The sequence below is a fragment of the Hyla sarda genome, chromosome 1 (assembly GCF_029499605.1).
Source record: "Hyla sarda isolate aHylSar1 chromosome 1, aHylSar1.hap1, whole genome shotgun sequence".
Lineage (NCBI taxonomy): Eukaryota > Metazoa > Chordata > Amphibia > Anura > Hylidae > Hyla > Hyla sarda.
This window is the reverse complement of record NC_079189.1, coordinates 616062416-616134504: the sequence shown is the minus strand read 5'-3', so window position 1 is coordinate 616134504 and position 72089 is coordinate 616062416. Positions and strand designations below refer to the sequence as shown.

The window sequence follows — 72089 nt, the reverse complement described above, 5'->3', positions numbered from 1 at the left end:
TACACACACGTGTGTGTATATTTTTTTTGGATAATTCTTTCATATATGCATAAACTACAATAAGATATCTAAAAAAAAAAAAAAAACTAAATGAAAAGAAAACCTACTGGTTCTTTTTGATCACGAAACTCTATGAGTGAAATTGGCTCAACAGTATCACTTGGGTCAGGATGGATGCCCTCTGTTGGTTGTGGGTCAGGATGGATGCTCTCTGTTGGTTGTGGGGACATATCAGATAGACCTGTATCTTCTTGCTCAATGTTTGAGTAATAATTATGCTCCTTGATGAATTCAGGAATTTCGATTTGCGACGCTGCCCGTAGGTTGAACGGCGTTGATCTTTTTTTAGAAAGTTTTGAAGTCATTGTGACCTCACTTCCTGTACTTTCAGTGGACGTTTCAGACGGCATCTCGAATGGTTCCAGGTTAGAAGAAACTTCTGATGGTTCTTGTTCCTCTGTGTCGCTGGTTAGTATTTCAATGGAGATTAGTTCACTAGACATATGGGGAAGAACTTCAGATGGTAAACATTCAGGTGCATTTGTCGGAATACCATCGAAAGAGGGGAGGCTGCTGCATAACCTTTTACGTTGTTTTCTTTGCGAAACCACCTTCGGACCCTTTGGGGGAAAGAACAAAAATGGCATGGTGTTGGTCGAAAAGTCCCTTTTTTGAGGAGCCAAGTTTTCCTTTCTTTGACTAGTTGATTGTGACGATGGAAAGATTTCTAAAGGAGGCCATGTTGGCGGTAGGATCACAGAATTTGGTGGGACAGATAGTACTACATCTGAGGAAGAGTTAGTGGAATGTTGTTCAGAAGTTGGAAGTACTGGTGATGTTACCGATACTACAGAGGAAATAGATGAACCCAGAGACAAAGCTGAAGTGGTTGATGTGTGTGATCCAGAAGAAGAACTGCTGAAGGTGACAATGGTTGTCGTTGGTGTACAGACCGGTGTTATATGTTGCGTAGTTGTCAACGTTGACGCTTTTTGTTGACGAAGGCCAGAGGTAGGTGGAAATACTGTTGGTATAGCATCCTTGCGTAGTCTTTTACGATCCTCTTCGTAGGTATAACAATGGTGCTCGAAATGTTTGGAACACATCCTGTAGGTGTCATTAACCTTCCCATCTAAAATCTTCTGGATCATTTTGTTCATATTCGCATCATACTGGCCGGTTTGTAGTAACCAAATTCTAATTCTTTCGGGCTCCCATGGGAAACTGTGGTGAGTAACTGTTGGATCTTTTTTCCTCCACGTACTCGTGCAACCTTTCACAATGCAGGAGGGCATGCTATAATTTGAATAAAAATTTATATGGTGAACCAAAAATAACATGTAAAGAAAAATACTAAAAACAAGTTATTTTTTAAATTTACTTTTCTATTTAAAATATTTCGAAATTTGGAATATCTGCATAACATATAGATTTTTTTTTAGATAGATAAAGATAGAGAGATGTACTTTACGAGTTTCTCAATAGATTGTATGTACTACATACTGGAATATGAATGATGCCTATAATATCTTTAGGACCCATACTTAATGTGAGGCTCAGAGAGGCCTATACTATATATCAGTTAGAGGGGATTATACTATATGAGAGACTCCAAAAGAGGACTATGCTATATGTCAAACTCAGAGAGAGGACTATTTTATATGTGAGACTACTAGAGAGGAATAGAGAAAATGTGTATCAGCTCACCCCTGATATACTACGAGTCCGTGCCCGGATGGGTGCAACCCAGCACCAGAAGACATAGAAGGAGGAAAGATCAGCGCGGACTTCGTGCAAATATGAACTTCTTTATTGAGGTGCCAACAAGTACAGGTAAAAGGGACGTGTTTCAGCCAGACAAACTAGCCTTACTCATACGTATGAGTAAGGCTAGTTTGTCTGGCTAAAACGCGTCACTTTTACCTGTACTTGTTGGCACTTCAATAAAGAAGTTCATATTTGCACGAAGTCCGCGCTGGATATCTTTCCTCCTACTACTAGAGAGGACTATACTATATGTCATACTCAAACTAAATGTGAGACTCCGGAAAAGGTGTATACTATATGTGAGACTCCAAGAGAGGACTATAGTATATGTGAGACTCCAAGAGAGGACTATAATATATGTGAGACTCCAAGAGAGGACTATAGTATATGTGAGACTCCAAGAGAGGACCATAGTATATGTGAGACTCCAAGAGAGGACCATAGTATATGTGAGACTCCAAGAGAGGACCATAGTATATGTGAGACTCCAAGAGAGGACCATAGTATATGTGAGACTCCAAGAGAGGACCATTCTGTATGCACGACTGTGAGAGGACTATACTATATGTCAGACTTAGAAAGAGGACTATAATATATGTGGGACTTCGAGAGGGGACTATACTATATGTTGCACTTCGAGAGAGGACTATATTATATGTCAGACTCAGAAAAAGGACTATAATATATGCAAGACTCCAAGAGGGGACTATATTATGTCGGACTCCGTGAGAGGAGTATACTATATGTCTGACTTCGAGAGGGGACTATTCTATATAGGCTATAATATATGCGAGACTCCGAGAGGTGACTATATTATGTCAGACTCCGTGAGAGGAGTATACTATATGTCTGACTCCGAGAGGGGACTATTCTATATAGGCTATAATATATGCGAGACTCCGAGAGGTGACTATATTATGTCGGGCTGCGAGAAATCACTATATTATATGTTTGGCTAAATTAGGCATATTAGCAGATGGGGGAGAGATATTCTCCCAAAAATGGTGTCTTCTGTGGCGCTCTCCTTCAGAAGGTCTGTGTCTGGATTTAGGCAATTAACCGACCAAAATGCGGACTTATAAAATTAAAATTATTTGTTGTAAGCATGCAGATAAAACGACACGTTTTGAGGGGCGGGATCCCCTCTTCGTCATGTTTTCTGATTGGAAGTTGGAGATCTCCAACTTCCAATCAGAAAACCTGACGAAGAGGGGGTCCTGCCCCTGAAACGCGTTGTTTTATCTGCATGCTTACAACAAATATTTTTTATTTTATAAGTCCTCATTTTGGTCAGTTAATTGCCTAAATCCAGACACAGACCTTCTGAAGGAGAGCGCCACAGAAGACACCATTTTTGGGAGAATCTCTCTCTCCATCTGCTACTATTCAAGACCGTCCTCTGCCGAGATGAGAACGGGACCGGTGCTGGCTGCACTCCTCCATTGCACCACGGATGCTAAATTAGGCATATACACTATCAGGATTTCTAACAGTACGAGGGATTTGGTATAATAATGTGCATAACTTTGTAAGAAATTATAACAGTAGAACATATTTTTTATAGCTTCAGTGGATGAAATTTAAAAAAAAGTTTAAGTTGTACTGACTCAAAACATTTAATCTATCCCCTTATAATAATGTAACATAAGCCATTATAAAAATAGTGCTGCAGTTGCCCATAGCAACCAAGTTTCTTTTATTTCTCAAAGGCTTTTTTCCATATTAATCTGTTAAAGGAAACCTGTCGGCTTTCTCCCCCCGCACTAATCAGTGGTACAGGCTGGTAGTGCGCGGGACGCTGATCAGTTTGATCCTTACCGTGCCCCGATCCACTTTGAAGCAGGAGCTGCGCTCACTTTATAGCAATGAGTGCCAGCGGTCCTGTCATTTACTCTTTAGATGCCATGATCAATGCATCTAAAAGTATCTGATCTTACTTCCCAGGTAGCTTAGTCGGCTTATCAGTCCCCTGCGACATGGTCCCGGGGGTCCATTAAGCTAAAATGGCAGAGGAAGGTCCCCTTACTTGCCTCTGATCACCAAATCACTAATGCAGCCTGGCGTAGCCGATCACACTGCACAATGATTAAGACAGAATTAAAGGGGTACTCCGCCACTCCAAAGGATAGGGGATAAGATGTCTGATCGTGGGGGTCCCGCCCCCCGTGATCTCCCTGCTGCACCCGGCGTTCATTTAGAGCATCGGGTGCAGGGTCAGAGGCTCATGATGTCACGCGCCACGCCCTGCTCGTGACATCACGGCCATGCCCCCTCAATGCAAGTCTATGGGAGGGGGTTTGATGGCACGCATGACCTTGACCTCACGAGCCTCGGCCCCACATCGCCAGTCATCCGGCATGAAGCAAAGTTCGCTCCGCGCACCAGATGTCTGGGGTGCCGCATGCTTATCCTTTGGATAGGGGATAAGATGTCTAGGGGCAGAGTGCCCCTTTAAACGTGCAACATATTCCCCCTCCCACCCTAAAAAGCTCATTTAAAAGCGACAAGCACATGGATCCCATAAAGGATAAGCAATTGTGTAATAGGAATATAAATTAATCAAAACCTTTTCAGAGCAAAAGTGGTGCAGTTGCCCATAGCAACCAGACTGCTTCGTTAATTTTTAAAAGCCATCTGGAAGATAAGAGAAGCAATCCTATTGGTTTCTATGGGCAACTGCACTACTTTTCCTCTGCACAGGTTTTAATAAATAATGGTCCCCCCCCCCCCCACAGCACAGTATCCTACAGAGCACAGGGTTTCTCACGATTATCATGTGGCTCACCTCAATCTGATCCAGAAATAGGCAACATTTAACTGGTGGATCACCACAGAAGGCGTAGGCATGGATGGGCTCAGCCAATGGCCAAATAAACTCCTTTTAGCTATTAGGATGATTGTATGAAGTAAGAGTGAAAGTGAAGCATCATTTGGGGCAATATGTAATAGTAGAAGAAGTCGATCAATAGGAAGATCAACATTCACCTTCCTAGCTAATAAGGTGAATAAATTAGTCCGAAATTGATGGTCAAGCGACCATGTGACCAGTTCATGCAAGATGTCCATTCTGCGTTCACCACAATCGGGAAGTTTTCAATAGGATCATGGTGCTCCAGTGTCTTCACCATAGTGAAGCCATAGACTGTGATGAATGATCTTAAATTGGGCCTCCCTCCAAAATTCGCTAATGACAGCCTTACGTACTTTAGCCTACCCCAATAGGTACCTTCAGGGACTCCTTCCCAAGCTTGCTCTCCCAGTGAACGAACAGGGAGGAAGCAACTAAATCTCTCCCCTTTCTCTTAAAATGCCTATAAGGGCAGAATAGGGAATGAAAAGGAGCCCCTGTAGACAGGAATTTTTTTTTTTTTTTACAAATTCCCCAGGATAGAGGATAAGTGTCTGATTGTCAGACAGACCCCCGCAATCTCCTGCCCTGTGCCACAGCTCTCCCCATGAGCAACTTCCACTCCATGCATGGATTACAGTCGACCACCGCATGGAGCTGTGGCCTACACGCCCCTCCATGCTGGACATACATCACTTGTGTATTTTCGTCTTTTCCATAGAGATACATGGAGAAGGCTTCGGGCCATCGTTCCGTGCGGTGGTCGACAGTAATCCGTGCACAGAATGGACAGCTGGGGTGCCGCACAGGAGATCACAGCGGGTCCCAGCGGTCAGACACATATTAACTTATATATCAGAGTTCCCCTTTAAGTCTGGGTATAAGAAAGGTCAATTATCTGACAATACGGTAGGAGGTGCCCTTCCCCGGCCCATAATTATCACAAACTTCCTGGAAGGTAAAAGAACAAGGTTCTGAATGGTGCAACAGATGTGTCAGCCCCTGTACCCCTACCTCCTTCCACATATTACACAACCTACTGTCACAGCCCGCTGGGAATTCAGGATGTGACCCCAAAGGCATAGGTTTACTGATTGAGAAGGGGAGACGCACAGCCGCTCAACAGTTTTTCCAAGCCAACACCGTGTCATGGATATGCAGGCTATTCTGGATATTTTGCGATATTTTCCCTATTTTGGACAGATAGGGACCATTCTGGCTTCCAATTCTCTGCTAGTATACGGTCACAACCTATAGGCCAATCAATACTATGCCGGTAAAGACAAGCTAAGCTGTAATGGCGAAGGTCAGGAAAACCCAGGCCTACATCGATTTCCAGAACAAAAAAAAAAACAAAAAAACGAAAAGACGTCGGTACCACAAGACTAACCCTAACTGCTATATTTGACAAACACAAATTCCCTTGAAAGAGTTGCAGGTCCCCCGATGGTGTTCAGCATAAAGAGGCAGCAACTCCGAATCAAAAGATGTAAAGATAGAAACAGCGGCAACTCACCGGTAAGATGCAAAAGGAAAGTCTTTAATTTAATACATACGAATACAGTGTCCAACGGTAGGGAAAAGACGCGGTGAACTTCTTACAGGAGACAAACAGGTGACGCCGTTTTGTACATCACATGTGCTTCTACAGACCTGTCCACTTCTTGCAACCCAGCACTGAAATACTCGCCCCCAGTGACATGAGCAGGACAGGTGAGTAACAAAGAATATAACAACACGAAAAAGATGATAACAGATTATAAAAAGATACTAAAATCAACTAGGTCATTCAATCTAGATGCTTCTTGAGTTCTAGTTTTCAATATAAGGTTGGGGGGGGGGGGCGAAAACCATGCGCTGGGGTAGGATTCCTGGCTAGAGGGGAGCTATAAAAGGCACTGTAGCTACAACAAAGAGATGCCTCCAAACCCCATACCCAATCTTTACCGATACCTCCCATAGCCAATCCTGAACGCTTTCTCTGTGTGGATCGACAATATGACCCGGGAGGCATGTACAGGAAGCCAAAGTTAAATATCATCGACCTGCAAGGGAGATACCAACCAGGGTAGCAAAGGGGCTAGTCTGTCAGCCATAATTTTGGATATTATCTTTAAATCAACATTTGTGAGAAAAATTGGTCTGTATCCATCAGGTGATAAGCCAGTAACGTCTTACAGAAGGGTGATAAAACAGCCAGAAACTACCATAAGGAAACTCACTTATAGAATTCAATAGGAGATTGTTCCAGTTCATGGGTCCGGTAACGAAGATCTAGGTCTCCACTGGTTGTTTGGGGGAAAGTGTCACGGATCTGGAAGTTTAGACGGATCTTCTCGGGGAGGGTCTCCATGATAGAAGCCGAAGCAGGAGACTATCTGGGAGAGCTTGTCGAGAAAAACGTAGGCGTTTATCCTGACTCGAAGAAGCATCATCAGGTTTACGACAGGTGGACATGTAACCCTCTGGGAAAAATATCCGGAGTGCTGCCAGGTAAAGCAGAGCGAAGCGGAGGCCTCATTTATGAAGGGCTGTGCATATGGGAGTAAACAGCTTGCGTCTCTTAGGCGAGTTCATCCTTTTTCCGCCTGAAGGCTCCCAATATGGGGACCTTGTCTGTGAAGTCAAGGTACTTTACGATGACTTGGTGAGGCTTGTGGGAAGCTAGACCCGGTGGAATTCCTCTCTCTGCTCCAGATCTCTCCACTTTTCAGGAGTGGGTAATGCCTAAGAGTTTGGGCAGCAAAACTTCACTGTACTTAAAGAGGTCTGCAGCTGGAACCGTCTCCGAGACACCAACCGCTCTCAGATTACTCTCTCTGAGTCAATACCTGTTCTCCAGGTCCTCAACTTTGTCCCATCAAGGGACAGGATGTGAGTGTGAGACGATTATCCTGCTTCTCCACCACACCAACTTCATCCTCTACCGCAGAGTCTCGTTGCGCAGTTGTCTGCTGGAGCTGGTGCAGGGTGGCTTGTATGGTAGAGATTAGAGTCTCTTGCACCATGTCTGGCAACCTTTGCTGCTAGCAGTGAGTAGTCCCCCTCCTGTCAAAATATGTTGCTCACCTCTATCAGCATACTCCTGGGTGCAGGGAGTAGGTGACTCTGCTCGGCTGGATGCCAGGGAAGACGCCATGCTGGATCTGCCACCTCGGCTCCTTGGAGTCCGGCCTTTGTCCTTTGAGTTTTTTGGCCCATTCATAGGAGATAATGCTTCATGTAATCTAGCCCTGCTACAAGGCCAGAGGGAGGCCCAGAGGAGAACTATTGCCGGTAAGTAGTGCCAAGAATTAGCTTGCGGGCAGAGAGCTGATGCACCACACGTCCATACAGCACGGTGCCGGAACCGGAAATTAAGGCGTTATGTTTTATTTCAATTTCGTCCGACAAAAATCTGCATTTTTACATTTATTTTGGTTTCGCAGTAGACTTTGTGGTATGAATGATGTCATTACAAAATACAATTGGTGGCGCACAAAACAAGCCTTTGTATGGGTCTGCAGGTGGAAAATGGAAGGTGTTATGGCTATTAGAAGGTGAGGAGGAAAAATCATAAGTGCAAAAATGAAAAACATCTGATGTCCACAGTATTCTCTGAGGAAAATGAAATGCCAGGTGAAATACAGCAAGATAAGGTAAACTCCCCAGTACAGGTCACCTGTCTAATCCAGGAAGAAGTACAGGTCACCTGTCTAACCCAGGAAGAAGTACAGGTCACCTGTCTAACCCAGGAAGAAGTACAGGTCACCTGTCTAACTCAGGAAGAAGTACAGGTCACCTGTCTAACCCAGGAAGAAGTACAGGTCACCTGTCTAACCCAGGAAGAAGTACAGGTCACCTGTCTAACCCAGGAAGAAGTCCAGTGCCACATACAAAAAAATTGAAATAGACAAATTGGATCGTTTTACTAATCGTCAGCCTCCTTGAGCCTGCTCCCCCCACTTTTTTACCCTCTCCCCTTTTACCTTGTGTCTCTTCCCCTCCCTCCGTTTTCTGGGTGTGTTGTTCTTGTTTTGCGTTTTCCTGTCGGTCTTGTTTTTTCTGTTGTTCCTTTTGATGTTTTGCGCTCATCTCTGGAACTTTCAATTATTTGTTGATTTCTTTCTACTCTGGTTTATCTGTCGTTATTTGTTCTCTCCTCGCTAGGAGTTGCGGAATCTAGATGTTATATGGTTGTTATGAGCGATTTCTGAGTTCTGCTCCATTGTAAGCCGGATTTGGTTACCGGTTGTATCCGATATGGTTCTACTTTACTGATGTTCCTTTTGTATTGTGATTTTTGTATTTAATTTTGAAAATATTTAACAAAAATTACAGTTGAAACAAAATAGACAAATCGCCAGGTCCAGATGGCATTCACCCTCGTGTTCTAAAGTAATTAAGTAATTTAACAGACAGACCCTATTTTTTAATATTCAGGGACTCTATAGTAACAGGGACTGTTCCCCAGGACTGGCGCATGGCAAATATGGTGCCAATATTTAAAAAGGGGTCAAAAGGTGACCCAGGGAATTATAGACCTGTTAGTTTAACCTCCGTTGTATGTAAATTGTTTGAGGGTTTTCTAAGAGATACTATTTTGGAGTATCTTGATAAAAATAAATCTATGACCCCATATCAGCATGGCTTAAAGAGGTACTCCACCCCTGGCATCTTATCCCCTATCCAAAGGGCTACTGGGGACCCCAGGGATCGCCGCTGCAGCCCCGCTCTATCATTACAGCACAGAGAGAGTTCGCTCTGTGCGTAATGACGGGCGATACAGGGGCCGGAGCAGCGTGACGTCATGACGACCGCCACGCCCCCTCCCATAGACTTGTATTGATGGGGGCGGGCTGTGATGTCATGAGGGGCGGAGCCGTGACGTAATGATGCTCCGGCCCCTGTATTGCCCGTCATTACGTGCAGAGTGATCTCGCTCTGCGCAGTAATGATAGTGGGGTGCTGCAGCAGCGATCCCCGGGGTCCCCAGCAGCGGGACCCCGGCGATCTGACATCTTATCCCCTATCCTTTGGATAGGGGATAAGATGTCTAGGAGCGGCGTACCCCTTTAAAAGATCACAAAAAATATTGGTGCATAAAATGAGAAGGATGGGGCTGGGGGAGAATGTGTGTCAGTGGGTAAGTAACTGTGATAGGAAACAGAGGGTGGTTATTAATGGTACTTATTCTGATTGGGTGACTGTTACTAGTGGGGACCACAGGGGTCAGTCTTGGGTCCTATTCTATTTAATATATTCATTAAAGCGCAACTGTCATGAGGATTGGGGCATATAACCTGTGTATGATGTGTAAAATATGTCTCCTGCCTTACGTTTATCCCTCTTATTACGGCTTTTATTAGCTCAAAAAACACTTTTATTTGCAGCCACTGACAGTCAGATAGACGTGGCCAGGGGTTCGCTATGCCTCACGGCCCCTACGTCTATCCAGGGCTGTGGAGTCGGACGAAATTTTAGGTACCTGGAGTCGGCAAACAATCCACCGACTCCGACTCCGACTAAATTTAGATTGGAATTTTTTAAATAAAGCAAGTTTAAATGCCCCAATTCACAAAAAGTTATAATTAATGACTTCTCTACTGTAAGAATAAAGACCAATGCATGCAGGGCCTCACGTAACCGCAAAACCAACTCGTTAAGTGACTGAAGAAGCTTTTCATGTGCGTCACTATATGGCCCAACGCACAATTAGGAGCGGCAATACTTATACTTTCCATAGTGTTGTGTTCTGCTGTTACAGGGAACCATGGGTAACCAAGGGGTTAAGAAAATATGTTTTTTGCAGGACTAGAGACACTTGTATAAGTGAAGGGAATGGAGGGTCAATAGTTCAAGACTGAAGCTGTAAACCATTGGAAAAACTTCTAATTAATGAAAAAAATTAATAAAACTTTGTTTTCATTGTGTTTCTCTTTAGCTTAAAGGGTTACTCCCTTATTGTTCCGAACGATGTGTGTGCGGGCTTCTGTGTTCAGGGCCGTCCCTCGCGCCCCCTTCCCATAGACTTTCATTGAGGGGGCGGGCGTGATGTCACGAGGGGGCGGCCCTGAACACGGAAGCCCGCACACACATCGTTCGGAACAATAACTTCCGGGCGCTGGAAAGCGGAGCTCCAATAGCAAGGTAACGGAGTACCCCTTTAAACTGTTCAATACAGTAGACTGTTGGCTTCCCAGCCAGTAGTCCTGCGGTAATGACAGGAATGTTACCTTTCTTTCCTTTAAGGAATCTATAAAATACAATCACATATTAATACAGAGGAGTCGAAAGTACAAAAAACTGCGGAGTCGGAACATTTATCTACTGACTCTACAGCCCTGCGCCTATCCCCTGTACACCAGCGCTGGGACCGCAGTGTGATTGACACACAGGCCCCAGCGCATGCGCCGGCCGACGTTTCTTTACAGAGCGCGAACTACTTCAACTGTCTGACGTTCTTCTCCCCCTACTTCTCCCTGTACGGGAGACGCGCTCGGCGCTTCCACATTCCCTAGAGGCAGAGAGCGCTCACTCTCTGCCTCCAGTAGTGCGCAGGCGCACGGAGGTGTCAGACCGAGCGCTCACTCTGTAATGATGGTCGGCGCTCACGCCCCCTCCCATATACTTGCATTGAGGGGGCGGGGCATGATGTCATGAATGGGCCGGGCTATGACATCACGAGCTCCTGGCGCCGGCTCCAGCGTTCAGAACAGTTTGTTCCAGATACTGAGCAGTGGAGTACCCCTTTAACCATTTCCGTTTCCTGTTCTCTAAATGAGACACGTATCTTTTTAGCATATTAGCCGTATTATAGGATGTTGGACATTATTACAAGATTTTATTCTCTCAATCCGCCGCACTCTATACAGCTTACCCACGACATCACCGCTTACCCACGACATCACCGCTTACCCACGACATCACCGCTTACCCACGACATCACCGCTTACCCACGACATCACCGCTTACCCACGACATCACCGCTTACCCACGACATCACCGCTTACCCACGACATCACCGCTTACCCACGACATCACCGCTTACCCACGACATCACCGCTTACCCACGACATCACCGCTTACCCACGACATCACCGCTTACCCACGACATCACCGCTTACCCACGACATCACCGCTTACCCACGACATCACCGCTTACCCACGACATCACCGCTTACCCACGACATCACCGCTTACCCACGACATCACCGCTTACCCACGACATCACCGCTTACCCACGACATCACCGCTTACCCACGACATCACCGATTATCCACGACATCACCGCTTACCCACGACATCACCGCTTACCCACGACATCACCGCTTACCCACGACATCACCGCTTACCCACGACATCACCGCTTACCCATGACATCACCGCTTACCCACGACATCACCGCTTATCCACGACATCACTGATTATCCACGACATCTCCTCAAAGTGCCGGACCGGTAATAGTCACCGCCCCCCAGAGTTATAAAAGAAATGTTTCTTTTCCTTTGTTTTATTAGCCTGTTGTACATTGAAAAAGGGTCCCCGACCCGAAACGCGTTTGTTTAAGGCTCCTTAATATAAAACTATATAGCTTTATTAACCAACACAGACTCCTTGATTCCTGAGTGGCTGATACCGATCTGAACCGTATTCTCCTGTCCTACGGATGTGAAACATTTCTTCTGAACACTGATCTGACCTGTAATAGACCCCGGGCCCCTTCTCTGACCTGTAATAGACCCCGGGCCCCTCCTCTGACCTGTAATAGACCCCGGGCCCCTCCTCTGACCTGTAATAGACCCCGGGCCCCTCCTCTGACCTGTAATAGACCCCGGGCCCCTCCTCTGACCTGTAATAGACCCAGGGCCCCTCCTCTGACCTGTAATAGACCCAGGGCCCCTCCTCTGATCTGACCTGTAATAGACCCCGGGCCCCTCCTCTGATCTGACCTGTAATAGACCCCCGGGCCCCTCCTCTGACCTGTAATAGACCCCCGGGCCCCTCCTCTGACCTGTAATAGACCCTGGGCCCCTCCTCTGACCTGTAATAGACCCCGGGCCCCTCCTCTGACCTGTAATAGACCCCGGGCCCCTCCTCTGATCTGACCTGTAATAGACCCTGGGCCCCTCCTCTGATCTGACCTGTAATAGACCCCGGGCCCCTGCTCTGACCTGTAATAGATCCCGGGCCCCTCCTCTGACCTGTAATAGACCCGGGCCCCTCCTCTGACCTGTAATAGACCCCGGGCCCCTCCTCTGACCTGTAATAGACCCCGGGCCCCTCCTCTGACCTGTAATAGACCCCGGGCCCCTCCTCTGACCTGTAATAGACCCCGGGCCCCTCCTCTGACCTGTAATAGACCCCGGGCCCCTCCTCTGACCTGTAATAGACCCCGGGCCCCTCCTCTGACCTGTAATAGACCCCGGGCCCCTCCTCTGACCTGTAATAGACCCCGGGCCCCTCCTCTGACCTGTAATAGACCCCGGGCCCCTCCTCTGACCTGTAATAGACCCCGGGCCCCTCCTCTGACCTGTAATAGACCCCGGGCCCCTCCTCTGACCTGTAATAGACCCCGGGCCCCTCCTCTGACCTGTAATAGACCCCGGGCCCCTCCTCTGACCTGTAATAGACCCCGGGCCCCTCCTCTGACCTGTAATAGACCCCGGGCCCCTCCTCTGACCTGTAATAGACCCCGGGTCCCTCCTCTGACCTGTAATAGACCCCGGGCCCCTCCTCTGACCTGTAATAGACCCCCGGGCCCCTCCTCTGACCTGTAATAGACCCCGGGCCCCTCCTCTGACCTGTAATAGACCCCGGGCCCCTCCTCTGACCTGTAATAGACCCCGGGCCCCTCCTCTGACCTGTAATAGACCCCGGGCCCCTCCTCTGATCTGACCTGTAATAGACCCTGGGCCCCTCCTCTGATCTGACCTGTAATAGACCCCGGGCCCCTCCTCTGACCTGTAATAGACCCCGGGCCCCTCCTCTGATCTGACCTGTAATAGACCCTGGGCCCCTCCTCTGATCTGACCTGTAATAGACCCCGGGCCCCTGCTCTGACCTGTAATAGACCCCGGGCCCCTGCTCTGACCTGTAATAGATCCCGGGCCCCTCCTCTGATATGACCTGTAATAGACCCCGTGCCCCTCCTCTGACCTGTAATAGACCCCGGGCCCCTCCTCTGACCTGTAATAGACCCCGGGCCCCTCCTCTGACCTGTAATAGACCCCGGGCCCCTCCTCTGACCTGTAATAGACCCCGGGCCCCTCCTCTGACCTGTAATAGACCCCGGGCCCCTCCTCTGACCTGTAATAGACCCCGGGCCCCTCCTCTGACCTGTAATAGACCCCGGGCCCCTCCTCTGACCTGTAATAGACCCCGGGCCCCTCCTCTGACCTGTAATAGACCCCGGGCCCCTCCTCTGACCTGTAATAGACCCCGGGCCCCTCCTCTGACCTGTAATAGACCCCGGGCCCCTCCTCTGACCTGTAATAGACCCAGGGCCCCTCCTCTGACCTGTAATAGACCCAGGGCCCCTCCTCTGACCTGTAATAGACCCCGGGCCCCTCCTCTGACCTGTAATAGACCCCGGGCCCCTCCTCTGATCTGACCTGTAATAGACCCCGGGCCCCTCCTCTGATCTGACCTGTAATAGACCCCCGGGCCCCTCCTCTGACCTGTAATAGACCCCCGGGCCCCTCCTCTGACCTGTAATAGACCCCGGGCCCCTCCTCTGACCTGTAATAGACCCCGGGCCCCTCCTCTGATCTGTAATAGACCCCGGGCCCCTCCTCTGACCAGTAATAGACCCCGGGCCCCTCCTCTGACCAGTAATAGACCCCGGGCCCCCCATCTGACCTGTAATAGACCCCGGGCCCCTCCTCTGACCTGTAATAGACCCCGGGCCCCTCCTCTGACCTGTAATAGACCCCGGGCCCCTCCTCTGACCTGTAATAGACCCCGGGCCCCTCCTCTGACCAGTAATAGACCCCGGGCCCCTCCTCTGACCTGTAATAGACCCCGGGCCCCTCCTCTGACCTGTAATAGACCCCGGGCCCCTCCTCTGACCTGTAATAGACCCCGGGCCCCTCCTCTGACCAGTAATAGACCCCGGGCCCCTCCTCTGATCAGTATTAGGGCTGGACACTCTGGGCAGGGTTGGTCTCCTAGGTAACTGCAGGGCCCGGCATGCACAGCGCCCCCTACTGTCAGGTGAGGAGAGGACCCCCGGCCGGACACCTTCTATTCTCCCACATGGAGCAGATCCCTACAATGCGCGGGAACCTCCACAGGGGACACGTGACTCCACCAGACTGAACATCACAGCAAATCCTCCATGTGACCTTACCTCACTGCTGGCTGATAACAGAGACAACAAGAGACGACAGCACCGACCACCCACCAGGACCCGCTCTGTATATGGGACCGGAAAACAGTGAAGGACCTATGACGTCACATGAGGGGGCGGGGCTGAGCAGTGGAGACGACAGTGGCGGATGAAGGACCTGTAGGGACGGTCATGTGACATAAGGGGGAAGAGCAGTGAAGAAGAGTGTTTGGTGAGGGACCTGAGGTCATGTGACATGAAGGGGCGGAGCTAAGCAGCAGACATGACAGTAGACCAGTAATAATGCTCATGTGACCTTAGGGGGCGGAGCTCAGCAGTGGAGAGGACATAGGTGGATGAAGGACCTGCGGTGATGGTCATGTGACATGAGGGGGCGGGGCTTTGTATGGAGATGAGGAGGTGGATTCTGGGTTTTCCCTTCTGTAAGTTGTCAGCAGCTGTGAGAGAGCTGGAGCCAGAGGGATGCTGGGAGTTGTAGTTCTCTCCTCTGATATCACATAATAACAGTCTGGACATGCTGGAAGTTGTAGTTCTCTCCTCTGATATCACATAATAACAGTCTGGACATGCTGGGAGTTGTAGTTCTCTCCTCTGATATCACATAATAACAGTCTGGACATGCTGGGAGTTGTAGTTCTCTCTGATATCACATAATAACAGTCTGGACATGCTGGGAGTTGTAGTTCTCTCCTCTGATATCACATAATAACAGTCTGGACATGCTGGGAGTTGTAGTTCTCTCCTCTGATATCACATAATAACAGTCTGGACATGCTGGGAGTTGTAGTTCTCTCCTCTGATATCACATAATAACAGTCTGGACATGCTGGGAGTTGTAGTTCTCTCCTCTGATATCACATAATAACAGCCTGGACATGCTGGGAGTTGTAGTTCTCTATTCTGATATCACATAACAGTCTGGACATGCTGGGAGTTGTAGTTCTCTCCTCTGATATCACATAATAACAGTCTGGACATGCTGGGAGTTGTAGTTCTCTGATATCACATAATAACAGTCTGGACATGCTGGGAGTTGTAGTTCTCTCCTCTGATATCACATAATAACAGTCTGGACATGCTGGGAGTTGTAGTTCTCTCCTCTGATATCACATAATAACAGTCTGGACATGCTGGGAGTTGTAGTTCTCTCCTCTGATATCACATAACAGTCTGGACATGCTGGGAGTTGTAGTCACTTCTACTCTTCTCATCATCTCCTGTACTGTGGGTTGTGGTCTCTCCAGTGATTCTCCCCCTTATTATTACAATTATGGATCGGTCTGATCTCCGCCCACAGTCACATGACCCCCTGAAGACGCCACAGCAGATTATTTTATAAAACCTTTTTTTTACTGTATTCCTCCTCCCACTAGGGGGCAGCCATTATATTACGTCTCTGTACATGGCATCTTTGGGCATCTTCATAAGACTTTTGTGGCCCCACCGATCCCTTACTGGACACCATCACGGTCTGACCACAGTGTGTAAGGGGTTAATCTGCCTGGATCGGAGGTTCCTCCAGCGTTGTCCAGCAATAGAAACATAGAGCTCATTTCTTTTGAAAAACAGCGCCACCCTTGTCCTCAGGTTGTGTGTGGTATTCCATTCACTTCAATGGGACTAATCTGCCATACCACACCTAACCTGAGGACAAGGGTGGCGCTGTTTTTTCTATATAAGCGCCGTCAAACAGATATGGGCGGTCACTAAAGGGTTAAGGGTGATTTTTTTTTTATTAGGAAACGCAAAAAAAATGTAATGGAACGTGGCGAGGGGATGGGACAGAACCAAAACAGGAGCAGCGGGGGACTGGGGCAAGATAAGTATGAGATGCGCTTAATGCGTTCTCTTCCGATTCTGTGTCATGTGACCAAGACACTCTCGTAATGTAAGTCTATGGCAATGTTTTCCAAAAAGTGTGTCTCCAGCTGTTGCAAAACGACAACTGCGAGGATGCCCGGATGCTGGGAGTTGTCGTTTTGCAACAGGTTGAGGGCTGCAGTTTGGAGACAACTGCAATAAGGGATGAGATTAGAGGGAAGCCTTGACTTACCTTTCAAGAAGAGTATGGATCCTCTGGAGGAGGCAGACAGGCCTTTGGCTGTCTGTGCATGCTGGGAGTTGTAGTTTTGCCATAGCTGAATTGAAGACACGTTAAAGAGGTGCTTCGCTGCCCCAGTGTTCGGAACATTTTGTTCCGAACACTTGGAGCGGGCGGCGGGGGTTGTGACATCACACTCAAGCCCCTCGTGATGTCATGCCACGCCCCCTCAATGCAAGTCTATGGGAGGGGGTATGACCACCATAGACTTGCGTTGAGGGGGCGTGGCGTATCTCCCGCATCCACCTTAACGAACGCTGGGTGCTGCACCAAGATTGTGGGGTTCCCAGCTGCGGGACCCTCGCGATCAGACATCTTATCCACTATCCTTTGGATAGAGGATAAGATGTCAAGGGGCGGAGTACCCCCTTTAACTAAAGGATGAGAAGGAAGCCTTGATTCACCTTTCAGGGACAGTGTGGATCCTCTGGAGGTGGTAGACAGGCATGTGGCTGTCTGTGCATACTGAGTTGTAGTTTTGAAATAGCTGAACGGCAACAATTTGAAGACAACTGCTCTAAAAGATGAGAAGGAAGCCTTGATTTACCTTTCAGGAACAGTGTGGATACTCTGGAGGTGGTAGACAGGCATGTGGCTGTCTGTGCATACTGAGTTGTAGTTTTGAAATAGCTGAACGGCAACAGTTTGAAGACAACTGCTCTAAAAGATGAGAAGGAAGCCTTGATTTACCTTTCAGGTACAGTGTGTAGGCTCTGGAGGCAGACAGGTCTTTGGCTGTCTGTGCATGCTGGGAGTTGTTTGGTGGCACTTTAAAGACAACTGCACTAAAAGATGAGAAGGAAGTCCTGATTTACCCTTTAGGGACAGTGTGGATGCTCTGGAGGAGGCAGACAAGCCTTTGGCTGTCTGTGCATGCTGGGAGTTGTATTTTTGCAAGAGACAGGTTCACTTTAACAAAGAGCAATCGTGTTAACCCATTTGATGGCAGACGGTTATGGGAAAAGAAGCTGGGCGTGGTTAAACGACGATAATAGGAAGAAAGATCCACGGAAGAACCTTTCCAGATTGTTCCGTCCTTCGCCCGGTTGTCGCTAATCGGGTTCGGCCGGTACAGTCCTTGACACCATCCGAACCCGATCAGTGACAACCGGGCGAAGGACGGAACAATCATATGGACAAAAATGTATCCGGCTGTATCGGCAAAAAGATCGTTCATAACGCGATCATCAACTTATGTATCAACCGGGGGAGGAGTCTACATGGACGGCCACAATCATTTCTTATGGTCAGTGTGTTTAGGATGTATGACCTACGTATAAAAATCTTAAAAATGGTAAAAAGAAGAACAACGAACCAGGGGAAGGAAAAAATAACAAAAAAAAAAATTAAGTAAAATAAAATACAGAGTAATAAAATCAAGTAAACGAATAAAATAAGGTAAAATAATAAAAGTAAAATAAAAGATGACAAATTAATAAAATATAAAAAAAATTATATCTGCACCACAAAAAAAAAAAAATAATTATATATATATATATAATATATGTAATTAAAACAAATAAAGAGTCATCCAGAGCTAAATTAAAAAAAATTACCACTAATACCCTAAGGTTATGTTCACACACATCATAAAGAATACAGATGTATCTTCAGAAGTTATTAACCCCTTAAAGGGGTACTCCCGTGGAAAAGATTTTTTTTTTAAATCAACTGGTGCCAGAAAGTTAAACAGGTTTGAAAATCAATTCTATTAAAAAATCTTAATCCTTCCAGTACTTTTTAGGGGCTGTATACTAAAGAGAAATCCAAAAAAAAGAAATGCATTTCCTCTGATGTCATGACCACAGTGCTCTCTGCTGTCCATTTTAGGAACTGTCCAGAGCAGAAGAAAATACCCATAGCAAACATATGCTGCTCTGGACAGTTCCTAAAATGGACAGCAGAGGTCAGCAGAGAGCACTGTGGTCATGACATCACAGGAAATACATTTCTTTTTTTGGATTTCTCTTTAGTATACAGCCTCTAAAAAGTACTGGAAGGATTAAGATTTTTTTAATAGAAGTGATTTACAAATCTGTTTAACTTTTTGGCACCAGTCGATTAAAAATAAAAAAAGTTTTCCATGGGAGTACCCCTTTAAGGGGGTACTCCAGCGCTCGGAGCCAGTGATTGTGAGGTCACGGCCACGCCCCCTTGTGATGTCACACCGCACCCCCCCCCCCATTCATGTCTATGGGAGAAGGTGTGTCAGCCAACACTCCCCCTTCCATACACATGAACGGAGGGGGCGTGGTGTGACATCACAAGGGGTGTGGCCATGATATCACAACCACTGCCGCAGAAACCCGATGCTGCAGTATATTGTGGGGGGCCCCAGCAGCGGTACCCCCGCAAACAAACATCTTATCCCCTAGTCTTTGGATAGGGGGATAAGAGGTCCAGCAGCGGAGTACCCCTTTTAAGGACTGGGTCCAATTTTTTAATCTGTCCTGTCACTTTAAGTGATAATACCTCTGACACGCTTTTACTTAGCGTCGTGATTTTGAGATAGTTTTTTCGTGATATATTGTACTTTATATTAGTGGTAAATCATTGTTGATTCATGCAGCATTTTTTTGTGAAAAACTCCAAAATATTGAGAAACGGTGAAAAATTTCTGGCGTTAAACAGTCCGATTATGGCGATACCCTATTTATCTCTCTTTTTATAACAAAATCCTTTTCCCCCCTTGACTAGGGGATCTGCTATCTCCGCTAAACCTTTTCCCCACCCCCTTTTCCCCATAAAGAATTTACATACACATATTTTTGGTGGAAAAGGCCACAGCGGCCGTATTTATTAACCAATCATAAATAACCATTTTTTTCTTATAATTATACCTTGATCAATCGGGTAAACATTACCCATGAAACATATTAACATATTGCATAACAACAGTGCAAAATAGTGCAACCAAATTTTTTAACCCTATTCAAAGGCAAGGGGACTTGAAGGCATCCTAAACTTCTACCGGGCTCTTACTTTGCCCTTGGCCGTGGTCACCTGACCCAAAGGCACTGCCTTCGGAGCCCCCCCCCCCCCCCCCATCCATTTGTAACCTCAACCACTGAGGTACCACCATCTACTGGGGCACCGCCCCCAGCCTCTCTATACTATTACATAGAAGCCTCCATCACCATTTTCCTTCCAGTGCCTCCAAGTCCCCCCCTATTTTCTGCCATGACGGCAGAGTGTGACTCCTTACACTCTGCCGGCCACCCACAACCCGACTGCTCTCTCCACAGCCTCCCTGATTTCCCATGCCCACAGATCCGTACCTATCACATTCAGATGAATCCCATCATCATCCATGAAGCCTCAAGAAGGAACCTCCAACTCACGGTGGCGAACCACCAGCCCTCCATTCCTGGCCACAAAGCGGCCTACTACACGGTTGATCTTTGCCCTGGCCCTGTTCAACTTAGGAACCGACCGCACGTCCAGCTTAACATCCCTCATTAGCGCTCTAGCCATCCGGCAACCTAAATCGTTCCCCCCAAGGTGCAAGACCAAAATGTTGGGGGGCCTGTCCAACGCTATATAGGACTGTAACAAGGGAAGCAAGCCTGCCCACTTCATCCCACCCCGGCCCACCCAACGCACCTGCGCCGCCTCCCTGCCCAATCCCAATTGTCTCCCGTCTGGACGCACATCGGCACACAAGGCCCCCCGCAGGAATGCCCCACGATCCAGACCAGGCACTGTCCCCGTCCTGTAAAACATAAACAGCACAAAAAACAAAACAAAAAATCAAAAACCCCGCATAACACAACCTCGCCCCCCACCATGTCCTACCTCGCCCGTTACAACAGCTGAGGGCGAACATACAGTCTAAACCTATCAGACTCCCACGACCTATCCTGCGGATAACCTCCGGACCCAACCCCCATCTGGACGCCTTCGTAGCTGCCCCAATCCTGAAAGAATGGAAGCTGAACTCCCCCGAGGCCCTTCCCAGAGCCTGCAGGCATTGTCTAAAAGCCCGTATAAACTGGAAACGCGACAAAAATTCACCACACCCATGTACCAACAGGGGACCACCCCCTAACGGCCTCACCTTCAAGTACTCCTGGAAACAAAACACCGGACACATCCCCTCACCCCCCAACACGGCCAACCTCACTGCAAAGCCCCTACCCACCTGATCTGTCTCTGACCGATGCACCCGATAAACCAACACCGACCCCTCCAAACTAACGTCGGTAAACAACAGCCCGCCCTCCCGAACCTTACTAGGAGCCACCAGCTCTAACACCCGAAAGGCCCCAAAAAACGCCAGAGAAAAGGCAAGCCGAAAAAGGACCAGCTCAAAACTGGAAAAACACACTGTTTCCAAAACCCTACCCAACTCCTGCAACAACGGAAAAGACACGGGCCTCCTAGAATCCCTCTGAACCACCCCTCTACAAAATCCCCGAACCGCTTGCCGCACCAAAAAGGAATTTAGTCGCGTCAGGCAAACCCCTAAGTTTAAACCAAAGCCGCCAGCCGGCGGCTAAGTCCCGACGGAAACACACCGTCCCCAAACAAACGACCCACAAAGAACACCACCACTCCTTCCCAATTGGCACCTGTGACAGCCCCAATTTCCCCCAACAAGGCCTCCCATTCCCACCAACACCTGTAGTAACCTGACCAAGTGCTCTCGCTGACCGATCGGCGTATCAAAGCAAAGGCCGTCCTCAGACCACTTGCCACAGGACCTCCGGACACGGAATCCCACAAGGCTCTGCTCCCGGCGCCAGCTCCCGAAACCTGTCCCACTGGAAACGAGAGAGAATCAGCAATTTCATTGCGAACCCCTGGGACATGCTGCGCCTCAAAAATGCACATTCAAATCCAAGCAACACAAAACCAATTTACGCAGCAAGCGCACCACCGGCGGTGACTTGGCCGTCTGTGCATTCACCACCTGCACCACCCCCAAGTTGTCACAACGAAAGCACACCTTCTTATCGCGCAATCTCTCGCCCCAGATGACCACTGCAACTACAATAGGGAACAGTTCAAGAAGAGCCAAGTTACGCACCAAACCACTGGACCGCCATGCCTCAGGCCACTCCCCCACACACCACTGTCCTTGGAAGTAAGCCCCAAAACCCTGACTGCCCGATGAGTCTGTGAAAAGCTCCAACTGCCCGTTAGCCACCTGCCGCTCCAGAATAACCGACCTACCGTTATACCTCCCCAGGAAATCCAACCAAACCCTCAAATCCTCCTGCAACTCCGCAGATAACCGAACAAAATGATGAGGCCGCCGTACACTCGCCAACCGCCGACAGAAAACTCGCCCCATGGGGATGATACGGCAAGCGAAGTTGAGGCGACCCAGTAAGGACTGCAGGTCCCTCAATTGAATCTTTTTAGCCCCCACCGCTGAAACAAGCGACTCCCGCAATTCCGCCACCTTGTCCCCCGGCAACCGACATTCCATAGCCAAAGAGTCAATGACTATACCCAGGAATTTCAATTCCACCACCCTCTCCATGGTCTGTAACAAAATCCCACAGGTCGCTGACCCCGCCACTCCCAAAAACAGGAAATCGTCCAAGTAGTGCAGTACGGACGCCCCTTGAGCCTCTGACCGCACCACTCACTCCAAAAATGTGCTGAAAAATTCGAAATACGAGCACGATATAGAGCATCCCATCGGCAGGCAGCGATCAACAAAAAATTCCCCTTCCCAACAACAACCCAACAACTCAAAGCTATCAGGATGAACGGGGAGAAGGCACAATGCCGCCTCAATATCAGTCTTTGCCATCAGCGTCCCGTGCCCATACCTCCGCACCCAACCCAACGCTGCGTCAAATGAGGTATAAGACACGGCACACAGTGCCGGGTCAATTCCCTCATTCACAGACTCCCCTGCAGGATGAGAGAGATGGTGAATGAGCCGGAACTTGTTAGGCTCCTTTTTTTGGGCACCACCCCGAGCGGTGACACCCGCAATGCCGGCAAAAGGCGACTCCCCAAAAAGGACCCGCTCAACCTACCCAGCTCAACCTCCTTAAACTATTTTTCCCAGATGCGCCAATGCTGACGACAAATTGCGCACCTCCCCCAAACGCCGAACCGTCGCACACGGGATTTTGAAACCAAACGTAAACCCCTCCCTTAGCAACTCAGCCACCTGCCTATTTGGGTACCGCGCGAGATACGGCAGCATCTCTGCCACTCTCACCGGCGTGTCCCCCTTCCGCATCAGCATCCTCGCCCTTCCCTTTTACTTTACGGAAGCAGCGGGCCAAACTATGGGTGCCTCCGCAACCGGAGCACTCGTGCTTAAACCTACAAGAGTCCCTGAACTTACACTGGCCCTTGTTGAATTGCCAGCAGCTTCCCTTCGCGGCCGGCCCTGCCGGACCCGTCACGAAAGGACTGCTGACCCCCCCACCCCTGGGCGCCGCCATAAGCTTCATCCACAAGCTAATGTCCTTGTGGTCCCACCTCAGCGAAGGGCGTACCGCCTTACGCTGTATGAACTGCTCATTATACCTAAGCCAAGCAGTACCCCCATAAACTCTATAAACCTCACCCACCGAGTCCAGGTAACAAAAGAGAGTCCGGAACAGTTTTACGGCGCCTTTTCGCCAATAACGCTCGCCAGAATGGCGAACGTCTGCGGTATCAAGCGATACTGCCGACGTTCTTCCTCCTCCTTTTTGGATTCGTCAGACTTGACTCTATCCAAATTAAACTTCTCCAATGGGAGCAGAGAAAATATCTCTACATACTCCCCTTTTCAAATGCGCTCCCTAACCTCGGTCTTTAAATGCGCACTTAACGGCCCTTCAAAACAAATGTAAACCTCTCCCTTGGCAGAATCCGCCAATCGTACCTCGTCCACTGCCTTCTCCCCAGGACGCCCCACAGCCGCCCCCACCTTAGACACCCCCCCGACTGCTACTGCCGCCTCCCCGGCACCCCCTTGCCCCCCACCGCCACAGGCGACCCCACCTGAGACAAGGCCCTATCCTGCAACAAACCCCTCACATCCCGCAATAAAGCAGTAAGCCTCTCCCACAAATCCTCCCCCCCCAACCCCGCCATGGTGGTACACTCACCCAACCTTTCTGGACCCAGCGGCTGTGACACTCCTGTCCACGGCGACCAGCTCCTCCATCCTCGAGCAGCGCAGCAGCACTGGACACCCCACCAGCCTGGGTAGCAGCAGGCGGGACCACCACACTGCCCACCACGGACCGCAGGCTCCGACCATCTTGACCACGTGGATCCTCCTCCAGCCCCGAGGCAGGGGAATCCCACCCCCCATCACTAAAATCATCTCCCGCAGCATCAGCCAAGGGGGCGGGGCCAGCCACCGGCACCCCCTGTATCTCACTCAGTCCTCTGCCTGATTCGGATGCTAAACTCCGCCGACTCCCTCCTTCTGGGACTGCCGCGGCTCCTGTACCCCGGCAGTCACGTGACCGCCCGGCGGTAGATGGCGCCTGCAGCGCACCCTGCAGGGCCGCACTCTGTGTCCTCACTGAACGCTGGGCTTGCCCTGCACTAGGAGCATCAGTGCTAGGGCCCGCCGTCTGAGACCCCGCCTCACTCCTGCTGCCTCGTCTGGACCTCCGCCTCGTCTCCTGCGCTGGTAACACCGTCCCCGCCGCCTCCTGGAGATTCCTCCCGGCCCCACCGCTGCCATGAGAAGCGGCAGCAGCAGGCACAGTCGGAGGGTCCCTGGTGGGGCTCTCATGTCTGCGGCGGGCACGTGGGATCACCTTGGGGCTTAGCCTGGATGGGGCCCTGGACCTCCGGGCACTGGAACACACAGGGGCCGCAGAATCTCCGCTGGACGTCGCTCCTCTGGTCAGCTGCTCCTCCAGCCACGCCGACCCTCTCGCCCGGATCTCCTCCCTCACACGCCGCACCAGGGCCTCGATATCCGCCATTACTAAGGTACGCCGCACACTCTCTCCTGCTCCAACTTTCTCCGGTGGTGAACTCTCACTGACCCTTACCTCACCTTGGCCCTCCCCTATATACCCTATATTGACCACCCCCTTTTCTCCTTCCCCAGAGCCATTTTCTTTCTCCCTCCATTTTATTAACCCCTTCCTTACCGCTAAAGCTGCCCCCTGTCATGTGCCAATCCATTCCCATTTTGTCCATTCCGTGGCGTTCTTTTTTTGCATTGCCGTGTTCTGACAGCCATAACTTTTTTATTTTTCGTCCAACGCCATTGTGTGAGGGCATATTTTTTGCGTCACAAGCTGTACTTTTTATTTACCATTTTTGCGATTCATCCTTTTGCCCTTTTTTACTCCACGTTTTGGACCAAAATTAGATTAGGGTTTTGCCCTTTTTTTTTTATTTTAAGGTGTTCACCGCCTAAGTTTTATTGTACATCTGTACTTCAGCACAGTATAACTGCAGGGGGTGTGGAAATCCTATCGCCCGACGTCTGGGACATGCAGTTCCGGACGCCTGGCAGGTAAATTCTTCAGGCATTTAGCCTGTTTCGGGCAAGCAGATCTAAATGCCTTAAAGGGGTACTCCGGCACTAAGACATCTTATCCCCTATCCAAAGGATGGGGGATGAGATGCCTAATCGTGGGGGTCCTGCCACTGGGGACCCCTGTGATCTTCCACGCCGCACCCCGTTAGAATCAGCCCCCGGAGCATGCTCGGGTCTGATTACTGACGATCACGGGGACAGAGCATAGTGATGTCATGGCTCCGCCCCCTCAATGCAAGCCTATGGATTACTGGCGATCACAGGGACGGAGCATAGTGACATCGCGGCTCTGCCCCGTGTGACGTCACGCTAAGCCCCCTCAATGCAAGCCAATGGAGGGGGCGTGACACGCCCCCTCCATAGGCTTGCATTGAGGGGGCGGAGCATGATGTCACACAGGGGCGGAGCCGTGATGTCACTATGCTCCGTCCCCGTGATGGCCAGTAATCAGACCCGGAGCGAGCACGCTCCAGGGGCTGATTCTAACGGGGTCAGCGTGGAAGATCACGTAGGTCCCCAGCGGCGGGACCCCCGCGATCAGGCATCTTATCCCCTATCCTTTGGGGCAATCATTCTTGCCCCGTCCCTAAACTCTAAAGGCTGAAGCTGTATAGCGAGCCGAGCAGGACGTCAGCGTCCCCATGTAGGTACGTACGATGATGTCACTTCGCGCGCACCTCCGTCAGGACCGAGGATGTGGTCCAGCAACAGCAGCCATCACCGAGATGCCGAGTCTCTAAACCTGCGGGAGCCCACCAAGGGTCCGAGGACAGGTAATGTCTAGCAGGGGATCAGAAAGAGAAGGGAAGGGGGGTTGGTGAATGAGTGAATAATGTGGCACAGGAGGTGATATAAAGGGGAAAGGGGCTGAAATATAATGGCACAGGGAGCATCATAGGGGGGAATATAATGGCACAGGGGAATAAAGGGGAGGGGGGTGAAATGGCAATGGGGGTAGCAGCCACATTTCTAATGCTGATACTGGTATTATGTTGAGCATAGTTGACGCGCAACGCGATATGTGAAATTGGTGGTATAGCAAGAAGTGGGTCACTGTACTATGTATGCGGTGTCACCATGAAAAGTTTGGAAAGCCCTACATTTCTACCAACAGAGGAGACATATATATCTGAGACAATATTTGCCTACTGGGAGAGCCGTACCTGCCTACCATCTGGGGAAACATATCTGGGGCCCTCTTTACATACATGCCTGCCTGATGAGGGGGTCTATCTACTTAAATTGGGGGGGGGGGGGGGAGACTTATCAGGGGCCCTATGCACCTAATGGGGTGACATAGTGATCTGCCTATTACGTTTCTAATAATAAAGACCTTATTTACATACTATTTTGGTTGAAATAATTTTATGCACCAGATCAACTGGATGGTCATGAGGGACAAGTAGATGTGCTATGTTTTAGTCCTTTGGACAAGTATTTTTTTATTTATTTCCACATCCCTGTATAACAGTCAATATACACTGACATTCAGCCTATGGCTGGACCTCACAGGCTGCCGTACTAGGCAAACAGGAGGCCATCAGCTGGCCTCCTGCTGCCATGGCAACCAACGAGATCCCGCCATCGTAACACTGGATCGCCATTGGTGGACATGGGCAGCCCTCTCCCCCTGTCAATCCCATAGATGCCGTGATCATGACTGATCACAGCATCTATGGGGTTAATGCTGTCGAGAACAGCGCGATCCTGGGATGTATGCATACGTAATGTGTAACCTGAAAAATTTCACAAATATGTAAACTTGTAGATCGTACTCGGGGCAATGTTACCACGTCAAAACACGATTCTTTTTTTTCTCCTGAAAATTAACCTCATGTCAAAATCATAGAGAGAACATGGAGAAAGTTTTACTAGACCCTCCATACTGATGGGCATCAAAAACATTTGTTCCTGTCGACTTTTACGTTGCAAAAACAATGGACTTTACATCCGGCTTCACATCTGGAATTATGTGTTCAGGCGCCTAGGAATTGTGTGTGAGCTCCACTCAAAACTGCGATTCCCAGAAACCAATTCCACCACTTCCTGCATCAAATCGATTAAGAAGTCCTGGTTGGTGGGTTTGTACATCTCCGGGCCATACCGTTCACTTCTGTCCTTGGAGTCGGCCGTATTATATCTATGGGACCCTGCACTTGTTCTCGATGACCGCCGTGCCATGGCCCGGATCTTTCTGCAGCTAGTATTGTGGTCCAGGGAAGCCAATTGAGTGCGTGCGTACATTTCATCGATGGTGACGTGCTGATGCTCCTTCTGATCACTTTGGTACTTCACAATGGCGCTGAGGAAAACCTCTATGTCTCCGGTGTGACAGAAATGACAGATCCGCTTAATGTCCTTTCGGAGTCTTTTGTCCAATACGATTTTCTTTAGAGCTTTGAAGCTCGGGCTATTTGTTTTCAGCCATTTCCTCTTCCGTGTCGTGTCCTCGGGGAGATGCTTGTGTTGGCAAGAAGAATATTTACCGTCCTTGTCCTCCCAGGCGTGGACATTCTGCACATGGTAGAGGATAGAATTCCACTTGGCCATGAGAAGGGAATCATCTCCATTATAGGAGTCCGAACACCATCGCAAGTGGCTTTGTATCGCCCCAACCCATTCCGCAAGGTCTTCACAGTCCTTCTCGTGACTGGCATCAAGCAGTTTGTCACCCACACTTTTGGCGATTTGCCGCACATTAAACTCATGGGTAATTGTAGGATACTCCTCCTTCACCATCTTTCTTATGGGAAAATGGCGATCGGTGCAGAGTAATTTGACGCTGATTTCATTTTGCAAGAGAAAGTCCAGTGCGTTTTTACACGCTATCTTTTCAGATTCAGGAGAGGAGACGCCCATTGCGGATTGTTGAACATCGAAAGATAGGATTTTTTTGGTCTCCATATCCATCATACTGTAGACACAAAACTTATCGTTGTTTCCCAAGGAGTCCCATCGCCCGTCTCCGGAGATACACACAGGAGGTCCTTGTACATTTTCTATACTCGCCATTTGGCTGATTTTCCAGGAATGCTCAATTGTTGGGAAAATATAATCATGCTGATACTTGGAGTAAGCGTTCTCTGACATCGCCATAATGTTCATCAGATGGAAAAATTGTTTCATTTTAGGGAAACTATTACCACTCTCAAATATTGCGGAGGCTAAGATTACGTTTCCGAGCGGTTTACCGTCAATCGTGGGCTGGCTTTCCCATAGGAGATTATAATCGTGGTCGGCACATTCAACAAAGATGGAAATATAAGATCCTGTCCTCTTTTTTATAATTTTTGTTATTGGACTAGTGCACTCTGCCGATTGGCACGGGATCTTCAGGATAAGTTCATCTAGAGAATTTTCAAAGACTATAAATTTCCGCTGTTTAACCGGATGTATATAACAGGGAGGATGGTCGCCGAAATTTCTTTTGGAAAAAATTACCTCTTCGCCTTCTACATCGTAATTTTCTTTTTCTGAATCTTCTTGTGAATCTTCAGTTTCCCCCGACTCGTCTGTTGATGAGAATTCAGAGTCTGAATCTTGAGTATATGCGGCCATCTCACTACGCTTCCTTTTCGTTGCTGGAGGGAAGGCCGTCGCATTTCGGTGTGGGAATATCGTCGGCACAGCGTTCTTGGTCAATATTTCTTTTCCAGTTTTAGCATTGTAGATAAAGCAATAAGGTGCAAAATGCTTTGCACACATCCGATACGAGTCACTCTTTTTTGTAGCATTAAATATTTTGTTCACGGCCTCCTCTAGGTCATGGGAGTATTGTCCAGTCGCCATTAACCAAGTTCGAATTCGTCCTTTGTCCCTAGGGAACATATGGAGAGTTTCGGAACCTCTGTTGGCCGTGGAGCACCCGTTCACCACACATGCCGGCATTCTGACAAAAAAAATTAAAAAGTTATTTACATTTATAGAACAACGAACACAGTAATGTAGATTATTTACAGGTTGTGGGCGTTTTAGCATTTCCTAAAGAAAAAAATAAATAAAAAAAAAACATCTGAACACCAATAGAAGCAATGAAGTTTACAGAACAATGCCTGAAGTAAAACGTAAAATGTCATAAGACACATGAGCGGAACAGTTAAAAAAAAAAAGTTAAATATAGAATATCAGATCTCTTTCTAGTTTCAATTGACAAAAGATCCAAGGAAAAACAACCTGGGAAAATGTGAACAGTTCTGGCAAGTTTGGCTGTCTCTCTGATCAGTTCTGGGTCTTGATTTAAGAGTCTTATCGGGTCTAAGCCATACCCTCTCTGCCCCCCCTTCTCTTAGTCATGTGACGGGAGGCTGGTTAATTATATGTAAAAGAGAAAGATGTATGAACTATTCTTATTTGCTCCATAACTCCTTAAAAGGGGTATTCTTATCTTTTCTATAGACTTATAATGAAGGGCTGAAGGAGATAAAGCGAAAGAGGGAGAGAGAAAAAGAGAGAGAGAAAAGAGATAAAGAGAAAGAAAGAGAAAGGAAGGAGAGAAAGATATTATTTATATATCATTTCTAAACAAAAAAACAAAACATTCTATTGTAGAACCAAACAACGCGTTTCTGGGCATTGGAGCCCCTTCCTCAGGTGTACTAGCATGCATGCACACCAGTATATCTGAGGAAGGGGCTCCTATGCCCAGAAACATGTTGTTTGGTTCTTGTGATATTATCTATCACTGCCTGACTGGTGGAAGGCTGCATCATGGTTGTGTCTGTTGCACAACCAGAAAAGGTGAGCAGATCTCTTACAGGGTCTCCCTTCAATATTTCTTCACATATCAGACATAGAAACAATCACAACACTGCACGCTTACCCTTCTCATCGTCTACTTATGAACCTGTATCACCATAACCTTCCGCGCTCTTACCTTGAAAACAAGTCTTCCAAATTTCCAAGCTGATCATCCATAATATCCACAGATTTCTTCCTCCTTCTGTGACTTTCTGCCCAGGAGTTCCCTGGGTGATTAGTATCCTCGGAAATTAGACTTGGCTGTTCTTCCTGTATACCTATGGAAAAGACCCTTTGTTTGCTGGAAATGCCTCTCTCAGCCATTTTCACAATAGGTTCAGCTTGTAAACCTTCTCTGTGCACCACCTCGGCATCTGAGGTTTGGGTATGCGGTATTGTTTTAACGGGTGTGGATTCAATGGGTATTGTATGTGAAGGTTCTTGAGGAATATCGGATAATTCTGTTTCTTTCTGAGAAGAGCTTTTTTCTGTACTTGTTCCTTGGACAGGCGGACCACTTGTTCCTTGGACAGGCGGACCACTTGTTGTTCCTTGGAAGGGCGGACCACTTGTTGTTCCTTGGATGGGCGAACCAAACACAAAAATATTGGAAAGAGCTGAAGTTTGGCAGGATGTTTTTTTGGGGGGTCTCATTTGGCACTGTGATTTTACACTAAACGTTCTAAGATAGGTTTGCACGTATTTTGAAGCTGTGCCGTAGGAACGATCAAAAATCGTGAATTTCTCAGCAAATTCTTTTCTTGGACTTGGCTCTGATGTTACAGGCTGAAAATCTTGGCTGGGCCCAACAATCTGGTTACACGTTGGGCATCTGCTTCCAGCCGCTATTGTGACTCTTCTTCGTTTTCCTAATCGTGGGGAAGTAACCTGAGACGAGCACTCAGCAGTTTTAGGTTTTCTAGGGAAAATGGAAGGGACCGCCATGTTGGCCAACCGTCTTTTCCCCGTTTTGGGGTTGAAAATATAACAGTTAGGTGCAAAATGCAGAGAACACATCCTGTATAAATCTACTTTTTTGGTGTCATAAATCTTGTTCACCAATTCTTCTATATTCGGTATAGATTCCCCTGTGGCCATCAGCCACTCTCTTATTTGATCTTTGTCTTTTGGGAAGACGTGAAGAGTGACGTCACCCCGCCCTTCTCTCGACTTGGGTGTACAACCCTTCACAAAACAGACAACCATGGCCTGCAAATTAAGAAAAAAAAAAAAAAAAAAACACATTTAGTTTTTTTTATTCTTATTCATTATTCAGACCTATTATTTCATAACGTTACATCATTTTTTAACATATACACGAACAATACACATTGTGATGTGTTTTTATTATTATTATTTTTTTTATAAAACACACCTGCTTTGAGTTGTTGGGTTTTCCAGAGCTCAAATTCACCACCTTGAAAATGTTTTAGACACACCAATTTTTCAGAGACAAGCCCCCCTCCCCTCCAGTGACCACACCCCTTTGGAGAGAGAGTAGGGGTTTTTTTTTGTTTGTTTTTTACGTAAATTCTGACACGCAACAAAAAACCCTACAAAGTCTACTTGGAAAAGCCTTGGTAAACGTGGGAAAGGAAACCCAATGGTGGAGATTTATCAAATCTGTGGAGAGGCAAAGTTGCCCATAGCAACCAATCAGATCGCATCTTACATTCTTAATAAGGCCTGTGAAAAATGAAAGCAGCGAGCTGATTGGTTGCTTTGGGCAACTGGTAAACTCTGCCTCTCCACAGGTTTAAAGTGTTAACTAGTATAAATACCGGTCCATAATAAAACCCAGAATACAAGAACTGGGCCGCATATAACAGCGAATAATGTGTACGCAGGCAGCATAACAGATAGTAATTATACGACCCTTATTATAATCATACGAAATCTACACGATCATGTCCAATATATCATCACAAGTCAGTACAGTACGATCAGGTGCAACATAATGAGTAAGTACTGTGATGTCAAGTCCATCCCTATTAAAGGGAAACTGACAGCCGGTTGGTTCCCAGTACATGGGGTTAAAGTGCTGGTGAATGGGACTACAACGAATCCGGAGATACCCGTTTGTATTAGCCGGCATTGCCAATCTGGGAATGGCCGTCTTTGAGCAACAGAGGCAGAATCCACCCTACCTAGCGTCCCTGCCTCTATCCCATCTCAGATAAGTGGGAGCAGAGGGGATGGAGGTAGGGATACTGGGTTTGCCGGGTCCCACCTCCATTGCGCAAAGACGGCCAGTTCTGGATTGGCAATGCCGGCTAATACAACGGGTATCTCCGGAATGTCTATCGTGGAAAGTGATACCTCATTGTAATCCGGTTCACCAGCACTATAACCCTGTGTATTGGGTTTAGTGCAGGTGAACCCACTGTCAGTTACTTCTATAATTATAAAGAAAAGTTTCTATAATAATATATAGAACACAGTATATTTAACCTCTTAAGGACCCAGGGCGTATGGATACGCCCTCACACCCTGGGCCTTAAGGACCCAGGGCGTATCCATATGCCCTGGCGCATCGGGCAGAGATCGGAAGCGGATGCCTGCTGAAATCCTTCAACAGGCATCCAGGGCAAACGCCAAGGGGGGCCATGTCTGCCCCCATGTCGGCGAGGGAAATCGCCCTTGTGATCTGCAGCGATACCGGGCTGATCGGGTCTCTGGGACCCGACCGCCCGGTAATTTTGCATTTTTTTTTGCAATTTTTGCATTTTTTTTGCTGTCCTGGCACCATAGGGGCTTCCTAAATGTGACACGCCCCCGAGCAAAATTTGCTCTCAAAAAGCCAAATATGACTCCTTCTCTTCTGAGAATTGTAGTTCGCCCGTAGTGCACTTCAGGTCAACTTATGGGGTACCTCCATACTCAGAAGATTTTCTGCTATTAACCCTTCAAAAAATTTGAAATTTGGGGGGGGGGGGAACACACATTTTTGTGAAATTTTTTAAAAAAAGTTTTACATATGCAAAAGTCGTGAAACACCTGTGGGGTATTAAGGCTCACTTAATTCCTTGTTACGTTCCTCAAGGGGTCTAGTTTCCAAAATGGTATGGCATGTGTTTTTTTTTTGCTGTTCTGGCACCATAGGGGCTTCCTAAATGCAACATGCCCCCCAAAAACCATTTCAGAAAAACGTACTCTCCAAAATCCCCTTGTCGCTCCTTCGCTTCAGAGCCCTCTACTGCGCCCGCCGATTAAGTTACATAGACATATGTGCTTACTCAAGAGAAATTGGGCTACAAATATAAGTATACATTTTCTCCTTTTACCCCTTGTATAAATTCAAAAATTGGGTCTACAAGAACATGCGAGTGTAAAAAATGAAGATTGAGAATTTTCTCCTTCACTTTGCTGCTATTCCTGTGAAACACCTAAAGGGTTAAAACGCTGACTGAATGTCATTTTGAATACTTTGGGGGGTGTAGTTTTTATAATGGGGTCATTTATGGGGTATTTTTTAATATGAAGACCCTTCAAATCCACTTCAAACCTGAACTGGTCCCTGAAAAATTGTGAGTTTGGAAATTTTGTGAAAAATTGGAAAATTGCTGCTGAACTTTGAAGCCCTCTGGTGTCTTCCAAAAGTAAAAACTTGTCAATTTTATGATGCAAACATAAAGTAGACATATTGTATATGTGAATTAAAAAAAATTATTTGGAATATCCATTTTCCTTACAAGCAGAGAGCTTCAAAGTTAGAAAAATGCTAAATTTTCAAATTTTTCATCAAATTTTGGGATTTTTCACCAAGAAAGGATGCAAGTTACCACAACATTTTACCACTCTGGTAAAGTAGAATATGTCACGAAAAAAAAATCTCGGAATCAGAATGATAACTAAAAGCATTCCAGAGTTATTAATGTTTAAAGTGACAGTGGTCAGATGTTCAAAAAATGGCCGGGTCCTAAGGTGTAAAATGGCCGGGTCCTTAAGAGAATATATTACAGTTTCAGTTATAGATATTGCCCATTAAAGTACATCCTGGTATGTTGGTACTTTCCGCACCAGGATGTACATTTATCTTCTGTATATGAAGCGAGCACAGGAGCTGCGCTTGCTTCATTCACAGCAGCCAGAGACCCGCCATTAATCCTTCAATACTGATGGAAGACCAGAGAAGTAGATCGCCGATATAACTGATCAGTGCTATGCCTATCTAATGATTGCTTTAGATATTCCCATATGGGGACATAAAAAGTGAAGTTAGTATAAAAATAAATAAATGTAATAAGCCAAATAACAAATAAATGTGAAAAAGATTGATAAAAGAATCATTTTTGGAATCGCCTTGTTCGTAAATGTCTGATTAAAATACTGTGTTAATGATCCCGTATGGTGAAGTCTCCTTCTTTTTAGTCACATCACATCCCAGAAGAATGAAAGAAAAAGTCATCAAAAATTCACCTATAGGCAAAAGTGGAACCAATGAAAACTACAGATCATGGGGCAAAAATTTACTCTCATACAGCGGCATATACGGAAAAATTATAAAGTTATATGGGTCAGAATAGAGCGATTTTAAACATATAAATTGTTAAAGTTTTGAGTTAAAAAAAATTGAATCAGTACTATAATAAAGTATGTAAACATGGGGAACATTTTTATCCCATTGATTCATAGAATAAGAGAACAAGGCATTTTTACCGTAAAATGCACTGCGTAAAAACCAAACTCCCCAAAATTTGCTACATTTCGCATTTTTTCCTTTTCAATTTTACCCCTAAATAATGTTTCTTTTGTTGCATCATGCATTTTAAGGTAACATTTAAGATGTCGTTATAAAGTACAATTGGTCATGCAAAAAACAACAACAGCAAGACCTCATATGGGTTTGTGGATGAAAAAAATAAATAAAAAATAAAAGAGTTACGGCTCTTAGAACCTTCAACCAATAGCAATGTCAACACAAGTACAACACGGCCTGATAACACTCTACCCAGTGTGAAGTTAGATTTTTCTAAGAACAATAAAAAAAAAAAAAATTATATATATATATATATATATATATATATATATATATATATATATATATATATATATATATATATATATATAGTGTGTGTGTGTGTGTATTTTTTTGATAATTCTTTCATATATGCATAAACTACAATAAGATATCTAAAAAAAACAAAAAAAAATAACGAAAAGAAAACCTACTCGTTCTTTTTGATCACGAAACTCTATGGGTGAAATTGGCTCAACAGTATCACTTGGGTCAGGATGGATGCCCTCTGTTGGTTGTGGGTCAGGATGGATGCCCTCTCTTGGTTGTGGGGACATATCAGATAGACCTGTATCTTCTTGCTCAATGTTTGAGTAATAATTATGCTCCTTGATGAATTCAGGAATTTCGATTTGCGACGCTGCCCGTAGGTTGAACGGCGTTGATCTTTTTTTAGACAGTTTTGAAGTCATTGTGACCTCACTTCCTGTACTTTCAGTGGACGTTTCAGACGGCATCTCGAATGGTTCCAGGTTAGAAGAAAGATCTGATGGTTCTTGTTCCTCTGTGTCGCTGGTTAGTATTTCAATGGAGATTAGTTCACTAGACATTTGGGGAACAACTTCAGATGGTAAACATTCAGGTGCATTTGTCGGAATACCATCGAAAGAGGGGAGGCTGCTGCATAACCTCTTACGTCGTTTTTTTTGTGAAACCACTTTCGGACCCTTTGGGGGAAAGAACAAAAATGGCATGGTGTTGGTCGAAAAGTCTCTTTTTTGAGGAGTCAAGTTTTCCTTTCTTTGACTAGTTGATTGTGACGATGGAAAGATTTCTAAAGGAGGCCATGTTGGCGGTAGGATCACAGCATTTGGTGGGACAGATAGTACTACATCTGAGGAAGAGTTAGTGGAATGTTGTTCAGAAGTTGGAAGTACTGGTGATGTTACCGATACTACAGAGGAAATAGATGAACCCAGAGACAAAGCTGAAGTGGTTGATGTGTGTGATCCAGAAGAAGAACTGCTGAAGGTGACAATGGTTGTCGTCGGTGTACAGACCGGTGTTATATGTTGCGTAGTTGACAATGTTGACGCTTGTTGTTGACGAAGGCCAGAGGTAGGTGGAAATACTGTTGGTATAGCATCCTTGCGTAGTCTTCGACGATCCTCTTCGTAGGTATAACAATGGTGCTCGAAATGTTTGGAACACATCCTGTAGGTGTCATTAACCTTCCCATCTAAAATCTTCTGGATCATTTTGTTCATATTCGCATCATACTGGCCGGTTTGTAGTAACCAAATTCTAATTCTTTCGGGCTCCCATGGGAAAGTATGGCGAGTAACTGTTGGATCTTTTTTCCTCCACGTACTCGTGCAGCCTTTCACAATGCAGGAGGGCATGCTATAATTTGAATAAAAATGTATATGGTGAACCAAAAATAACATGTAAAGAAAAATACTAAAAACAAGTTATTTTTTAAAATTTACTTTTCTATTTAAAATATTTCGATATGTGGAATATCTGCATAATATATAGATTTTTTTTTTAGATAGATAAAGATCGAGAGATGTACTCTACGAGTTTCTAAATAGATTGTATGTACTACATACTGGAATATGAATGATGCCTATAATATCTTTAGGACCCATACTAAATGTGAGACTAAGAGAGGCCTATACTATATATCAGTCAGAGGGGATTATACTATATGAGAGACTCCAAAAGAGGACTATGCTATATGTCAAACTCCGAGAGAGGACTATTTTATATGTGAGACTACTAGAGAGGACTATACTATATGTCAGACTCAGAGAGAGGCCCAAACTAAAAGTGAGACTCCTAAAAGTGAGACTCAGAAAAAGGTGTATACTATATGTGAGTCTCCCAGAGAGGACTATAGTATATGTGAGACTCCAAGAGAGGACTATTCTGTATGCTCGACTCCCTGAGAGGACTAGGCTATATGTAAGACTCCAAGAGAGGACTAGACTATATGTCATACTTAGAAAAAGGACTATAATATATATGTCGGACTTCGAGAGGGGACTATACTACATGTGAGACTCCGACAGAGGACTATACTATATGTCGGACTCCAAGAGAGGACTATATGTTGGACTCCGATAGAGGATTATACTATATGTCGGACTTCGAGAGAGGACTATACTATATGTCGGACTCCGAGAGAGGACTATTCTGTATGCTCGACTCCCTGAGAGGACTAGGCTATATGTAAGACTCCAAGAGAGGACTAGACTATATGTCAGACTTAGAAAAAGGACTATAATATATATGTCGGACTTCGAGAGGGGACTATACTACATGTCAGACTCCGACAGAGGACTATACTATATGTCGGACTTCGAGAGAGGACTATACTATATGTCGGACTCGGAGAGAGGACTATACTATATGTCGGACTCAGAAAGAGGACTATAATATATGCGAGACTCTGAGAACGGACTTTATTATGTTAGACTGCGAAAAAGGACTATATTATATGTGTGTCTAAATTAGGCATATACACTGTCAGTGTTTCTAACAGTACGAGGGATTGGTATACTAATGTGTATAACTTTGTAAGAAATTATAACAGTACAACATACTTTTTATAGCCTCAGTGGATGGAATTAAAAAGGTTAAGTTGTACTGATTCAGACAAAGGAGGTAGTCCAATGTTGGCACTGCCACTTGGGTAATACTGGATATTGCCCGGTCACCACTGCTACTCACGGATCCTCTGGTGCTCTTCCAGAAACTAGAGCCACAACGAGAAATGAAGATACGGAGGCAATCAGTTCTTCTGTGGGTGGTTTATTGGATACAGGAATGCTGGTCGACGAATCGTTTTGGGCACCTGCGCTTAATCAATGACCACCCTCTGAATGCCTCCGTGTCTTAATTTCTCATTGAATTATACAATAATTTAACATAAGCAGTTGTGGTCAGGACTTATCACTGTACGTAGTCTTACCTGTTACCTGCCACCAGGGAAACCTGAAAGAAACATGATTAACATCACTGTAACTTAACATCTACCTGCCCCCCTAGAACAGCGGTTGTGGTGTGCCTGAAAACCGCGCCGAGGGTCCGCCTTTAGAGGGCAAAAAAGACAACACCATATAGGGTAATTTGAGTAATGTTTATTATAAAGCCAAATAGTGAAATGCATCTACCATCTCCCTCGAGGGATCTGGGACATGAGTGGTGTATGTGTCAGAGCGCCATCTGCCCAACTTCTGTATCACATGTGTTGGTGCATTGTGCCTGGAGGCCGCAGATGCAACTCCTATCCAAAATAAGTGTCCTGAATATTTCCTAGGGTTGTAGCCTAATGTACGAACATGTGATATGAATCAAGAGGTGGACAGAGCCCCCGCACTGAAAGGCAACAGTGGCGACTCCGAAGGCTTGTCGCGGAGAAAGTTTACCAGTTGCGACAACCCCGCCACCGGGCACCACTTGTTGCCTGAAAGGAAGAAACCGACCACCCCACCGGGAAGTTTTGGTGACAGAAAGTGAAACTTCAAACCAAGAACCCTGCCACCTAAAGTGAGCTTTCGGTGAATGTGCCGAACCCCGCCTGGCACACGAGAATTCTCTCGGTCAGAGGAACCATAGAACGCTAGGTACTCTGCCGACTTCAGTATCAGGCTGTGCTCGAATCCGAACGGGTTACCGTCCAATACGTTAGTCAATGACCTAAACAGTTCACTGCTGATAAGCCTCCTGAGCCGGAATACTGGAGCTACGGCCAAGACCCCTCTGAGCGCAGCCTTGACAGCCTGAGACGAAAGCATAGAAAGCCTGTCCGGGTTCGATAAAGAAATGAAGTGCTGGATACCTGAAACATGAGATTTGATGGTACTATGAGATAAGTGCAGAGAAGAGTGGCAGAACCTGATGCAAGATAAAATGACATTAGTGTCAAAGAGAAAGGAATACTGTGTTATGTTAGACAAACCTGAAAGTGTTGTATGCCCCGTGATATGCCTACAGTGCTAGTTTAAACGCATGCGAAGTCCACTGGCACAGAGGTATGTGCGGTGTACCTATTGGTAATTGTAGAGTACCAGCTATGACCATCTGCACCTTATGAAAGCTACAAACTTAAGTGTAGTGTACTCCGTACGCATCCATGAGCGTATGACCAGTGCGGGCTATGTGTATGGTGAGCGAGAATGAGCTAAATACGACAACAGTTATAAGCATATGATCTGAATAGCGGCCTGCGTGAGTGCAATATGACCACGACAAGCACACGAACAGTGCTCAAGGACTTAGTGTTTAACCCCTTAAGGACTCAGGGTTTTTCCGTTTTTGCACTTTCGTTTTTTCCTCCTTACCTTTTAAAAATCATAACCCTTTCAATTTTCCACCTAAAAATCCATATTATGGTTTATTTTTTGCGTCGCCAATTCTACTTTGCAGTGACATTAGTCATTTTACCCAAAAATGCACGGCGAAACGGAAAAAAAATCATTGTGCGACAAAATCGAAGAAAAAACGCCATTTTGTAACTTTGGGGGCTTCCGTTTCTACGCAGTGCATATTTAGGTAAAAATTACACCTTATTATTCTGTAGGTCCATACGGTTAAAATGATACCCTACTTATATAGGTGATTTTGTCGCACTTCTGGAAAAAATCATAACTACATGCAGGAAAATTTATACGTTTAAAAATGTCATCTTCCGACCCCTATAACTTTTTTATTTTTCCACGTACAGGGCGGTATGAGGACTCATTTTTTGTGCCATGATCTGAAGTTTTTATTGGTACGATTTTTGTTTTGATCGGACTTTTTGATCACTTTTTATTCATCTTTTAATGGTATAAAAAGTGACCAAAACTTTTATTAGGGAAGGGGTTAAATTACCTTTATTAACACTTTTTTTTAAACTTTTTGTTTTGCAGTGTTATAGGTCCCATAGGGACCTATAACACTGCACACACTGACAATTTACACAGATCACAGGCGTGTATTAACACGCCTGTGATCAGTGTTATCGGCGCTTGACTGTTCCTGCCTGGATCTCAGGCACGGAGCAGTCATTCGCCGATCGGACACAGAGGAGGCAGGTAAGGGCCCTCCCGGTGTCCTGTAAGCTGTTTGGGACGCCGCGATTGCACCGCGGCGGTCCCGAACAGCCCGACTGAGCAGCCGGGTCACTTTCACTTTAGAAGCGGCGGTCAGCTTTGACCGCCGCTTCTAAAGGGTTAATACCGCACATCGCCGCGATCGGCGATGTGTGGTATTAGCTGCGGGTCCCGGCCGTTGATGAGCGCTGGGACCGACGCGATATGATGCGGGATCGCGGCGCGATCCCGCTTCATATCGCGGGAGCCGGCGCAGGACGTAAATATACGTCCTGCGTCGTTAAGGGGTTAACACTGTCTGTACACACTGCATATAACACAATGAGCGTATGAACAGTGCGAACTGTGTGTATGGTAAGACAGTATGAAGCTAGATACAACAACAGTTATGAGCATATGTTCTGTATAGCAACCCGCGTATGTATGGAAAGGACGGCACACGTAAGTGCGATATGACCACGACAAGCACACGAACAGTGCTCAAGGTCTGATTGTATGACCCCATGTCTGTACACGGAGCATATGACACAACGAGCGTATGCACTATACACAACAGTAACTGTACCTGCTGAGTGAGAGACTATGGGCGCATGTACTGTATGCAACACTAACTGTGGGTTCTGCATATGACACTATGAGTATACGTGCTGTAGCAAAAACACTAACTGAACCTGCTGCATATGACACTGAGCATAAGCACTGTAATGCCACCTAACTGTGCCTACCGCCTGTTGCACTATGAGCGTATGCACTGTATACCATACCAGTGTGACTGTACCCACTGCATATAACACTGGGCATATGTACTGCGAACTACCCCAACTGTACCTACTGCATGCGACCCTATGAGCATATTACTGTATATGGCACTTATGACTGTGACCCCTACCAATGACACTATAGCATGTATACTGGTGTACAACTAACTATACCCACTGCAACGAGACTATGAGCGCATGGACTGTAAACAATACTAACTACCCACTGCAATATAACCCTGTGAGCGTATGTACTGTATACGATACTACAATGTACCCACTGCAAATACGCAATGAGCGTATGTGCTATGCCTAACCCTGTCACCTACTGCATGCTACTATGACCTTGTGTACTTTATGCGACACTAACTGCACCTTCTGCATATAAGCTACCACGCATGTACGTACTATATACGCATTATTATTTTTTTGAGTGTACGGTATGACCGTTGTGAACGACTGCATGAAACGCTATGAGTGACTGCACAATATGGAACGTGAGTGCCTACACGCACCGTGACCTACGTGCAGTATGGAAACTGCCATGTGTCGCGAAAGCAGTGTGCAATGAGTAGTTACCGTGCATGTGTTACGTGTGGAGGGAAGATATGAGCGTAGGCCGTGTAGCAACGTGCGGCATGGATGCTACGAGTGACTGCACGGTATGGCCGCTGTGACCGTGCAAGATGAGGAATAAAACGGAACTATATCCGATTGGTACTGACCGTAGCCACCGGTGTAGTCTTTGGAAAAGAAAAACAGGAATGAAATGACCACCAACCGTATACAGACCACCCAATCTGGGGAGGAGAGGAGAAACGTTGTTCTAAGCTACCTGACCACTTGCGTGCACAATCTGCCTAAAACAAGCCGATAGCTGACTTGCCTAACCTCAACCTAACCCCCCCGTGTATATCTGTCCAAACCCACTGCGACAAATCCTTATCCCACATTGTATCTGCAACCCCTGCCTCAACTCCCCCCCCATAGAACGATACATGTGATTGGTGCAACGTGCACCAACACCGGTGTACCAAGACCCCTCAATGCATGACTTATCATGATCACATTGCAACCATATATTTAGAACAATTACTCTTCTTGCTATATTATATGTTTGTATATATTATTATGTATTTATTTATGAAATTAAAAAAAAAAATTTATTCACTTATTTAAAAGTCTGCTATACCCACTGACACGTCGAGACTCCGCCCGGCCGGAGTCCCGTGTGTCACGTGACACCGCCAGAGCGGGGAGGCCCACGTGGGACACGACTCCCCGCGCCGGACAAGCCTGCCAGGTATCGCAACCCTGTCCAGGTACCTGGACACATGCGGTCCGCTCGGGCAGCTACTTTTTTTTATTTTCACTTTATTGCAGCGCCACCTGCTGCACCTCGGCGGAACCGCAGCCAGGAGAGCCGATCCTCTCAACGGCATGCCGTGACTCCACCCGCTCAGAGTCCCTGTGAGTCACGTGATCCGCCGGAGCCAGGAGAGCCACGTGGGACGAGTCTCCCTGTGCCGGCCGCTGTAACCAAGCCCTGCCCGCCCCACCGCCGGTAAGGACCTGGCCCGGCACCCCGCAGCTCCGCCAAAGGCAGCTGCCGCCTGAGAACGCTCGAGGGATGCTGGAGCAGGGAGACCCACCTGGGCCGCGTCTCCCTGCACCGACCATGCTGCGGCCGCGCGCCGCACAACATTTCCAGTATGACACGGACAGCCTGGGCAAGCAGATGCCTCCCGAGTGCCGCCGCCGATTCTGGGTGCCGGAGACCGCCCGCACCAGGGGAGCAAACGCCGTGGACCAGGGCACCCAGTAAGTGACCAACCAGCCGGTTACCCAGCACTTACCTGTACCCCCACTCCCAATGAGCCTCGAGCCTCCTGCCCCCCTACGTCAACCCAGCATACATAAAAAAAAATTGTGCTGCAGTCGCTGTTACGCCGATCGCTCCGGGCATTCCTCTCTCTGCAGCGCCCCGGTCAGACCCGCTGAAAGGGAGCGCTGCACTGACACTGCCGGCGGGGATGCGATTCGCATAGCGGGACGAGCCCGCTCACGAATCGCATCCCAAGTCACTCACCTGTTCCGGCCCCCGGCTGTCACGTCCTTGCGCGTGCGGCTATGCTCCTTAGGGCGCGCGCGCCAGCTCTCTAAGATTTAAAGGGCCAGTGCACCAATGATTGGTGCCTGGCCCAATCAGTCGAACTAGCTTCCACCTGCTCCCTGTCTATATAACCTCACTTCCCCTTCCCTTCCTTGCCGAATCTTGTTGCCATTGTGCCAGTGAAAGCGTTCCTTGTGTATCCAAAGCCAGTGTTCCAGACCTCTTGCCGTTGCCCCTGACTACGATCCTTGCTGCCTGCCCTGACCTTCTGCTACGTCCGACCTTGCTCTTGCCTTATCCCTTGTACCGCGCCTATCTCAGCAGTCAGAGAGGTTGAGCCATTGCCGGTGGATACGACCTGGTTGCTACTGCCTCTGCAAGACCATCCCGCTTTGCGGCGGGCTCTGGTGAAAACCAGTAGCAACTTAGAACCAGTCCTCCGGCACAGTCCACGCCAATCCCTCTCTGACACAGAGGATCCACCTCCAGCCTGCCGAATCCTGACAGTAGATCCGGCCACAGATCCCGCTGAGGTGCCGCTGCCAAGTCTCGCTGACCTACCCAAGGTGGCGTTCGTAGTTAGTCTTCTGTCTGGAAAGACCTTGTCTTGGGCCACACCGCTCTGGGACCGCAATGATCCTGCCACAGCCACAGTCCAGTCCTTCTTCGCTGAAGTCCGTAGTGTCTTCGAGGAGCCAGCCCGAGCTTCTTCTGCCGAGACTGCCCTGCTGAACCTGGTCCAGGGCAATTCTTCAGTAGGCGAGTACGCCATCCAATTTCGTACTCTCGTCTCCGAATTATCTTGGCATAACGAGGCCCTCTGCGCGACCTTTAAAAAATGCCTATCCAGTAACATCAAGGATGTGCCGGCCGCACGAGAGATTCCTCCCAACCTGCATGAACTTATCCATTTGGCCACCCGCATTGACATGCGTTTTTCTGAAAGACACCAGGAGCTCCGCCAGGAAAAAGACCTTGATCTCTGGGCACCTCTCTCACAGTATCCTTTGCAATCTACCCCTGTGCCTCCCGCCGAGGAGGCTATGCAAGTGGATCGGTCTCGCCTGACCCATGAAGAGAGGACTCGCCGTAGGGATAAAAATTTATGTCTGTACTGCGCTAGTACCGAACATTTCTTGGTGGATTGCCCTATTCGTCCTCCACGTCTGGGAAACGCACACACGCACGCACCCAGCTCACGTGGGTGTGGCGTCTCTTGGTACGAAGTCTGCTTCTCCATGTCTCACTGTGCCCGTGCGGATTTCTCCTTCTGCCAACTCCTTCTCAGCCGCAGCCTTCTTGGACTCTGGTTCTTCTGGAAATTTTATTCTGGCCTCTTTGGTTAATAGGTTCTGCATCCCGGTGACCCGTCTCGTCAAGCCGCTCTACATTTCTTCGGTCAACGGAGTGAAGTTGGACTGTACTGTGCGTTACCGCACAGAGCCCTTGCTTATGAGCATTGGACTGCATCACGAGAAAATGGAATTTTTTGTTTTGCCCAACTGCACCTCTGAAGTCCTCCTCGGTCTGCCATGGCTCCAGCGTCATTCTCCCACCCTTGACTGGACCACCGGGGAGATCAAGAATTGGGGTCCTGCTTGCCACAAAAAATGCCTCACGTCTGCTCCCAGTCCCGTCGGGCAATCCTCAGTGCCTCCTCCTACACCTGGTCTCCCCAAGGCCTATCAGGACCATGCTTTGCATCCTCATAGCCCCCGTCCTGGTAACTCTGCCCCGTGCCAAGCTTCACCCTCTGCCCCCCCTCCCCATTCCCACTCCTTCTGAACTGCCTGCCTTTGATGAGGACTTCTCTGTCTTCCAGAAGGAAACTCTACTATCGCTCCCAATGTCCTCGTCCCACGTGAAGCAACTACCGGACAAAAAGAGGGGGAGACCTAAGGGGGGGGGGTACTGTTACGCCGAGCGCTCGCGGCGTTCCTCTCTCTGCAGCGCTCCGGTCAGACCCGCTGACCGGGAGCGCTGCACTGACACTGCCGGCGGGGATGCGATTCGCATAGCGGGACGCGCCCGCTCGCGAATCGCATCCCAAGTCACTCACCTGTCCCGGCCCCCGGCTGTCACGTCCTGGCGCGCGCGGCTCCGCTCCTTAGGGTGAGCGCACGCCAGCTCTCTAAGATTTAAAGGGCCAGTGCACCAATGATTGGTGCCTGGCCCAATTAGTCTAACTAGCTTCCACCTGCTCCCTGTCTATATAACCTCACTTCCCCTTCCCTTCCTTGCCGGATCTTGTTGCCATTGTGCCAGTGAAAGCGTTTCCTTGTGTATCCCAAGCCAGTGTTCCAGACCTCTTGCCATTGCCCCTGACTACGATCCTTGCTGCCTGCCCCGACCTTCTGCTACGTCCGACCTTGCTCTTGCCTTATCCCTTGTACCGCGCCTATCTCAGCAGTCAGAGAGGTTGAGCCATTGCCGGTGGATACGACCTGGTTGCTACCGCCGCTGCAAGACCATCCCGCTTTGCGGCGGGCTCTGGTGAATACCAGTAGCAACTTAGAACCGGTCCGCCGGCACGGTCCACGCCAATCCCTCTCTGACACAGAGGATCCACCTCCAGCCTGCCGAATCCTGACAGTTGCCCATAGCAACCAAGTTTCTTTTATTTATTCAAAGGCTTTTTTCCATATTAATCTGTTAAGGACACGGAGTAAAATTTACACCCGTGACGTCCGGTACTTTACACACCAGGGTATAAATGTACTCCCTGTAGTTTCATTGACTTTGAAGCAAGAGCTGCGCTCACTAACTGTATAGTAATGAGTGCCAGCGGTACTGTCATTAACTCTTTAGATGCCATGATCAATTCCAATCAAGGCATCTAAAGTATCAGATCTTACTTCCCGGATAGTTTAGTCGGCTTATTGGACCCAGGAGACATGGTCCCGGGGGTCCAATAAGCTTAAATAGCAGAGGAGGGTCCCCGTACTTGCCTCCGATCAACGAATCACTAATGCAGCCTGGCTTAGCCGATCACACTGCACAATGATTAAGACAGAATTAAAGGGGTACACTGCCCCTGGACATCTTTTCCACTATGCAAAGGATAGGGGATAAGATGTCTGATCGTGGGGGTCCCGCCCCCCGTGATCTCCTTCCTGCACCCGGCATTCAGTTAGAGCATCGGGTGCAGCGCCGAAGGCTCATGATGTTACGCACCACACACCCTCAATGCAAGTCTATGGGGGCATGACGGCATGGAACGAAGTTCGCTCAGTGCACCAGATGTCTGGGGTGCCGCATGCTTATCCTTTGGATAGGGGATAAGATGTCTAGGGGCAGAGTGCCCCTTTAAATGTGCAACATATTCCCCCTCCCACCCTAAAATGCTCATTTAAAAGCGACAAGCACATGGATCCCATAAAGGATAAGCAATTTTGTAATAGGAATATAAATTTAGCAAAACCTTTTCAGAGCAAAAGTGGTGCAGTTGCCCATAGCAACCAGACTGCTTCGTTAATTTTTAAAAGCCATCTGGAAGATAAGAGAAGCAATCTTATTGGTTTCTATGGGCAACTGCACTACTTTTCCTCTGCACAGGTTTTAATAAATAATGCCCCCCCCCCCCCACAGCACAGTATCCTACAGAGCACTGGGTATCTCACGATCATCATGTGGCTCACCTCAATCTGATCCAGAAATAGGCAACGTTTAACTGGTGGATCACCACAGAAGGCGTAGGCATGGATGGGCTCAGCCAATGGCCAAATAAACTCCTTTTAGCTATTAGGATGATTGTATGAAGTAAGAGTGAAAGTGAAGCATCATTTGGGGCAATATGCAATAGGATAAGAAGGGGATCAATAGGAAGATCAACATTCACCTTCCTAGCTAATAAGGTGAATAAATTAGTCCGAAATTGATGGTCAAGCGACCATGTGACCAGTTCATGCAAGATGTCCATTCTGCGTTCACCACAATCGGGCAGTTTTCAATAGGATCATGGTGCTCCAGTGTCTTCACCATAGTGAAGCCATAGACTGTGATGAATGATCTTAAATTGGGCCTCCCTCCAAAATTCGCTAATGACAGCCTTACGTACTTTAGCCTACCCCAATAGGTACCTTCAGGGGCTCCTTCCCAAGCTTGCTCTCCCAGTGAACGAACAGGGAGGAAGCAACTAAATCTCTCCCCTTTCTCTTCAAATGTCTATAAAGGCAGAATATGGTATGAAAAGGAGCCCCTGAAGACAGGAATTTCTTTTTACAAATTCCCCAGGATAGAGGATAAGTGTCTGATCGTGGGAGGTCCGACTGCTGGGACCTAGTGCTGGGCGGTATACCAGTTCATACCAAATACTGGTATAATTTTTTCTGTACGATATGAAATTTTCCTATACCGCAATACCCCCCTTCGAATGGATGAATTATCAGTTGCAGGAGGACACGGGGGAGCAGCGCCCGCGGGTCACATATGATTAGTTCCCCAGCGTGTGTGGGGGGGGGGGGGGGAGAATACCGTTAAATACAGTGGAACCGCCGTAACTGTGATATGCACTTTTGGTCATACCGCCCAGCACTACTGGGACCCCCGCAATCTCCTGCCCGGCCCCACAGCTCTCCCCATGCACGGAGCTACTTCCACTCCATGCATGGATTACAGTCGACCACCGCATGGAGCTGTGGCCCACAGGACCCTCCATGCTGGACATACATCACTTGTGTATCTTTGTCTTTTCAATAGAGATACATGGAGAAGGCTTCGGGCCATCGTTCTGTGCTGTGGTCGACAGTATTCCGTGCACAGAATGGACAGCTGGGGTGCCGCACAGGAGATCGCAGCGGGTCCCAGCGGTCAGACACATATTAACTTATATATCAGAGTTCCCCTTTAAGTATGGGTATAAGAAAGGTCAGTTATCTGACAATAAGGTAGGAATTGCCCTTCCCCGGCCCATAATTATCAAACTTCCTGGAAGGTAAGAGAACGAGGTTCTGAATGGTGCAACAGATGTGTCAGCCCCTGTACCCCTACCTCCTTCCACATATTACACAACCTACTGTCACGGCTTGCTGGGAATTCAGGATGTGACCCCAAAAGGCATAGGTTTACTGATTGAGAAGGGGAGACGCACAGCCACTTGACAGTTTTTCCAAGCCGACACCGTGTTATGGATATGCAGGCTATTCTGGATATTTTGCGATATTTTGGTCAGGGAGGGAGCATGCTGGCTTCCAATTCTCCGCTAGTATGTGGCGACAACCTATAGGCCAATCAATACTATGCCGGTAAAGACAAGCTAAGCTGTAATGGCAAAGGTCAGGAAAGCCCAGGCCTACATCGATTTCAGCTGCAGGTCCCCCGGTGGTACTCAGCATAAAGAGGCAGCAACTCCGTATCAAAAGATGTAGAGATAGAAACAGCGGCAACTCACCGGTAAGATGAAAAAGGAAAGTCTTTAATTTAATACATACGAATACAGTGTCCAACGGTAGGGAAAAGACGCGGTGAACTTCTTACAGGAGACAAAGAGGTGACGCCGTTTTGTAGATCACATAACGCCGTTTTGTACATCACATGTGCTTCTACAGACCTGTCCACTTCCTGCAACCCAGCACTGAAATACTCGCCCCCAGTGACATGAGCAGGACAGGCGAGTAACAAAGAATATAACAACACGAAAAAGATGATAACAGATTATAAAAAGATACTAAAATCAACTAGGTCATTCAATCTAGATGCTTCTTGAGTTCTAGTTTTCAATATAAGGCTGGGTTCACTCTACGTTTTAAGCAGTACAGGACCGTATACGGCTGGGGGGAGCGAAAACCGGGCGCTCCCGTATGTAATGCATTTCAATAAGCCGACCGGAGACAAACGCTGACATCGGTCGGCTCATTTTTGCCCCGAATGCGGTTCTTTCACCGGACCTAAAACCATGGTCTACCACAGTTTTAGGTCCGGTCAGAGAACCACATACGGGGCAAAATGAGCCGACAAGAGTCAGCGGATTCGGACCATACCAAGATGTCGTCGACATCCATCGCTTTCCGTAATGTTATGCGCAGTTGTATGCAGAATTAAGTGATGTCATGTAATGATGCTTCAGTAACACAGGGAGGGTTTGTATAGGATAAAGCAGCCTGGAAAAACTAAGCATTTTAAGTGAGTGACATCTGGGTAAAAATGGAAGTGGGGGAGTAGTCCACCGTCTAAGGTATGCAAGGATTTTCTGGGTCAGAAGAAGTGTGTACAGAGACTGCAGAGTACAGACTATCCATATCCCCAGATATTTAAGGGAAACCCTAGGCAGAGAAATGGGGAGAGGTAAAACAGAGTGGGACAGAGCAGAATGATAGGGCGCGAGATCAAGCAGGACACTCAGATATGTTCACTTTAAATCCGAACACCACCCCAAAGTCATAAACACAAGTCACCAACCGGGCCCTTGTCACTCACTGGGTTTGCTAAAAATACAAAGAGATCGTCAGCAAACAATGTATCTGACCCCTTGGATCTGACTACAGTTACCCCCTCTAGATCCTGTGTAGTGTATAATCCTCCGGACAAAAGTTCTATGGTTAGATTGAATAATAGAGGGGACAGAAGACATCCTTGCCTAATACCCTTCTGGGGAAAGAAAGGAGAGGATATGTATGTACCCTGGGGTAGGATTCCTGGCTAGAGGGGAGCTATAAAAGGTACTGTAGCTACAACAAAGATGCCTCCAAACCCCATACCCAATCTTTACCGATACCTCCCATAGCCAATCCCGAACGCTTTCTCTGTGTGGATCGACAATATATGACCCGGGAGGCATGTACAGGAAGCCAAAGTTAAATATCATCGACCTGCGAGGGAGATACCAACCAGGGTAGCAAAGGGGCTAGTCTATCAGCCATAATTTTGGATATTATCTTTAAATCAACATTTGTGAGAAAAATTGGTCTGTATCCATCAGGTGATAATCCATCGTTCCCCCCCCCCCCCCCCCCCCACCGCAATCAATCATATGGTGCTTCAATAAGTATTAGAGTCCGGAAAACCGGGCAAAAAAATATATAAAATAATGAGTCACAAACAATAATGGCCCTAACACCCGTAAAGTCTTACAGAAGGGTGATAAAACAGCCGGAAACTACCATAAGGAAACTCACTTATAGAATTCAATAGGAGATTGTTCCAGTTCATGGGTCCGGTAACGAAGATCTGCGTCTCCACTGGTTGTTTGGGGGCAAGTGTCACGGATCTGGAAGTTTAGACGGATCTTCTCGGGGAGGGTCTCCATGATAGAAGCCGAAGCAGGAGACTATATGGGAGAGCTTGTCGAGAAAAACTTAGGTGTTTATCCTGACACGAAGAAGCATCATCAGGATTACGACAGGTGGACATGTAACCCTCTGGGAAAAATACCTGGAGCGCCGCCAGGTAAAGCAGAGCGAAGCGGAGGCCTCATTTATGAAGGGCTGTGCATATGGGAGTAAACAGCTTGCATCTCTTAGGCTAGTTCATCCCTTTTCCACCTGAAGGCTCCCAATATGGTGACCTTGTCTGTGAAGTCAAGGTACTTTACGATGACTTGGTGAGGCTTGTGGGAAGCTAGACCCGGTGGAATTCCTCTCTCTGCTCCAGATCTCTCCACTTTTCAGGAGTGTGTAATGCCTAAGAGTTCGGGTAGCAAAACTTCACTCTATTTAAAGAGGTCTGCAGCTGGAACCGTCTCCGAGACACCAACCGCTCTCAGATTACTCTCTCTGAGTCTGTTCTCCAGGTCCTCAACCTTTTCCCATCCAGGGACAGGATGTGAGTGTGAGACGATTATCCTGCTTCTCCACCACACCAACTTCCTCCTCTACCGCAGAGAGTCTTACGCCATGTTGCGCAGTTGTCTGATGGAGCAGGGTGGCTTGTATGGTAGAGATTAGAGTCTCTTGCACCATGTCTGGCAACCTTTGCCGCCAGCAGGGAGAAGTCCCCTCCGGTCAGAACATGTTGCTCACCTCGATCAGCATATTCCTGGGTGCAGGGAGTAGGTGACTCCGCTCTGCTGGATGCCAGGGAAGACGCCATGCTGGATCTGCCACCTCGGCTCCTCGGAGTCCGGCCTTTGTCTTTTACTTGTGTTTTTCGGCCCATTCATAGGAGATAATGCTTCATGTAATCTAGCCCTGCTACAAGGCCAGAGGGAGGCCCGGAGGAGCACTATTGCCGGTAAGTAGTGCCAAGAATTAGCTTGCGGGCAGAGAGCTGATGCACCACATGTCTGTCACGATTCGGCTGGCAGGAGGTGGATCCTCTGTGCCAGAGAGGGATTGGCGTGGACCGTGCTAGTGGACCGGTTCTAAGCTGCTACTGGTTTTCACCAGAGCCCGCCGCAAAGCAGGATGGTCTTGCAGCGGCGGTAGCAACCAGGTCGTATCCACTAGCAACGGCTCAACCTCTCTGACTGCTGAAGATAGGCGCGGTACAAGGGAGTAGACAAGAGCAAGGTCGGACGTAGCAGAAGGTCGGGGCAGGCAGCAAGGATCGTAGTCAGGGGCAACGGCAGGAGGTCTGGAACACAGGCTAGGAACACACTGGGAAACGCTTTCACTGGCACGATGGCAACAAGATCCGGCAAGGAAGGGAAGGGAGGTTAAATAGGGAAGTGCACAGGTGAATAGTCTGATTAAGCCAACTGCGCCAATCAGCGGCGCAGTGGCCCTTTAAATCGTAGAGACCCGGTGCGCGCGCGCCCTAAGGAGCGGGGCCGCGCGCGCCGGGACAGGACCGACGGAGAGCGAGTCAGGTACGGGAGCCGGGGTGCGCATCGCGAGCGGGCGCCACCCGCATCGCGAATCGCATCCCGGCTGGGAGAGGTATCGCAGCGCACCCAGTCAGCAGGTCTGACCGGGGCGCTGCGATTGCGAGGATGTTGCGAGCGCTCCGGGGAGGAGCGGGGACCTGGAGCGCTCGCCGTAACAGTACCCCCCCCTTGGGTCTCCCCCTCTTCTTGGAGCCTGAGGACCAGACTTTTGTCTAGGATGTTGTCCTCAGGTTCCCAGGATCTCTCTTCAGGACCACAGCCCTCCCAATCTACCAGAAAAAATATTTTTCCTCTGACCGTCTTGGAGGCCAGTCTCTCCTTAACGGAGAAGATGTCAGAAGAACCGGAAACAGGAGTGGGAGAAACAAGTTTGGGAGAGAAACGGTTGATGATGAGTGGTTTAAGGAGAGAGACATGGAAGGCATTGGGAATACGAAGAGAAGGGGGAAGAAGGAGTTTGTAAGAGACAGGATTAATCTGGCACAAGACTTTGAAAGGACCAAGATAGCGTGGTCCCAGTTTGTAACTGGGGACACGAAAGCGGACATATTTAGCGGAGAGCCATACCTTGTCTCCGGGAGCAAAGATGGGGGGAGCTCTTCTTTTCTTATCGGCAAACTTTTTCATGCGAGATGAAGCCTGTAAAAGAGAATTTTGGGTCTCTTTCCATATGGTGGAAAGATCACGAGTCACTTCATCTACAGCGGGCAAACCAGAGGACAAGGGAATAGGGAGGGGGGGGGGAAGAGGGTGACGGCCGTACACCACGAAAAATGGGGATTTAGCAGAAGATTCAGAGACTCTAAAGTTGTACGAGAATTCGGCCCAAGGTAGAAGATCTGCCCAGTCATCCTGGCGGGAGGAAACAAAATGCCGTAAATAGTCACCCAGGACCTGATTAATTATTTCTGCTTGCCCATTGGATTGAGGATGATAAGCAGAAGAGAAGTTTAATTTAATCTTGAGTTGTTTACAGAGAGCCCTCCAGAATTTTGACACGAATTGGACACCTCTATCCGAGACAATCTGCGTGGGCAAACCGTGAAGACGAAAAATGTGTACAAAAAATTGTTTTGCCAACTGAGGCGCTGAAGGAAGACCAGGAAGAGGAATAAAATGTGCCATCTTGGAAAATCGATCAACGACCACCCAAACAACAGTGTTGCCACGGGATGGGGGTAGGTCTGTAATAAAGTCCATACCAATCAGAGACCAAGGCTGTTCGGGGACAGGCAGAGGGTGAAGGAGACCAGCAGGCTTCTGGCGAGGAGTCTTATCCCGGGCACAGACAGTACAGGCCCGCACAAAAACAACAACATCTGTTTCCAGAGTCGGCCACCAATAGAAACGAGAGATGAGTTGCAAGGACTTTTTGATGCCCGCATGGCCTGCGAGATGGGAGGAGTGACCCCATTTGAGGATTCCGAGACGTTGGCGTGGAGAAACGAAGGTCTTCCCTGGAGGAGTTTGCCTGATGGAGACTGGAGAAGAGGAGATCAGACAGTCAGGAGGAATGATGTGTTGCGGAGAGACCTCTACTTCCGAGGCATCCGAGGAACGAGAGAGAGCATCGGCCCTAATGTTCTTGTCGGCAGGGCGAAAATGAATTTCAAAGTTAAAACGGGCAAAGAACAACGACCACCTGGCCTGGCGAGGATTCAGCCGTTGGGCAGACTGGAGATAGGAGAGATTCTTGTGATCGGTGTAAATGATAACTGGAAATTTTGATCCCTCCAGCAGATGCCTCCATTCCTCAAGTGCCAATTTAATGGCCAGTAGTTCTCGATCCCCGATGGAGTAGTTCCTCTCCGCCGGAGAGAAGGTCCTAGAAAAAAAACCACAAGTAGCAGCATGCCCAGAAGAATTTTTTTGTAGAAGGACCGCTCCAGCTCCCACTGAGGAGGCATCAACCTCCAATAGAAAGGGTTTAGATGGGTCAGGTCTGGAGAGCACGGGAGCAGAAGAAAAGGCAGACTTGAGCCGTTTAAATGCGTCTTCCGCTTGGGGAGACCAGGACTTAGGATTGGCATTCTTCTTGGTTAAAGCCACGATAGGAGCAACAATAGTGGAAAAATGTGGAATGAATTGTCTGTAATAATTGGCGAACCCCAAAAAACGTTGGATAGCACGGAGTCCGGAGGGGCGTGGCCAATCTAAGACGGCAGAGAGTTTATCTGGGTCCATTTGTAGTCCCTGGCCAGAGACCAAGTATCCTAGGAAAGGAAGAGATTGACATTCAAACAGACATTTCTCCATTTTGGCATAAAGTTGATTGTCACGAAGTCTCTGAAGAACCATACGGACATGCTGGCGGTGTTCTTCTAAGTTGGCAGAAAAAATCAGAATATCGTCCAGATACACAACAACACAGGAATATAAGAGATCACGAAAAATTTCATTAACAAAGTCTTGGAAGACGGCAGGGGCGTTGCACAGGCCAAAGGGCATGACCAGATACTCAAAGTGTCCATCTCTGGTGTTAAATGCAGTTTTCCATTCGTCCCCCTCCCTGATGCGGATGAGATTATATGCACCTCTTAAGTCCAGTTTGGTAAAGATGTGGGCACCTTGAAGGCGATCAAAGAGTTCAGAGATAAGAGGTAGGGGGTAGCGGTTCTTTACCGTGATTTTATTAAGTCCGCGGTAATCAATGCAAGGACGTAGGGAGCCATCCTTTTTGGACACAAAGAAAAATCCAGCTCCGGCAGGAGAGGAGGATTTGCGGATAAACCCCTTTTTTAAATTTTCCTGGATGTATTCAGACATAGCAAGAGTCTCTGGGGTGGACAGAGGATAAATTCTGCCCCGGGGTGGAGTAGTGCCCGGGAGGAGGTCAATAGGACAGTCAAAAGGCCTGTGAGGGGGTAAAGTCTTAGCTTGCTTTTTGCAAAATACGTCAGCATAGTCCATATAAGCCTTAGGGAGACCGGTTACAGGGGGAACCACAGGGTCACGGCAGGGAGTACTGGGAACCGGTTTAAGACAGTCCTTGAAACAAGAAGTACCCCAGCTCTTGATCTCTCCTGTGGACCAATCAAGGGTTGGGGAATGGCGTTGAAGCCACGGTAGTCCAAGGAGAATTTCGGAAGTGCAATTGGAGAGGACCAAAAACTCAATTTTTTCGTGATGAGGTCCGATGCACATTAGGAGGGGTTCCGTACAGTAACGCACGGCACAGTCCAATCTTTCCTTGTTAACACAATTGATGTAGAGAGGTCTGGCGAGACTGGTCACTGGGATGTTGAACCTGTTGATGAGGGAGGCCAAAATAAAATTTCCTGCAGATCCGGAATCCAAGAAGACCTTAGTAGAGAAGGAGAAGGTAGAGGCAGATATCCGCACAGGCACAGTAAGGCGTGGAGAAGCAGAGTTGACATCAAGAACTGTCTCACCTTTGTGCGGAGTCAGCGTACGTCTTTCCAGGCGGGGAGGACGGATAGGACAATCCTTCAGGAAGTGTTCGGTACCGGCACAGTACAGGCAAAGATTCTCCATGCGGCGTCGTGTCCTCTCTTGAGGTGTCAAGCGAGACCGGTCAACTTGCATAGCCTCCACGGCGGGAGGCACAGGAACGGATTGCAGAGGACCAGAGGAGAGAGGAGCCGGGGAGAAAAAACGCCTCGTGCGAACAAAGTCCATATCCTGGCGGAGCTCCTGACGCCTTTCGGAAAAACGCATGTCAATGCGAGTGGCAAGATGAATGAGTTCATGCAGGTTAGCAGGAATTTCTCGTGCGGCCAGAACATCTTTAATGTTGCTGGATAGGCCTTTTTTAAAGGTCGCGCAGAGGGCCTCATTATTCCAGGATAATTCGGAAGCAAGAGTACGGAATTGGATGGCGTACTCGCCAACGGAAGAATTACCCTGGACCAGGTTCAGCAGGGCAGTCTCAGCAGAAGAGGCTCGGGCAGGTTCCTCAAAGACACTTCAAATTTCCGAGAAGAAGGAGTGTACAGAGGCAGTGACGGGGTCATTGCGGTCCCAGAGCGGTGTGGCCCATGACAGAGCTTTCCCAGACAGAAGGCTGACTATGAAAGCCACCTTAGACCTTTCAGTAGGAAACTGGTCCGACATCATCTCCAAGTGCAGGGAACATTGTGAAAGAAAGCCACAGCAAAACTTAGAGTCCCCATCAAATTTATCCGGCAAGGAAAGTCGTAGGCCGGAAGCGGCCACTCGCTGCGGAGGAGGTGCAGGAGCTGGCGGAGGAGATGATTGCTGAAGCTGTGGTAGTAGCTGCTGTAGCATCACGGTCAGTTGAGACAGCTGGTGGCCTTGTTGCGCTATCTGTTGCGACTGCTGGGCGACCACAGTGGTGAGGTCGGCGACAACTGGCAGTGGAACTTCAGCGGGATCCATGGCCGGATCTACTGTCACGATTCGGCTGGCAGGAGGTGGATCCTCTGTGCCAGAGAGGGATTGGCGTGGACCGTGCTAGTGGACCGGTTCTAAGCTGCTACTGGTTTTCACCAGAGCCCGCCGCAAAGCAGGATGGTCTTGCAGCGGCGGTAGCAACCAGGTCGTATCCACTAGCAACGGCTCAACCTCTCTGACTGCTGAAGATAGGCGCGGTACAAGGGAGTAGACAAGAGCAAGGTCGGACGTAGCAGAAGGTCGGGGCAGGCAGCAAGGATCGTAGTCAGGGGCAACGGCAGGAGGTCTGGAACACAGGCTAGGAACACACTGGGAAACGCTTTCACTGGCACGATGGCAACAAGATCCGGCAAGGAAGGGAAGGGGAAGTGAGGTTAAATAGGGAAGTGCACAGGTGAATAGTCTGATTAAGCCAATCAGCGGCGCAGTGGCCCTTTAAATCGTAGAGACCCGGCGTGCGCGCGCCCTAAGGAGCGGGGCCGCGCGCGCCGGGACAGGACCGACGGAGAGCGAGTCAGGTACGGGAGCCGGGGTGCGCATCGCGAGCGGGCGCCACCCGCATCGCGAATCGCATCCCGGCTGGGAGAGGTATCGCAGCGCACCCGGTCAGCAGGTCTGACCGGGGCGCTGCGATTGCGAGGATGTTGCGAGCGCTCCGGGGAGGAGCGGGGACCCGGAGCGCTCGGCGTAACAATGTCCTTACAGCACGGTGCCGGAACAGGAAGTTAAGGTGTTATGTTTTATTTAAATTTCGCCCCACATAAATCTGCATTTTTACATTTATTTTGGTTTTGCTGTAGACTTTGTGGTATGAGTGATGTCATTACAAAATACAATTGGTGGCGCACAAAACAAGCCTTGTATGGTTCTCCAGGTGGACAATGGAAGGTGTTATGGCTATCAGAAGGTGAGGAGGAAAAAACATAAGTGCAAAAATGAAAAATATCTGATGTCCACAGTATTCTCTGAGGAAAATGAAATGCCAGGTGAAATACAGCGAGATAAGGTAAACTCCCCAGTACAGGTCACCTGTCTAACCCAGGAAGAAGTACAGGTCACCTGTCTAACCCAGGAAGAAGTACAGTGCCGCATACAAAAAAACTCTAAATAGACACATCGCCAGGTCCAGATGGCATTCACCCCCGTGTTATAAAGGAATTAAGTAATGTAATAGACAGACCCTATTTTTTAATATTCAGGGACTCTATAGTAACAGGAACTGTTCCCCAGGACTGATGCATGGTAAATGTGATGCCAATATTTAAAAAGGGGTCAAAAAGGTGACCCGGGAATTATAGACCTGTTAGTTTAACCTCCGTTGTATGTAAATTGTTGGAGGGTTTCCTGAGATATGCTATTTTGGAATATCTTGATAAAAATAAATGTATGACCCTGTATCACATGGCTTTATGAGGGATCGGTTCTGTCACCTGATCAGCTTTTATGAGGAGGCGAGCTCCAGACTGGACCAGGGGGAATCGCTGGATGTTGTATATCTGGATTTTTACAAAGCATTTGATATGGAGCCACATAAAAGATTGGTGCATAAAATGAGAAGGATGGGGCTGGGGGATAATGTGTGTAAGTGGGTGAGTAACTGGCTCAGTGATAGGAAACAGAGGGTGGTTATTAATGGTACTTATTCTGATTGGGTGACTGTTACTAGTGGGGACCACAGGGGTCAGTCTTGGGTCCTATTCTATTTAATATATTCATTAAAGCGCAACTGTCATGAGGATTGGGGCATATAACCTGTGTATGATGTGTAAAATATGTCTCCTGCCTTACGTTTATCCCTCTTATTACGGCTTTTATTAGCTCAAAAAACACTTATTTGCAGCCACTGACAGTCAGATAGACGTGGCCAGGGGTTCGCTATGCCTCACGGCCCCTACGTCTATCCAGGGCTGTGGAGTCGGACGAAATTTTAGGTACCTGGAGTCGGCAAACAATCCACCGACTCCGACTCCTACTAAATTTAGATTGGAATTTTTTAAATAAAGCAAGTTTAAATGTCCCAATTCACAAAAAGTTATAATTAATGACTTCTCTACTGTAAGAATAAAGACCAATGCATGCAGGGCCTCACGTAACCGCAAAACCAACTCGTTAAGTGACTGAAGAAGCTTTTCATGTGCGTCACTATATGGCCCAACGCACAATTAGGAGCGGCAATACTTATACTTTCCATAGTGTTGTGTTCTGCTGTTACAGGGAACCATGGGTAACCTACCTCTCACTGATAAGGGGTTAAAGGAAATATGTGTTCTGCAGGACTAGAGACACTTGTATAAGTGAAGGGAATGGAGGGTCAATAGTTCAAGGCTGAAGCTGTAAATCATTGGAAAAACTTCTAATTAATGAAAAAAATTAATAAAACTTTGTTTTCATTGTGTTTGTCTTTTGCTTAAAGGGTTACTCCATTATTGTTCCGAACGATGTGTGTGCGGGCTTCTGTGTTCAGGGCCGTCCCTCGCGCCCCCTTCCCATAGACTTTCATTGAGGGGGCGGGTGTGACGTCACAAGGGGGCGGCCCTGAACACGGAAGCCCGCACACACATCGTTTGGAACAATAACTTCTGGGCGCTGGAAAGCGGAGCTCCAACAGCAAGGTAACAGAGTTGTCAGGATTCGGCTGGCAGGAGGTGGATCCTCTGTGTCAGCGAGGGATTGGCGTGGACCGTACCGGAGGACCGGTTCTAAGTTGCTACTGGTTTTCACCAGAGCCCGCCGCAAAGCGGGATGGTCTTGCAGCGGCGGTAGCAACCAGGTCGTATCCACCGGCAACGGCTCAACCTCGCTGACTGCTGAGACTGGCGCGGTACAGGAGGACTAGGCAGAGGCAAGGTCAGACGTAGCAGAAGGTCGGGGCAGGCAGCAAGGATCGTAGTCAAGGGCAACGGCAGAAGGTCTGGAAACACTGGTAAGGGCAAATACAAAACGTTTTCACTAGGCAACAAGATCCGGCAATGACAGGAAGGGGAAGTGGGTTTATATATACATGAGCAGGGAAGCTAATTGACACTGATTGGGCCAGGCAACAATTAGTGGTGCACTGGCCCTTTAAATCTTAGAGAGCCAGCGCGCGCACGCCCTAGAGAGCGGGGCCGCGCGCGCCGGGACTCAGCAGACAGAGGACGGGGCAGGTGAGGAGATTGGGATGCGACCTGCGGGCGGGTGCGTCCCGCTAGGCGGATCGCATCCCCGCCGGTGACACTAGTGCAGCGCTCCCGGTCAGCGGGTCCGACCGGGGCGCTGCACGGAGACGAACACTGCGAGCGCTCCGGGGAGGAGCAGGGACCCGGAGCCCTCAGCGTAACAGGAGTACCCCTTTAAACTGTTCAATACAGTAGACTGTTGGCTTCCCAGCCAGTAGTCCTGCGGTAATGACATGTATGTTACCTTTCTTTCCTTTAACCCCTTAAGGACGCAGCCCTTTTTCACCTTAAAGGGGTTATCCAGGAAAAGTCTGCAAATCCCCATAGCAAACCTCTTCTAAACTGGGCGGTTCCCGAGACGTGTCATCAGAGAGGATTTAGATAGAAAAGAACAACCTTAACTTCAGAAGCTCATAAGTACTGAATGGATTAAGATTTTTTAATAGAAGTCATTTACAAATCTGTTTAACTTTTTGGAGCCAGTTATACATTGAAAAAGGGTCCCCGACCCGAAACGCGTTTGTTTAAGGCTCCTTAATATAAAACTGTATAGCTTTATTAACCAACACGGACTCCTTGATTCCTGAGTGGCTGATACCGATCTGAACCGTATTCTCCTGTCCTACGGATGTGAAACATTTCTTCTGAACACTGATCTGACCTGTAATAGACCCCGGGCCCCTCCTCTGACCTGTAATAGACCCCCGGGCCCCTCCTCTGACCTGTAATAGACCCAGGGCCCCTCCTCTGACCTGTAATAGACCCCGGGCCCCTCCTCTGACCTGTAATAGACCCCGGGCCCCTCCTCTGACCTGTAATAGACCCCCGGGCCCCTCCTCTGACCTGTAATAGACCCCCGGGCCCCTCCTCTGACCTGTAATAGACCCCCGGGCCCCTCCTCTGATCTGACCTGTAATAGACCCCGGGCCCCTCCTCTGACCTTTAATAGACCCCGGGCCCCTCCTCTGACCTGTAATAGACCCCGGGCCCCTCCTCTGACCTGTAATAGACCCAGGGCCCCTCCTCTGACCTGTAATAGACCCAGGGCCCCTCCTCTGACCTGTAATAGACCCCGGGCCCCTCCTCTGACCTGTAATAGACCCAGGGCCCCTCCTCTGACCTGTAATAGACCCAGGGCCCCTCCTCTGATCTGACCTGTAATAGACCCCGGGCCCCTCCTCTGATCTGTAATAGACCCCGGGCCCCTCCTCTGACCTGTAATAGACCCCGGGCCCCTCCTCTGATCTGATCTGTAATAGACCCCGGGCCCCTCCTCTGATCTGATCTGTAATAGACCCCGGGCCCCTCCTCTGACCTGTAATAGACCCCGGGCCCCTCCTCTGACCTGTAATAGACCCCGGGCCCCTCCTCTGACCTGTAATAGACCCCGGGCCCCTCCTCTGACCTGTAATAGACCCCCGGGCCCCTCCTCTGACCTGTAATAGACCCCCGGGCCCCTCCTCTGACCTGTAATAGACCCCGGGCCCCTCCTCTGACCTGTAATAGACCCCCGGGCCCCTCCTCTGACCTGTAATAGACCCCGGGCCCCTCCTCTGACCTGTAATAGACCCCGGGCCCCTCCTCTGACCTGCAATAGACCCCGGGCCCCTCCTCTGACCTGTAATAGACCCCGGGCCCCTCCTCTGACCTGTAATAGACCCCGGGCCCCTCCTCTGATCTGACCTGTAATAGACCCCGGGCCCCTCCTCTGACCTGTAATAGACCCCGGGCCCCTCCTCTGACCTTTAATAGACCCCGGGCCCCTCCTCTGACCTTTAATAGATCCCGGGCCCCTCCTCTGATCTGACCTGTAATAGATCCCGGGCCCCTCCTCTGATCTGACCTGTAATAGACCCCGGGCCCCTCCTCTGACCTGTAATAGATCCCGGGCCCCTCCTCTGATCTGACCTGTAATAGATCCCGGGCCCCTCCTCTGACCTGTAATAGACCCCGGGCCCCTCCTGTAATAGACCCCGGGCCCCTCCTCTGACCTGTAATAGACCCCGGGCCCCTCCTCTGACCTGTAATAGACCCCGGGCCCCTCCTCTGACCTGTAATAGACCCCGGGCCCCTCCTCTGACCTGTAATAGACCCCGGGCCCCTCCTCTGATCTGTAATAGACCCCCGGGCCCCTCCTCTGATCTGTAATAGACCCCCGGGCCCCTCCTCTGATCTGTAATAGACCCCCGGGCCCCTCCTCTGATCTGTAATAGACCCCGGGCCCCTCCTCTGACCTGTAATAGACCCCGGGCCCCTCCTCTGATCTGACCTGTAATAGACCCCGGGCCCCTCCTCTGACCTGTAATAGACCCCGGGCCCCTCCTCTGACCTGTAATAGACCCCGGGCCCCTCCTCTGATCTGTAATAGACCCCCGGGCCCCTCCTCTGATCTGTAATAGACCCCGGGCCCCTCCTCTGACCTGTAATAGACCCCGGGCCCCTCCTCTGATCTGACCTGTAATAGACCCCGGGCCCCTCCTCTGACCTGTAATAGACCCCGGGCCCCTCCTCTGACCTGTAATAGACCCCGGGCCCCTCCTCTGACCTGTAATAGACCCCGGGCCCCTCCTCTGATCTGACCTGTAATAGACCCCGGGCCCCTCCTCTGACCTGTAATAGACCCCGGGCCCCTCCTCTGATCTGTAATAGACCCCGGGCCCCTCCTCTGACCTGTAATAGACCCCGGGCCCCTCCTCTGACCTGTAATAGACCCCGGGCCCCTCCTCTGACCTGTAATAGACCCCGGGCCCCTCCTCTGACCTGTAATAGACCCCGGGCCCCTCCTCTGACCTGTAATAGACCCCGGGCCCCTCCTCTGACCTGTAATAGACCCCGGGCCCCTCCTCTGACCTGTAATAGACCCCGGGCCCCTCCTCTGACCTGTAATAGACCCCGGGCCCATCCTCTGACCTGTAATAGACCCCGGGCCCCTCCTCTGATCAGTATTAGGGCTGGACACTCTGGGCAGGGTTGGTCTCCTAGGTAACTGCAGGGCCCGGCATGCACAGCGCCCCCTACTGTCAGGTGAGGAGAGGACCCCCGGCCGGACACCTTCTATTCTCCCACATGGAGCAGATCCCTACAATGCGCGGGAACCTCCACAGGGGACACGTGACTCCACCAGACTGAACATCACAGCAAATCGTCCATGTGACCTTACCTCACTGCTGGCTGATAACAGAGACAACAAGAGACGACAGCACCGACCACCCACCAGGACCCGCTCTGTATATGGGACCGGAAAACAGTGAAGGACCTGTGATGACGTCATATGAGGGGGCGGGGCTGAGCAGTGGAGACGATAGTGGTGTGGGAGGGGCAGACTTGTGTTCCTGCAACTCTGCGTCCGCTCCTCCCCTCCGCTGGATAAAAAAAAACCTGTAAGGATGGTCATGTGACATGAGGGGGCGGGGTTTGTACGGAGATGAATTCTGGGTTTTCCCTCCTATGAGTTGTCAGCAGCTGTGAGAGAGCTGGAGCCAGAGGGATGCTGGGAGTTGTAGTTCTCTCCTCTGATATCACATAATAACAGTCTGGACATGCTGGGAGTTGTAGTTCTCTCCTCTGATATCACATAATAACAGTCTGGACATGCTGGGAGTTGTAGTTCTCTCCTCTGATATCACATAATAACAGTCTGGACATGCTGGGAGTTGTAGTTCTCTCCTCTGATATCACATAATAACAGTCTGGACATGCTGGGAGTTGTAGTTCTCTCCTCTGATATCACATAATAACAGTCTGGACATGCTGGGAGTTGTAGTTCTCTCCTCTGATATCACATAATAACAGTCTGGACATGCTGGGAGTTGTAGTTCTCTCCTCTGATATCACATAATAACAGTCTGGACATGCTGGGAGTTGTAGTTCTCTCCTCTGATATCACATAATAACAGTCTGGACATGCTGGGAGTTGTAGTTCTCTCCTCTGATATCACATAATAACAGTCTGGACATGCTGGGAGTTGTAGTTCTCTCCTCTGATATCACATAATAACAGTCTGGACATGCTGGGAGTTGTAGTTCTCTCCTCTGATATCACATAATAACAGTCTGGACATGCTGGGAGTTGTAGTTCTCTCCTCTGATATCACATAATAACAGTCTGGACATGCTGGGAGTTGTAGTTCTCTCCTGATATCACATAATAACAGTCTGAACATGCTGGGAGTTGTAGTTCTCTCCTGATATCACATAATAACAGTCTGGACATGCTGGGAGTTGTAGTTCTCTCCTCTGATATCACATAATAACAGTCTGGACATGCTGGGAGTTGTAGTTCTCTCCTCTGATATCACATAATAACAGTCTGGACATGCTGGGAGTTGTAGTTCTCTCCTCTGATATCACATAATAACAGTCTGGACATGCTGGGAGTTGTAGTTCTCTCCTCTGATATCACATAATAACAGTCTGGACATGCTGGGAGTTGTAGTTCTCTCCTGATATCACATAATAACAGTCTGAACATGCTGGGAGTTGTAGTTCTCTCCTGATATCACATAATAACAGTCTGGACATGCTGGGAGTTGTAGTTCTCTCCTCTGATATCACATAATAACAGTCTGGACATGCTGGGAGTTGTAGTTCTCTCCTCTGATATCACATAATAACAGTCTGGACATGCTGGGAGTTGTAGTTCTCTCCTCTGATATCACATAATAACAGTCTGGACATGCTGGGAGTTGTAGTTCTCTCCTCTGATATCACATAATAACAGTCTGGACATGCTGGGAGTTGTAGTTCTCTCCTCTGATATCACATAATAACAGTCTGGACATGCTGGGAGTTGTAGTTCTCTCCTCTGATATCACATAATAACAGTCTGGACATGCTGGGAGTTGTAGTTCTCTCCTCTGATATCACATAATAACAGTCTGGACATGCTGGGAGTTGTAGTTCTCTCCTCTGATATCACATAATAACAGTCTGGACATGCTGGGAGTTGTAGTTCTCTCCTCTGATATCACATAATAACAGTCTGGACATGCTGGGAGTTGTAGTTCTCTCCTCTGATATCACATAATAACAGTCTGGACATGCTGGGAGTTGTAGTTCTCTCCTCTGATATCACATAATAACAGTCTGGACATGCTGGGAGTTGTAGTTCTCTCCTCTGATATCACATAATAACAGTCTGGACATGCTGGGAGTTGTAGTTCTCTCCTCTGATATCACATAATAACAGTCTGGACATGCTGGGAGTTGTAGTTCTCTCCTGATATCACATAATAACAGTCTGAACATGCTGGGAGTTGTAGTTCTCTCCTGATATCACATAATAACAGTCTGGACATGCTGGGAGTTGTAGTTCTCTCCTCTGATATCACATAATAACAGTCTGGACATGCTGGGAGTTGTAGTTCTCTCCTCTGATATCACATAATAACAGTCTGGACATGCTGGGAGTTGTAGTTCTCTCCTCTGATATCACATAATAACAGTCTGGACATGCTGGGAGTTGTAGTTCTCTCCTCTGATATCACATAATAACAGTCTGGACATGCTGGGAGTTGTAGTTCTCTCCTGATATCACATAATAACAGTCTGAACATGCTGGGAGTTGTAGTTCTCTCCTGATATCACATAATAACAGTCTGGACATGCTGGGAGTTGTAGTTCTCTCCTCTGATATCACATAATAACAGTCTGGACATGCTGGGAGTTGTAGTTCTCTCCTCTGATATCACATAATAACAGTCTGGACATGCTGGGAGTTGTAGTTCTCTCCTCTGATATCACATAACAGTCTGGACATGCTGGGAGTTGTAGTTCTCTCCTCTGATATCACATAATAACAGTCTGGACATGCTGGGAGTTGTAGTTCTCTCCTCTGATATCACATAATAACAGTCTGGACATGCTGGGAGTTGTAGTTCTCTCCTCTGATATCACATAATAACAGTCTAGACATGCTGGGAGTTGTAGTTCTCTTCTGATATCACATAATAACAGTCTGGACATGCTGGGAGCTGTAGTTCTCTCCTCTGATATCATATAATAACAGCCTGGACATGCTGGGAGTTGTAGTTCTCTCCTCTGATATCACATAATAACAGTCTAGACATGCTGGGAGTTGTAGTTCTCTCCTCTGATATCACATAACAGTCTGGACATGCTGGGAGTTGTAGTTCTCTCCTCTGATATCATATAATAACAGTCTGGACATGCTGGGAGTTGTAGTTCTCTCCTCTGATATCACATAACAGTCTGGACATGCTGGGAGTTGTAGTTCTCTCCTCTGATATCACATAACAGTCTGGACATGCTGGGAGTTGTAGTTATCTCTCCTGATATCACATAATAACAGTCTGGACATGCTGGGAGTTGTAGTTCTCTCCTCTGATATCACATAATAACAGTCTAGACATGCTGGGAGTTGTAGTTCTCTCCTCTGATATCACATAATAACAGTCTGGACATGCTGGGAGTTGTAGTTCTCTCCTCTGATATCACATAATAACAGTCTGGACATGCTGGGAGTTGTAGTTCTCTCCTGATATCACATAATAACAGTCTGGACATGCTGGGAGTTGTAGTTCTCTCCTCTGATATCACATAATAACAGTCTGGACATGCAGGGAGTTGTAGTTCTCTCCTCTGATATCACATAATAACAGTCTGGACATGCTGGGAGTTGTAGTTCTCTCCTCTGATATCATATAATAACAGTCTGGACATGCTGGGAGTTGTAGTTCTCTCCTCTGATATCACATAATAACAGTCTGGACATGCTGGGAGTTGTAGTTCTCTCCTCTGATATCACATAATAACAGTCTGGACATGCTGGGAGTTGTAGTTCTCCTCTGATATCACATAATAACAGTCTGGACATGCTGGGAGTTGTAGTTCTCTCTGATATCACATAATAACAGTCTGGACATGCTGGGAGTTGTAGTTCTCTCCTGATATCACATAATAACAGTCTGGACATGCTGGGAGTTGTAGTTCTCTCCTCTGATATCACATAATAACAGTCTGGACATGCTGGGAGTTGTAGTTCTCTCCTCTGATATCACATAACAGTCTGGACATGCTGGGAGTTGTAGTTCTCTCCTCTGATATCACATAATAACAGTCTGGACATGCTGGGAGTTGTAGTTCTCCTCTGATATCACATAACAGTCTGTACATGCTGGGAGTTGTAGTTCTCTCCTCTGATATCACATAATAACAGCCTGGACATGCTGGGAGTTGTAGTTCTCTCCTCTGATATCACATAATAACAGTCTGGACATGCTGGGAGTTGTAGTTCTCTCCTCTGATATCATATAATAACAGTCTGGACATGCTGGGAGTTGTAGTTCTCTCCTGATATCACATAATAACAGTCTGGACATGCTGGGAGTTGTAGTTCTCTCCTCTGATATCACATAATAACAGTCTGGACATGCTGGGAGTTGTAGTTCTCTCCTCTGATATCACATAATAACAGTCTGGACATGCTGGGAGTTGTAGTTCTCTCCTCTGATATCACATAATAACAGTCTGGACATGCTGGGAGTTGTAGTTCTCTCCTCTGATATCACATAATAACAGTCTGGACATGCTGGGAGTTGTAGTTCTCTGATATCACATAATAACAGTCTGGACATGCTGGGAGTTGTAGTTCTCTCCTCTGATATCATATAATAACAGTCTGGACATGCTGGGAGTTGTAGTTCTCTCCTCTGATATCACATAATAACAGTCTGGACATGCTGGGAGTTGTAGTTCTCTCCTCTGATATCACATAATAACAGTCTGGACATGCTGGGAGTTGTAGTTCTCTCCTCTGATCTCACATAATAACAGTCTGGACATGCTGGGAGTTGTAGTTCTCTCCTCTGATATCACATAATAACAGTCTGGACATGCTGGGAGTAGTAGTTCTCTCCTCTGATATCACATAATAACAGTGGACATGCTGGGAGTTGTAGTTCTCTCCTCTGATATCACATAATAACAGTGGACATGCTGGGAGTTGTAGTTCTCTCCTCTGATATCACATAATAACAGTCTGGACATGCTGGGAGTTGTAGTTCTCTCTTCTGATATAACATAATAACAGTATGGACATGCTGGGAGTTGTAGTTCTCTCCTGATATCACATAATAACAGTCTGGACATGCTGGGAGTTGTAGTTCTCTCCTCTGATATCACATAATAACAGTCTGGACATGCTGGGAGTTGTAGTTCTCTCCTCTGATATCACATAACAGTCTGGACATGCTGGGAGTTGTAGTTCTCCTCTGATATCACATAACAGTCTGGACATGCTGGGAGTTGTAGTTCTCTCCTGATATCACATAATAACAGTCTGGACATGCTGGGAGTTGTAGTTCTCTCCTCTGATATCACATAATAACAGTCTGGACATGCTGGGAGTTGTAGTTCTCTCCTCTGATATCACATAATAACAGTCTGGACATGCTGGGAGTTGTAGTTCTCTCCTCTGATATCACATAATAACAGTCTGGACATGCTGGGAGTTGTAGTTCTCTCCTCTGATATCACATAATAACAGTCTGGACATGCTGGGAGTTGTAGTTCTCTCCTCTGATATCACATAACAGTCTGGACATGCTGGGAGTTGTAGTTCTCTCCTCTGATATCACATAACAGTCTGGACATGCTGGGAGTTGTAGTTCTCTCCTCTGATATCACATAATAACAGTCTGGACATGCTGGGAGTTGTAGTTCTCTGATATCACATAATAACAGTCTGGACATGCTGGGAGTTGTAGTTCTCTCCTCTGATATCACATAATAACAGTCTGGACATGCTGGGAGTTGTAGTTCTCTCCTCTGATATCACATAACAGTCTGGACATGCTGGGAGTTGTAGTTCTCTCCTCTGATATCACATAACAGTCTGGACATGCTGGGAGTTGTAGTTCTCTCCTCTGATATCACATAATAACAGTCTAGACATGCTGGGAGTTGTAGTTCTCTCCTCTGATATCACATAACAGTCTGGACATGCTGGGAGTTGTAGTTCTCTCCTCTGATATCACATAATAACAGTCTGGACATGCTGGGAGTTGTAGTTCTCTCCTGATATCACATAATAACAGTCTGGACATGCTGGGAGTTGTAGTTCTCTCCTGATATCACATAATAACAGTCTGAACATGCTGGGAGTTGTAGTTCTCTCCTGATATCACATAATAACAGTCTGGACATGCTGGGAGTTGTAGTTCTCTCCTCTGATATCACATAATAACAGTCTGGACATGCTGGGAGTTGTAGTTCTCTCCTCTGATATCACATAATAACAGTCTGGACATGCTGGGAGTTGTAGTTCTCTCCTCTGATATCACATAATAACAGTCTGGACATGCTGGGAGTTGTAGTTCTCTCCTCTGATATCACATAATAACAGTCTGGACATGCTGGGAGTTGTAGTTCTCTCCTGATATCACATAATAACAGTCTGAACATGCTGGGAGTTGTAGTTCTCTCCTGATATCACATAATAACAGTCTGGACATGCTGGGAGTTGTAGTTCTCTCCTCTGATATCACATAATAACAGTCTGGACATGCTGGGAGTTGTAGTTCTCTCCTCTGATATCACATAATAACAGTCTGGACATGCTGGGAGTTGTAGTTCTCTCCTCTGATATCACATAACAGTCTGGACATGCTGGGAGTTGTAGTTCTCTCCTCTGATATCACATAATAACAGTCTGGACATGCTGGGAGTTGTAGTTCTCTCCTCTGATATCACATAATAACAGTCTGGACATGCTGGGAGTTGTAGTTCTCTCCTCTGATATCACATAATAACAGTCTAGACATGCTGGGAGTTGTAGTTCTCTTCTGATATCACATAATAACAGTCTGGACATGCTGGGAGCTGTAGTTCTCTCCTCTGATATCATATAATAACAGCCTGGACATGCTGGGAGTTGTAGTTCTCTCCTCTGATATCACATAATAACAGTCTAGACATGCTGGGAGTTGTAGTTCTCTCCTCTGATATCACATAACAGTCTGGACATGCTGGGAGTTGTAGTTCTCTCCTCTGATATCACATAACAGTCTGGACATGCTGGGAGTTGTAGTTATCTCTCCTGATATCACATAATAACAGTCTGGACATGCTGGGAGTTGTAGTTCTCTCCTCTGATATCACATAATAACAGTCTAGACATGCTGGGAGTTGTAGTTCTCTCCTCTGATATCACATAATAACAGTCTGGACATGCTGGGAGTTGTAGTTCTCTCCTCTGATATCACATAATAACAGTCTGGACATGCTGGGAGTTGTAGTTCTCTCCTGATATCACATAATAACAGTCTGGACATGCTGGGAGTTGTAGTTCTCTCCTCTGATATCACATAATAACAGTCTGGACATGCAGGGAGTTGTAGTTCTCTCCTCTGATATCACATAATAACAGTCTGGACATGCTGGGAGTTGTAGTTCTCTCCTCTGATATCATATAATAACAGTCTGGACATGCTGGGAGTTGTAGTTCTCTCCTCTGATATCATATAATAACAGTCTGGACATGCTGGGAGTTGTAGTTCTCTCCTCTGATATCACATAATAACAGTCTGGACATGCTGGGAGTTGTAGTTCTCTCCTCTGATATCACATAATAACAGTCTGGACATGCTGGGAGTTGTAGTTCTCCTCTGATATCACATAATAACAGTCTGGACATGCTGGGAGTTGTAGTTCTCTCTGATATCACATAATAACAGTCTGGACATGCTGGGAGTTGTAGTTCTCTCCTGATATCACATAATAACAGTCTGGACATGCTGGGAGTTGTAGTTCTCTCCTCTCTGATATCACATAATAACAGTCTGGACATGCTGGGAGTTGTAGTTCTCTCCTCTGATATATAATAACAGTCTGGACATGCTGGGAGTTGTAGTTCTCTCCTCTGATATCACATAATAACAGTCTGGACATGCTGGGAGTTGTAGTTCTCTCCTCTCTGATATCACATAATAACAGTCTGGACATGCTGGGAGTTGTAGTTCTCTCCTCTGATATCACATAATAACAGCCTGGACATGCTGGGAGTTGTAGTTCTCACCTCCTTCTTTCGAGGTCTCCTCTATGACTCCTCGTATATCCCGGCTCAGTTTGACCATTTGTACCTGATATCTCACATAAGATGGACTGCGGGGCCCCACCCATAACCATCCTGGCGTGCAGCCTGAAGAACGTCCTCCAATCAGAGAGCCGGGGCCCCTGCAGGTGGTCATAGGTGGACCCCGCGGTCCATCCCCGCACTCTATTCATTCTCCATGGGCGCATGAAGAGACCCCAGAGCTGTGCTCACATCCACCATATACTCTTCAATAAGTACTGGGGGGGGGGGGGGGCATATAAAGACTCATCGGCCCACCCGCAGCACAATCACAGGGGTCCGATGTGTAAAGATGGCCGCCGGAGCTCCACCCACCTGCTGCGATCTTCTCCTCTCCTGTGACAGATAACACAGATCAGTGCTGTGCATATGTATAGCACTGATCAATATAGATCCCTATAAATAGTCTCCTATGGAAACATAAAAAGTGGGTGGGGGGAAGTTTTAATAAAAGTCAATAAGCCCCTCCCCCAATAAAAACTAAAACTTCCCTTTTTTTATATAAAAAATGTTTTACAAAATAAATAAACATATGTGGTGTCGCCGCGTGCGTAAATGTCGGAAATATTAAAATATGATGTTTATGATCCCGTACGATGAACGGCATAAACGTAAAATAATACCAAAGTCCAAAATGGCAGATTTTCGGTCACATCACACCTCTGAAAAAAAGGGATCGAAAAGACAAATATACAGAAAAATGGTACCAATAAAAACGACAGAACACGGCGCAAGAAAATGACCCTCCAACAGCCGCGTATACGGAAAAATTATAAAGTTATAGGTGGAGTTTAACTCCTTAAGGACCAGGCCAATTTTATTTTAGCGTTTTCGTGTTTTCCTCCTCGCCTTTTAAAATCCATGTCTTTTTATATTTCCATCCACAGACCCATATAAGGACTTGTTTGTTGTGCAACCAATTGTAGTAGCAGTGACACCTCTTTGCAGTGACACCTCTCATTTTACCATAAAATGTTACGGCGAACCCAAATTTTTTTTTATTTGTGTGGGGAAATTTAAATGAAAGCCGTAATTTTGCAGATTTTGTAGTTTTTTTTTTTCACACTGTACACCTAACAGTAAAAATGACATATTTTTTAATTCTGTGGGTCAATACGATTAAAATGATCCCCATCTTTACATACTTCTCAATTATTGTACCGCTTTTAAAAAATCTCACTTTTTTTTATTTTTTTACAATTTTTTTTTAAATCGCCCCAATTTTGTATCCCTACAACTTTTACATTTTTCCGTATATGCGACTGTATGCGGGCTCATTTTTTTGCATCATGATCTGTAGTTTTTTTTATGTATCACTTTTGTGTATATATGACTATTTGATCACTTATTATTATTATTTTATGTTACGTTTACGCCGTTCACCGTACGGGATCATTAACAATATATTTTGATAGATCGGACATTTACACACGCGGCGATACCAAATATGTTAAATAATTATTATTTATTGCGCTTTTTTTTTGTAAAATGGGAAAAAGGATGATTTCAATTTTTATTGGG

At 47.7% G+C, this 72089-nt stretch overlaps 2 protein-coding genes across 2 annotated transcripts in view; both read right to left on the bottom strand.

Annotated features, from left to right (window-relative positions):
* The window catches only part of LOC130312361 (uncharacterized), a 20443-nt gene extending 8137 nt beyond the window's left edge, over window positions 1-12306 (bottom strand). Inside the window, exons 1-2 of the mRNA XM_056552570.1 lie at window positions 12209-12306; window positions 108-1296 (exon numbers count right to left, since the gene is read on the bottom strand). Of these exons, the coding sequence (XP_056408545.1) occupies window positions 108-1295 (1188 nt within the window). The 5' untranslated portion in view covers window position 1296; window positions 12209-12306. The remainder of the gene's footprint in view (window positions 1-107; window positions 1297-12208) is intronic.
* Window positions 12307-26009: 13703 nt separating this feature from the next.
* On the bottom strand, window positions 26010-62776 carry LOC130299185 (uncharacterized). The gene is made up of 4 exons (XM_056551403.1): window positions 62637-62776; window positions 35426-36614; window positions 30390-31462; window positions 26010-29405 (listed from the first exon to the last, which is right to left on the bottom strand). Exons 2-4 carry the CDS (start codon window positions 36611-36613, stop codon window positions 27485-27487), a joined length of 4182 nt encoding a protein of 1393 aa, XP_056407378.1. The 5' UTR covers window position 36614; window positions 62637-62776; the 3' UTR covers window positions 26010-27484.
* Window positions 62777-72089: the final 9313 nt, after the last annotated feature.

Bases quoted from the DNA above. Each gene is read 5' to 3' on its own strand.
- LOC130299185 (XM_056551403.1), bottom strand. From the start codon at position 36,613: ATGCCCTCCTGCATTGTGAAAGGCTGCACGAGTACGTGGAGGAAAAAA. The intron at 31,463-35,425 runs GTAGGTTTTCTT...CTTAATTTGCAG, and splicing joins TTCGTGATCAAAAAGAACGA to GCCATGGTTGTCTGTTTTGT. The intron at 29,406-30,389 runs GTAAGAGCGCGG...TTTTTTTGTCAG, and splicing joins TTGGAAGACTTGTTTTCAAG to AATGCCGGCATGTGTGGTGA.